This window comes from Cibotium barometz, chromosome 1, assembly GCF_041138505.1.
Source record: "Cibotium barometz isolate CiBa-2024 chromosome 1, ASM4113850v1, whole genome shotgun sequence".
Classification (NCBI taxonomy): domain Eukaryota; kingdom Viridiplantae; phylum Streptophyta; class Polypodiopsida; order Cyatheales; family Cibotiaceae; genus Cibotium; species Cibotium barometz.
In genome coordinates, this window is record NC_141046.1 from 25,379,750 (window position 1) to 25,441,727 (window position 61,978).

General features: G+C 41.9%; 1 protein-coding gene across 1 annotated transcript; it reads right to left on the bottom strand.

The window, feature by feature from the left end:
- Positions 1 to 26,971: 26,971 nt before the first annotated feature.
- On the bottom strand, positions 26,972 to 58,893 carry LOC147641784 (D-xylose-proton symporter-like 3, chloroplastic). Its single transcript, XM_086799690.1, has 14 exons — positions 58,570 to 58,893; positions 58,411 to 58,489; positions 48,923 to 48,982; positions 48,767 to 48,833; positions 48,494 to 48,618; positions 45,314 to 45,415; positions 44,866 to 45,231; positions 44,718 to 44,765; positions 44,407 to 44,469; positions 37,700 to 37,780; positions 37,487 to 37,585; positions 36,793 to 36,930; positions 27,408 to 27,595; positions 26,972 to 27,210 (listed from the first exon to the last, which is right to left on the bottom strand). Exons 1-13 carry the CDS (start codon positions 58,671 to 58,673, stop codon positions 27,461 to 27,463), a joined length of 1,467 nt encoding a protein of 488 aa, XP_086655816.1. The 5' UTR covers positions 58,674 to 58,893; the 3' UTR covers positions 26,972 to 27,210; positions 27,408 to 27,460.
- Between the last annotated feature and the right edge of the window lie 3,085 nt (positions 58,894 to 61,978).

A 61,978-nucleotide genomic window follows, 5' to 3' on the forward strand; every position in this document is an offset into this window, starting at 1 on the left:
GGAAGGACTCTCTCTATATTACTCCTCTCTATTTCTTACTTTATTATCTTGGAAGGACTCTCTTTCTTGTCCCACCGTTGTCCTTTCTGATACAAGAATATTCTATTACAAGACTGTTACAAGAAAATACATATAATTACAATGTGTATGCATGTGCACTGCCGTCTACTACTGTTGGCCTGCATCGACAGCCAGTTCTTCAGGTCCCACTAGCTCGCAGCTTCCATCAGACGATCAACATGTAGGTTTAGTCCAGCTATATAAGAATCACTAGCAAAGATATGTCATGTCAGTTATCGTGCGCGCCAGTGGTGTAAAGATAAGAATAGTTACCCAGGCACGTCATGAGTGTCAGCTCATGTTAAGGTTGACATCTCAACAGTATTTAGAGAAGATTTGCCTTATGGTAAAAAGGCCATTGGGACGAAGTAGTTTTATAAGCTTAAGTGTAAAGCTAATGGTGTGATTACTACAAGGCAAGGCTCAAAAGAGGGGCATTGAATATGATGAGATCTTTGCACCCATGTCTCATATAACTCTACAATCAAAAGGGTTATGCTCAAAAGAGGGGCATTGAATATGATGAGATCTTTGCACCCATGTCTCATATAAAAGGGTTATGCTCAAAAGAGGGGCATTGAATATGATGAGATCTTTGCACCCATGTCTCATATAACTCTACGATCAAGTGTATTATGCATTAGGAGTGCATCATGGTTGAAATGTACATCAGTTAGATATCAAGATTGCCTTCTTGAATGGTGACTTGCATGAGGAGGTTTATGTATCTTAGCCTTATGGTTTTATTGAGAAGGGGTAGGAATCTAAAGTATATAGGTTAAGAAAAGCTTTATATGGTCCTAAGCAAGCTTTCAAAGCATGGTATGGGAAGATAAATGCATACTTAGTTGTAAATGGTTTTTGCAAATGGTTTTTGGCCTTCTCGAATGGTGACTTAGATGAGGATATGTTAGATCTCCGTATAGCACCGCTACGGGTGCTACCACAGGAGGGGACGGCCTCTGGCTCACCGCAGAGGAAGAATGAGGATTGCCCCTCATCCCCCAGGCTATATAGTGTGTGGCCTGCCGTCCACACTAGCCTGGCCGCCCATGACTCCACATGGGCATCCTCTCCCATTGAACCCCGGATGGCCACGTCCTCGGTCATCCGGTCTGCGCCGTCGGTCACACAGGCGTTACAGCCTACGTGACATTACTCCCCCCTTAAGAAGAGTTTTCGTCCTTGAAAATAAACTGGGGAAACCTCTTGGAAATTGCACTACGGCGTTCCCAAGTAGCTGCCTCCTCATCCCTGTCTGTCCATTTAACAAGTACCTCCTAGTACAGTTTATGTCGGGTTTGTCTGTCATGATACCCTAGAATCTTTTTAGGTTCATGTTGTATCTTTGGTGGCTCTATCACATCCACCAAAATCTCTGGAGAAACTTGTTGAAATATACAAGTGAATAGGGTGTGTGAGGGAACAAGCCCTTGGTTAGAGGCTGTAAAAGAGAATGTGTAAATGTGAAAGAACCTGTGAAAAAGTGAAAAGAATCTACTGGGAGAGAATAAAGGGTAGCATGAGAAGATTTAGGAAGTGTGGAGATATTCTGGGAGATATTCTGGGAAAAGTGAAGAGGTGGAGAGAATCAAGCAAAAGAGGTAGAGTGAATCAAGGAGAAATCAGTGGGATTAGATGCTTGGATGTAAACTCTATAAATTGAGGAATTGGCCTAATGAGAATTTGCTGGTTTTTTATTATCCATGCTTAATTAAGTTATTTGCTAATTACTCACTAATTACATCTTAATTACTCACTAATTACATTAAGTTATTTGCTAATTACTCACTAATTACATTAAGTTATTTGCTAATTACTCACTAATTACATCTTAATTACTCACTAATTATATCTTAATTATTTGCTAATCACTTTATTAATGATGTTGATTCTAGTATTTGATCCACCATAGCTCATCACATTTCTCTAATTTCAACATGGTATCAGAGCCATGCCTAGAATCCATCATTTTATAAGCCCATTATCTTGCTAATTATTTTACTAATTAGGATTAGTAGCTAATTATAATTTTTCCTCTTTTTTCAACTCACCTCTGTACCCCCAGCTGGTGGAGGAGCTCTAGCTCCTTGCACACTCATCATTAGGCCAAACCCTTTTAACCCTAGCTAGCCAACTCTCCAGCCAGCCAAGACAGAAGTGCAAATCGCCACCGGCTGCTGCTGCAGAAATTGATGATTTATCAAGCGTCGTTTTTTTGAGGAGATTTTGACATTAATCCAATGGGATTTGCATCCCTTTCGGAGCTAGGGATTCAACCCGTACTGGTGCACAAAAGCTTATCCACAAATGGAGAGAATGCTAAGAACACCACTACCTTGACATAGACTTAACGCACACACAAGCTCAATCTTGCCATAACTCATTCACTCATCACCCCACTCATTCATGCATCCAATACAAGAAGAAAGCTAAGCTAATGCATACACAAGCTCAAAGCATACTTCATTCTTAAGCACTTACTTCCCTAGCATGCACACAAACCTTGAAGCTATCAACAAAGAAACATGCACACTAGAGAATAGACATGAGAAGAGAGACAAACATCATCTCATTGCATTGAATAAAAAAAAGAACATTGCTCATACGATAATGTAGATGGGGAGAGAGAAGAGCTTGCACCTCTATGAAAAAAGAGGGAGAGCTAGTCTCAAGAGAGCTCAAACATGAGTTTAGCCCAATGTGTCCATAAGCTCTCAAATGAGCCACTTTTTATACTAAAACTCTAAAACTCCCAAAACTTCCCATGTGGGATTATTCTCAAGCCCACTCCCACACTCATCTACAACTTGGAACTCTTTACAAGAAGTCTCTTGTTTTCCTGCTTGCATCTTTTTGTTGCATCCTTGCATTGATACGCAACACTCCCCCCTTCCTATTTTGCGCACGTCCTCGAGCGCGGTAGAAGCAAAAGCTGCAAAAAACAATGGATACAAGTAAAGCCTTTTATTGAAAAAAAAAACCAGCAACAATGACAATCTCACACGTGAGCATACAAGTGAAAGGTTGATTAGAGTTTTAAAGAGTGCTAAAAGAGGTGAGTAAAGACTAGTCAAAGTGAGACTAAGTGGTAGATAGTGCTATGCAAAGGCAAGTGTGCTTGCACACCACAGGTTATGACCGCAGTCTCAATGTCCTACAAGTATTTAAGTTATTCCTAAGTGGCAAACCTACTCCTAAATATGAGCAATGGTGATTGGACCTCTTCTTCTTTTCTCCTTTTTTGTGTGTGTGCGTGTGTGTGTGTGTAAAAGATGATAAAGAGGAAGGTTCCATCCCAATGAGACCCAAGCAATGGCCAAGAGACCTCCGCCAAGAGAATTTAAAGGCCGCTAAGTATCTCAAGGGCGACAGACCCTTTTTCTTTTTTTTGTGACATAAGGAGTACCCCATGAAGATGAGGGCATCGGTCTCGAGGGCCCATAATGTACCCCAGAGTCCTACCATCATCTATCAAGGCAATAGAGTCCTTGAAGGTCTTTTTCTGAATCTTTTAGACGTCAGTGTTCACCCCATGGAAACCAAGGCATCAGTCCCAAGGTGCTAAGACAACCCCAGGTCCTACCAAGCATTCCACATGACTGTAGACACGTCATGTCTCGATTCACTTGTATATATGTTTTAGGTCATGATTTTCGTAAATTTTTTATTAATCCTAGCACCTAGCCCATATCTAAGAGGTAGCTACCACTGGGGATAACTAATATACTTCGAGAGCATAAAAACTTGGCATACTCCGTTGGTATATATCCTACACCGTCTTCAAATAGAAATACCTTCTACTAAGTCCTCTAAGAATCTAGAAATCACTCACCACATTTTAACAACTAGTTTAAAACTTAAACCAGCCAACTGTGTGTGAACATGTAAACAATATATCCAAAAGTTAAAAGCACATAAAGAACAAAAGATTATGATTTGAATACACCTGTTGTAGTGCTCATTGATGTTGTGCATTTGCATTGATGCATTGCTGATGTTGTGCAGATTGCTTCTCTTTGCTCTTTGTAGGCATTGCATGTCTCCCCCCTTCCTAATTTGTGTGCACGGTAGGTGGACTATTGGGGCGTGTTTGTATGCTCTTGTTTAGCTGAGATCTCTGCAAAATGTTTATTAACAAACAAGAAAAGAAAAGAAAGGAATAAAATTTGTTATTGGTGCCAATCACCGAATATAGCCGAGGGGAAAAACCCAGTGGGAGAAAAGTGCCCTGGCTTGTTGATCTTATTGTGGAGTTGATAAGCTTACCCTTGTACTGGTGGTGTGTTAACCTATGACGGACATTGAGATGTACTATGTTTTACGTCATGTAATTAGTTTAACTATTCTGAGTCATGGGCCGGGCTTGTCGGCACCATATGCAAAGGATAAAGGGATTGGGTGATCGCCGATGAGAGGCGCACCTTGAATATCAATAGAATAAGGGTTCGGATCGGTCGGCCATGTATGGGCGCCCATGTGTGAACGGCCAAGTCACCTATAAGAGTCAAATGTAACCCTAAAACCATTATTCTCATGTGTTGAATACAAGAGTGCTCTTGCCTTATCTCCTTGGTTTCCTTCTCCTGCGTGAGAGAGAGAGAGAGAGAGAGAGAGTGAGAGAGCGATCGAGCACTGTGTAGCGGCATGGCGACTGCGAGGCGGTAGAGCGACGGCGACGACGGCTCCTCCTTCACTGCTGCGACGCGAGAATCCTTCACGGCGGCGGTTAGAGTAGTGAGTGACACACCCTTGCATTCTGTTTGAGCTTGCTTTCCTGTGTATGCTTGCAGCCATTCGTGGCTCGCATACGATGTTCGTCGCGCCAGCTACGACCTGTGCGGCAAAAACGCACATTTTTGGCGCTGCTGTGCCGGGGAGATGCCTTGCACCAAGCTCCAGTTTGCAGCTCGGTCTGCTGCGTGAAGTAAAATTTACACTGTAGGAAAGGCGATTGTGTGTTTGTTGTTGAGGTGTTTTCGTGTTCTGCAATCTGTTTCTGCAATTTGTCGTCTGCATTTCTGTTTCTTTTGTTATTTTTCCGCTCCACGTGTGGGCGTGCGTTCTGTTCTCTGGTTTTCTGCGTGCGAGGGGGGATTTCTGAATCCCGAGGCCTACGCTGTGTACGAACTGCGCCGCGGCAAAGTCTGAACCCTAGAAAGAAACCCTAGAAAACTTATCCCAAAGAAAAAAAAAGAAAAAAAGAAGAGAAAATTTAATTTTGAAAAAAAAATAAAAAAATTAATTTTTTGAAAAGAAAAGAAAAACCAAACGTGTGAAGAGGAAAGATTTTTTATTTGGAGAAAAATTTTTGAAAAGAAAAACCCCCAATCGACCTCGACCCCGACCCCGACCTCGGCCTCGGTCTTTTTATATATATATATATAGGAGAGTGAGCCTCCATAGCTTTTTTTCAAGTGAGAGCTTATGGGAAGTTGTGCCCTATATGTAGCCCACTCCCCAAGGAGTAAAGTGAGCATGTGGGATAAAGCCCTCACCCTTTCCTCCACAAGCAAATAGGCTTTCGCCCCTTCCCCCACAAGGAAACAGACTGTTTTGAGGACTACATGAGCTCTGGATAGGCGAACACGGTGCTGTAAAGCACACTAGGACCCTTTGAACGATACGCTCGTTTTGAGCTATCACATGCCCTAGTCCAGGCTCGACCATAAGTAAGGGGGTCAAAAACAGGTTAAAAACAATATAAAAACAAGTAAAAACGGGGTGCGAAACACCTAAGAAACCACTTGTGTGGGCTTCAAGGGTAGTAACCAACGCCCGTAGGATAACCACATCATATGCATCTACGCTCTGGTTGGGTGCTAGAGCGTGAGCCACTAGAAAGCGTTTCAGTTTACGCAGGCTCACACCATCCCTCCACGTTGGCATCTTGGCCTTCGGCTGGAACCCAAGGGAGTGCAACCCAAGATCCACGAATAGTGGATAGTGACTCGTCCTCTGACTCAGAAGCCATGGAAGGGCACCCTACCAAGAACCCTGAGGAGACAAGCCAAAACATGCCAGTTTGGGTCCCACAACCTGGATCTAGCATGTTTAGTCGTCTAATAGAGACCTTTAGTAGAGCTACACGCTCTGAACATGCGACAAGCGAAGTAAATAAAGAAGGAGGGGTAGTGGATTCGCCATTCACATCTCATGTAGACCCTACCTTCCCAAAGAGTGTCCATGTGGATATTCTACCCACTTCGTTTAATGAGGGCCCTACTGAGCTACCACCTTCCGACGCGCCTCCTAAAGTAGAGGTCCCTAGAAGCCAATCCATAAGAAGTGACATTGCGTCCACTTCAAGCGAACCGTTTGTTTTGGCACACCAAGTCTGGATGGGATATTTCTCAATGAAAATTGGGAATATGATCTACACACAGAGACTCTAACTGACTTATACACGGGCTACACATACCATCTAGGTTGGTTAGAAGTCCTACGATCTACATCTAGCGCCACTAATCTAGAGGAGCAACAACAAATGATATGTGAGGTTATTCATAGAATTATCCGAATTGAGAGGCAAAATAGGGGAGTGAACTTAGGTTCCACTGGCCCTATGAGATTTTTGGATACAGGCAAGGCCAAACAACCAACCCTATCACAATTGGAGACTCCCTCGATGAGTCCCATAGACCCTTCATATGTTGTTTCGCCTGGAGTCTCAATGCAGGTTGAGCCCACGAGCAGTAACTTTAGCTTTCCAACCTTGGCTCAACTTTCCATTAAGGAATCCACAATGCCTACCCCAATGATGAGCATAACAGAAAGTGCACCTATTACCGCTGTAGTTAGTACGACGCCGCTACCTAGTGGAACAGTACATACAACAGTGCGTGCCAGTGCCTATCAACCATATGTACCTATCGCTACTCATGCTCATGTAGCTCCTATGCCTCTTAGTATGCCAATGGCATATGCTCCACGACTGCCTTATCACAACCCTTATCCAAGAGGAGCTAGGCCTAGTCACATATCATATCCTACGTCATTTGCCAACATACCCAGACCAACGCCAACTCCTATCAGCCAGGCTATCCCAGAAGTGCCTCCACCAGCTATGCCTGCTCACCTAGGTGATCTCGCAGTGTTTGCTCAGACGATCGGACGATCTATTGTGGAAAACATGCGGGGCATGCCTGAGAGAGAACCTAGAAGCAAGGCAGTACAAGTGGCTAAGCTCACTCAAAACTTCAGTGGTAACGAGGATGTTAGGAAGCACATTGAAGTCTTCGAACACGTGTGTGATTCCTTGGAAGAGCACAATGAGCTGCATAAGTGTAAAGCCTTAGGCTTAACCTTGAGTGGGAAGGCCGGAGATTGGTATCGAACCTTAAGGGTTGAAGAGCGCACTCACTACCCCACTCTTAAGAGATTGTTCTTGAAAGAATACATACGTGAGGGTGTGCTTTGGGGAGTAGCATCTCAACTCCAAAAAGCTGAACGCGAGGAAGGGGAGTCAGTGAGAGACTTTATAAGTCGATTGAAGCATCTAAATTCTCGCTGCACTCCCGATGAGCGCTTCAATAATAACCAACTGCTTGATAGATTCATCCGAGGATTGCGCCACGAGGACATATACAATGGCCTAGTCATTAGAGGTCTTACAATGTGGGAAGCAGTCACTGCCAATGCAATCCAATTAGAAGACAACTTGATGATTGCAGGTAAAAACGTGTCTTCGGAGACAAAATCCGTTAGTTCGCAAGTATCTGGGCACGAGCCAATGACGGTAAAACCTATTGCTAAGGATTTTCTAGTTTTTTGAAGTTTAATAAGAAATGGGCTCCTCATTCATCATTAGGACAATTACTTATCCGGCAAGCTAGTTGCAAGGGTAGTTCATGAGTCCTAGTCTATTTAGCATTGATTGTGTCCCATCTATCCACATTTGAGAAGCACTTCTTCACACATGGTACTTGTATGTATAACATAGGAATTCCCTTCCAAAGGGTTATTTCCAATGCGAAACATATCAATGAACAAACCTATGCATGAGGTTTTGAATTTGTTTACTCCTTCCACTTCGCTTTTGTGGATGTCAATAATAATTATTGTAGCACACAACAAGTTGCATGGGGCATTAGGTTATGGCTAGCACCTGTGTCGAATGAGTGTGATCTTTTATTTTAGACCATTTTTTGTGGTCATGCCCATCGAGAGTTTGGTGGGGTTCACCTCCCGTCCTCCTCTTCTAAGTTAATGACGTGGGCCATATTAATAGAAATGTAGTGGTTGTGTAACTTTTCTTGTTTAGTCTTTTCATTGGGTCTCATTTTTTATTGCATCTTCTTTTATTTTATCCTCTTTCTTTTGATGAATAGCCTTAAAGAATTCATGGTTTTAAATGGCCATAATAGCATCTAATTTTGATATCGTTGAAGAATCCTTTCATTTCCACACCATCAAGTGGTTCAATGCATGTAGATCCTTGTTACGAGGTGAGTTCGCACACACAAGGAATGGTTCTATCCCTTTACACTTTATCTTGCACCTTTGGTGATTTGTGTTGTACATGAGAACCATGTCCCCAACTTTGATATCTTTGTCTTTGATTCATTGAACCATTTCTTGCACCTTAACTTTTCAACTATCATTGTGTATAGATGACACATAGTCTGGCTTTTTCCAAGCATTCAAGCTCAAACAATTGGTTGGTCATTACATTTCATGTCAAACTTTCCTTGTGATGGCAATTCTTAAGCTTGGTGCTAATAATTCCATGGGCATGATGGCATTGTTCTGTATGTCAAATCGAAGGGTGTAGAGTGGATAGCTACCTTATAGGAAATTGTGTGTGTGTAAGCCCAACAAAGAGCTATTGGTAATTTCTATTCCCATTGTCTTGGTCAAGATATCACAAATGTTCTTATTGGTGCTCTTAGCTTGACCATTAGCTCGAGGATAGTAGGGTGAGGATTTAAAGTGCAATACCATGAATTCACTTAGTAGGAACTTGATTACATCATTGATGAAGTGAGTCCCTCTGTTGCTTACTAGTAAAAGTGGACATCCAAATCTAGTAATAATATTTTTGTAAAAGAATTTGGTTGCTGCCCTAACATCAGCCTTTGTGGTAGCATGAGCCTTAACCCATTTAGTAGAGTAGTCTGTAGTGGGGGCAATGATAAAATTGCACTTAAGTTTCTCAAGCCACTAGACTACTCGGTCTAACAAAGTTAATGCCCCATTTCTTAAATGGTTGTAGGAGACACTACACAAGGGTACATGGGCATTTTGTCATGGTTGTGAACCCCATCGAATTGTTAACATTTATTGCAGCCTTTTACAAATCAAGCTACATCTCTAAACAAAGTATCCCACCATATAAAACTTTTTTTATGGTGGTGTTTGGCCGAGAAATGTCCAACCAGCTACACTGGAGTGGTGTGTCTAGCCGAGAAATGTCCAACCCGCTACACTAGAGTGGGCTTGCTTAAGGACATCAATGCATTTGAATTCTTAAGGATAGCACCCCATGATCCCATCTTGGCCTTGTATAATTTCCCCATAAAATTAACTCGTAGGGGGATGCCTTTTTGATAAGGCCTAATGCTCTGTCTTGTGATTGAGGGGTCTCTTTTGGAAAAAACCGTTGGCATAGTATTACTCCATGCTTTATCCAAAATTGGAATTCAAGTGGGTTAAGAGATATTTAATACAATACGCATTTTTCAAGTACCTTCCTTAAGCACCCTAGAGATGTGCTTTCCATTTGGAATGGGCGCTAAAGTCATCCATGAAAACCTCAAGGAACTCCCTAAAAGGTATTCCTTGTATGTTGTGCACATATGCCTTTGAGCATTGGATAGGTAACCCTGTATGCATAAGTATCCCTTGGGTCTATTTCTACTCGATTATAGCCAAAGAACCCATCAAGAAGGAAGTTATAGGCCTCTTTTCTTAATAATCATTCTAGCACACATGCTCAATGAATGGTAATAGGTAATGGTCCTTCACTGTGTGGGAACATTAACCCTTTTGATGTTAACATAAACTTGGATCTTTCCATTTAGGTACTACGATTATTGGAGATAGTAGCCATTTCATGCACTCTATCTTGTAAATGAATTGAGCTTCGATGAGTTTGTCAGTTTCATTATGGAGTATTTTTCATCTGATTAGGCCCTATGCCTTGATGGCTATGCTCCTTCCACAATGCGAATTGTCTGTTTAATCATCTCCGGGGCTACACCCTTCATGTCAATATATTTCCAAGTAAAGAAGTCTTGGAATTATGTGAGTAGATCAATGGGGTGTTTTTCTCTTTTGGAGATAGGTCTTTTCCAATGTATACAAGTTTGGGATACTCATCAGGTTCTGCTCTCAGAATTCACTTTCCATAGAAATGCATGCATGAAACTCATAAAAACCCCCTATTTAAGCTTCTCTAAAAAATAAACTATACCCCTTTCTAAGCATATGAGTCCCAATTATGAAATTCAAGTACCCCCTATTTAAGGTTTAAAAATCAAATAGCAAATACTAATGTTATACATGTGACAAGTTACAACCCATGTAAGTAGCATGGATGTAAGTGCTAGAAGCACAAAGACCTACATGTAAATTGATTTCGAAGCTCACTACTCTCAAAAGTTTTACACTACTTTGATGGGAAGAGAAATCTAGGATGAAAAAGGAGCTAAACATGAACAAAATCTGAAACCTCTTCCACTTGGGAGCATAAAGCTAATGTTTTTATATTGTAATCATTGTAAATAAGGCCATGAAACCACACTTTGTCCTAAGGTTTGTGTAACTAAACCAACTAAATCGCAAACACAAGTCGTGCATGATGTACCAATCTTGTTTGATTGGTACATCATCTTTAACTCAGCAGAATACAGTACAAATGAATCAGCATGAGACATAAAACCCTCAAATCTTCAAAATCCAAGAACTTACATTCGAAATTTTGGTGCCATCAGCCAAGAATGAAGGGTAGAAGTTGTTAAGAATGTGATAAGATCATCACTTCAGTGCTTTTACTGTCATGGACCACACAAGATAGTAGATTGCCCTATTTGGAACACCCCGTCTCCAAAGCCAACCCTTTGAAACCCCTATGTGAGCAATGTGTGTTACAACACTTATTCAAAGAATATCCAAAACTAAATAAAGAAATACCAAAATAATATAATCTACACCACTCAACATCGTTAGTATATATAATAGATGGTTAACTACCGTACCATTGAATTGGCTAACATGACTACTACTAGCTAAGATAAGGTGCAAGATAAAGTGCAAAACCCCAAAAAAAATCTACCAACGCTGAAACTTCAAAATGGGTTGAAGAAAATGTTATGACACATAAAACCAATGAGGATCCAAAGCTGAAGGGTGAATCCCACAAATCAAGATAGAAACTAAACGAAGACAGACAAGGCTCAAACCAACCAAAAGTTCAACCATAGAAAAGGGATTTGAAACCTCAAAAACCAAACAAAACCAAGGATAAGAAAAAGGTGGAGGTCAAAACATGATCAAATGAGGATAGGAAAACCAAAACAAACTCACTAAAGGGACTCAAGTCAACTCATAATGCATGCATATCCACTATCTAAGAAATATCAAAACTTGCATGGGAAACTATGGATGTAAGTTCCTTTTTTGCAAAACAGACAAAGAGACTACAATGCAAGTGCTACATGGAGGGACACAAACAAAAACTCAAAACAAAACTTTGTTCTATGCCACCACATGGGAAAACAAGGGATTAGAAGCACGCGCACCCTTCCAACAAAATGAAGAAGAATTGACTCCAATTGATAGTTCTGAGAGTGAAACATGGTGTGGTGGAGAATAAACTTTCCTTGATAGAACTAAAGATTTTGTACCTGTTTTTTATATGAGTTGGGGAGGATTTAGTTATGGGTTGTGGAAAAATTTATGAGTTGGTTGGGGTCTTCAAGAAAGAAGGGGCTATCGATGTTGAGGCTATGTCTTAGATTTTACTAGATCCAATTAGGAATTTGATCTCTTTTGTTATCATGGACTTAGGGATTTCGGCAAGAGGGGTTGTCATTTGTGACGAGGTTATAATGATAGCTTTACTTTTATTAGCTACAATGATAATCTTAGTTAGTATGGTCAAGGGTTGTGGAGTTGGCAATAGGCTATTGATGATGAGGATCCCTTGTCATGAGTCTTTTCTTTTGTCAATGATGTTGCTTGGGACTTTTCCTTTTTTTGTAGAAACTTCATCCTCACTGGGTTCTTCGTTAGATAGGGTTTTGACCATTGGTGCCACCATTGGATTGGGAATTGTTTGTATGAGTGACTATTGTAGATGAGGCTTTGTGGTCGAGATTTTATTGCTTCCTTGGTGCACTTGTAGAAGAGGTTCTTTAGACATATTGGTTGTATCTTGGGTGGCATTTCCTTCAAAATATGTGGCCTTTACTCTGAGTTTTGAAGAAATGGAATGGACACCTTTATGGAGATCTACATTATGAGGACTCTGAATATGTAGATTTGGGATTGGTTCCTTCTTTGGGGATATGGATGCTTTAGAGAGTCCATCACAAAAAAATATTTGATGCAAAGGGTGGGTGGTTTCTAATGTAGAGGTTAATTGCCGCTTTTGGATAAGTTCATAAATAGCATTAAGTGTTATTTCATCCTTGACACAAAATGACAACACCACTTCTTTGTTAGAAATCTTCATGGCACACATCCGACTAATGAAATTTGGTATATCTTGCACCAAGGTAGTCCATTCCCCTCCTAGGATAAAATCGGCTTCAATGAGCACATAGTCTAACACACAAAGCTTACATTTCAAGGGGTTAGATTATACATAAATTGTGTATTAAAAATATCCTAGGCATGGCATGCCTTGAGTGTCAATCCATGGAATCCATTCATGAGCCTGCAAGCTTGGTTTGCCTATACAATCCCATAGTTCATATGTCATGAGATTTTTTAATCCATAACGATAGATTTGAGATTGGATGGTTTGGACCCCCAAAAGCCAATTTCTATTTTAGGAATACATTGAAATAGTTCAGGCTCTAGAGTGTTTGGTTGAGAAGTTTCAGTGTATTGAGCTTCTAGCTGTTTTGACTACGAGAAGATGAGTTCAGACTCTATGGTCTCACTTTCAGGCAAGGGTTCATCCGGTCATAAGCGCAATGTGAAGGATGCTTTAGGGGTCTCTCCAAGAAGATGGTTTGCTTTGTTTCATCACTAGAGTATAGGTGTTGACCAACCTATCAACACCAAGGACAATCTATTCTAGCTCCTCAACGGTAACTTAAAATTCACATTTGATGTTATCATCCTGAGTATTGATTGTGTGTGAAATAACCCCAGACTTTAAGGTCCTGGGCATCAGCATCTAGCACATTCATTTATGTAGGAGTGAGCATGGGTTGGCCTAAAGATGCATAAATGCTTCCTGAAACAGTATTGTGAGTACTACATTGAGGCTAATCACATTGCGTGTTTTTGTTGAACGTTTTTACCCACTAGAAAATCTATCCAAATGTTGATTGGATCCTCAAGAGGTAGCATAGATGTTTCGATGAATGAGTCCCATTTATTTTTAGATTCATTCATTTGATCTTTTGTCCTTACCTCATATTCTCCTAGATCACTTTTCAAGTCGGTCTCTATGCATCGAGGGTTGATCAAGGGTTTAAAGGTCATTGCTAATTATGTATAAAAACACATATTGTTTACCTGTTCCCATTGGTTGTGTTCACATTTGTATCTCATTTGCATGGACACTTTCGGATTATTTTGCTTTTAGCTTAACTTTGTAGTAAGCCAATGACATCATTATACCTCTGTATAACGCAATGATATCTCTCTACTTAGTTGATCTTAGAGGTTGAGTTTCATTTGGCAAATCTGGCTCATTTTGAAAGGAAAATTGATGATCTTCCGTCTGGTCTTGTTTCTCTTACATGAACATTTCACAAGTCGATGGGGAATAGTCAACGGGTGACTTGGTGCACCAATCAATTAATCTCACCATGCTCTCCCACATAGAAGACCATCATGATATATCCAAAGCATCTAGAGGTGGGTGGAAAAGTGATTGCTTCAAGCACAAGGATTCTAGGAGGGTAGAATCCCTATTTGACTACCTAGTTAGATCCAATAACATTTACATGGATAAATTCAAAGACTTGACAAGAAGAAGAAAATAATGGCATCCAAAGCAAACATACAAGAGAATTCCAGTAAAGGAAATATGGATCCAAAGAGTATTATTGCAAGCCCAAGGCGACCATGCGAGTGCAACCCAAGTTTGGATCCCAAAAAGGCAAACCATGCTTCCAAATAAGAAGGGATATCACTACAACACATTGGGAGCACAATAGCTTTTTTTAGCAGTGTTTTAGGAAGGAAAATATCACGGATTATTACACTGCTGAGCAGCGAATTATCATTGCTGCACAGCATTTTTCGTTGCTCAGCAGCGCTGTTTGCAGAAGCAGTGAAATTTCGTTGTCCAAATAGCATGCATAGCAGCGAAAAAACATTGCTATACTATAAAAATATCCCGCTTTTTAGCCACTTCTTTTGCCGCCATATGTAGTTTTATCTTTTGAATACAATAAACTTGTACTCTAAGTTTTTTTTTGTAGGTTTATGCCTTATCTATGACTTCTACCTCTCCTACCCTATCCTCCTCAAACTCAAGCAAGGTATGTCTACTCTTTTCATTTTTCTCCTATGCAAACAAGCTTTCCTATGAGGATTTCCTTTCTCTTTCCTCTCTTTTAAGTTTTTCTTTTCTTCTTTTTCCCTTCTTATGCAAGCTTAAACATTACAAGTATTTTCCCTTCTTCTTTTTCTCTAATTAAGAGCTCTCCATTAAAGCTCCATATCGTAAGAGATCTTGATTTTTCTTAATACTTTTTTTTTTCTTGACTTGGTTTAATTTTGTAGGTTTGGGGTACATACAAGCCTCACAAGAGATCTCTTTCTTGTATGTTTCTTCTTTCATGCTTTTACATGTTTTAGGGTTCTTTAAGTTTTAGGGCTTTTAAGATTAGGGTGTGTTATTAATACTTTTTTTTCTTATTTTGGTTTGATTTTGTAGGATTTCAATGCATACAAGCCTCACAAGGTAAGAGATCTCTTTCTTGTATGTTTCTTCTCTTATGCTTTTATATGTTATAGGGTTTATAAGTTTAGGGTTTGTTATTTTTTCCATGCTCCATGCATGCTCGTAGCTACCTATGCATGCCGGTAGCTTTCAATGCATGCCGGTAGCTACCTAGGCATGCCGGTGGCAACCTAGTCTACCTATGCATGCTGGTAGCTACCTATGCATGCCGATAGCTTCCAATGCATGCTGGTAGCTACCTAGGCTACCTATGCATGGCGGTAGCAACCTAGGTATGCCGGTAGCAACCTAGGCTTCCAATGCATGCCAGTAGAGCTACCTATGCATGCCAGTAGCTTCCTATTCAACCTAGGCATGACGGTAGCAACCTAGTCTACCTATGCATGCCGGTAGTTACCTATGCATGCCGGTAGCAACCTATGTATGCCAGTAGCAACCTAGGCGGCTGTAGCAACCTAGGTTACCTATGCATGTCGGTAGCTTCCTAGGCTACCTATGCATGCTCGTAGCTGCCTATGCATGCTCGTAGCTTCCAATGTAGCTACCTAGGCATGCCAGTAGCAACCTAGGCTACATAAGCATGCCGGTAACTTCCAATGTATACTGGTAGCAACCTAGGCATGTCGGTAGCTTCCAATGCATGCCAGTAGCTTCCTAGGCATGTTGGTAGCTACCTAGGCATGCCAGTATAGCAACCTAGGCTACCTATGCATACCGGTAGCAACCTAGGCATGCCGGTAGCTTCCAATGTATGCCGGTAGCTACCTATGCATGTCGGTAGCAACCTAAGCATGCCGGTAGCTTCCAATGTACGTCGGTAGCTTCCTAGGCATGCCGGTAGCTTCCTAGGCATGTCGGTAGTAACCTAGTCTACCTATGCATGCCGGTAGCTTCCAATGTATGCCAGTAGCAACCTAGGCATGCCGGTAGCTACCTAGGCATGCATTTACTACCAATGCATGCTGGTAGCTACCTAGGCTACCTATGCATGGCGGTAGCTAGCTAGGCATGCATTTAGCTACCAATGCATGTAGGTCGCAACCGAGTCTACCTATGCATGCCGGTAGCTTCCAATGTGCATGCCGGTAGCTTCCTATGCATGTTGATAGCTTCCTAGCATAAGGCTATATGCATAAGGCCATATGCATAAGGATTTTAAGTATTTATGTTTTTTCTTGGATAGATGGCAAATAACTTGAGGCGCGATGTTACACGTGAAGGAGGAGTCGATATCCTAATAATATTTGTAAGTATATATTAGCCTCAAATTGTATCTTATTTTGTAATTAAAGAAGATTATCTTGAATAACAACTTTCTAAAATGTTCATTTGTTTGTATGTCTATAGAGCTTGAAGCAATGGACTACCCCCCTACGCAAGATGAATATGATTTTGCATTACAACGGGGTTTGGAAGCTCTATTTGAAAGGGTCCAAGACGAAGGATATGTTGTTATTTTACTGCAGGATGTGCTTGGCAAGCATGGCAAGTAAGTACATTCCTAAACCCTAAACCTCTTTGTTTTTGCAAAACTAATTTTCACTTGTGTTAGTTTTATTGTGTTTTAGGATCATGGATCATGTAACTAGAAATGTTGGTGCAAATGTCCCCAAGCAATAAGCAATGGCAATGCGAGAAGTGAAGGGGATGGAGCTGCAAGGAATAATAATAATTGCAATGCATGAGATGTAAACCCCCTCAATGTATCCCCTAGCTTCATAGATTTTCATTATGCTTTATCTTGTATATGAGTTTTTTGGAAGCATACACTTATGTAATTCCGCCAAGTATTGTAATTGAATTTCGACATTCCTAAAATCATGAATTTCAACTGTCCTTTTTTTTGTATTTGTCAAGTTTTACATTACACTTGTCCATGATGATGTGAAGTTGTGTTAGTTTTACTGTGTCTACATTAGAAAAAAAAGAGCTTGGGTAGACCGGGGAGTCCTGTGCAGACTCCCCAATCTACCCTACCTTTTTTTATTATGCAGTACATTTGCTAATGAGTAGCGCAAATACCAGTGATATATCGCTGCTGCTACTGTAAACAGCAAAGTGCCACTACCCAACAGCGTTATAGCGCTGCCTAGCAGGTGAAATAACGCCGTTATTTTTGCTGCTGAGCAGCGAATTCCTTGCAGCAAAAATAGCAGCATGTTTAGCAGCGAAATGGGCCTGACATCTTCATACCCTTCTAATTAAAGCGCTGCTATTTTAGCGGGCGGGATGAACTCTCATTCTATTATAGTGTATGAATCTAGGAAGAAGTTCACACCAAAACAAAGAACCCAACAACAACCAAGGTACCATGCTCGTTACCCAAGAATTCATCAACGATAGGTACCCACAAACCTACTCAGGGATACTATTAAGGCAATACCATCATATGGGTGCCTAAAGCTATCAAGATTAATCAAGTTTCATCACCAACTTCAACTCAAGGAGCCCTAAATAATTATATGGTGTTGTGGAGACCAAAGTAAAAACATCCTAATCACATGGAGAACTCCACTTACCTACTTCAGGGGATGACTTGCCCATCACTTCATCCAACGAAGGGATACAATTGGAGATTTCCCCACAAATCATCTACATGAAACCACTCTTTGAACCAGTACCTGAGGTTGGAAAAGCTCAATGATAGACACACGCACCTACACTCCCAAAAAAGGTGGTAGACACAAGAATCCAGTACTCACGAGAGTGCAAAATCACAATCGGGAGCCATAAGAACCATTGTCTGAAGAACATGAAAATTTCCATGAGAACCTCCCACAAACAAGAATAACAAGAGCGCTCAATAGCCTAGGAAGCATCTAGGATGGCTACAATGAATAAGATCAATAAATGTAACCAACAAAAGCAAATTAACTTCAAGGAAGAGGTACAATTTTACTCTCAAATGCAAGCAAGTACATTTCTAATGGCTAAAAGTGCAACAATTAAGAAATTTCACACCATGATTCTTCCAAAATTACGACCATGATTCTTCCAAAATTACGACCATGATTCTTCCAAAATTACGACCGTGATTCTTCCTTTTTTGCAAAAATATGCCACGATAAATGCATTAAAAATCGTAATTTAAGGTGCTATTTTCTCTACATGATTGAAAAAGGATCAACACATGGTAACATCAAGAAATCATATATCGTGATTCTCCAAAAATCGTGGTCATGATTGCCATGTCAACAAAAGTCATGCCATTCAAAGCTCAACAAGCGGTCAAAGGATGGTGTCAACATAGTATCAAGGAGTGCAAAGCATCATCAACATCACCAAAAACATAAACTTTGATCATCGTGATTTGTAGTCACACCACACAAGAATCACGGCTATGATCAATAATCATGCCAACAAAGAATCGCCCTCTTAATCATTTGCATATACAAGGATGTTTCACATGCTATGTATATCATCAGCACAAGCAAGCCAACGTGATTTTCAACACCGTGATTGCCATGTCATCACAAATCACGGTTGTGTGCCATGTCATCCAAAACCACGGTTGCCAACATGTGTCCAAATGGATTCAAATCATGCCAATTGCTTTCAAATTGCATGCATATTCTACAATCATTTGTTGTGTTGCATTAATTATGATGGCCGTGATTTTCCAAGAACCGCGCCTGTGATTTTTATCTCTACAGAAACAAGTCTTCTTCCAAATACACCAATGCATGGTATTTGGAATTCTCTCATCATATCTGAACTACTAAGGTCATCTCCTCTCAATATATATGTAATATTATTACCATGATTCTTCTTATCTTTGCATAATCACCCTAACTTGGCTATCTCAATTTTCATTGGAACCATCTGTAACATGTGTTTTCCCTCATTCTAAATTCATATCAATCATCATCAGGTGCAAACATACGTTTTCTTATCACTGTGATTCTTCAACAATCATGGCCAGTCATCCTTGTCTATTGTCACTTTTACTCACCCACTAGTGGAAACCTCATCATCAACACCTTCCAGGTACCTTTGGATAGGGAGACCATGGTGTCAGAGCCTCTGACCCTTCAATCAAATGGCTCCACAATCTCATGAGTTGACTAAATTCTTTTAATCCTCTCCAAATGTTTCGACCAACTCCAACAAGAGTTTCAAGACTCACCTCTTTTGGATGTGGGTGCCCACAAATGTTCGATGGAAAAGTAATGGTGTTCTCTATTCCAAGAGTGTATAGTAAGCTAGGGTGTGTTCCCTAGTGTTGTAGTGCATCAATGTATTATGAGGAGATGAAGCAATGTATAAGCAGCAGACCATCTGAAGCTTTGGGCACCTGCTCAGCCATAGTTTAAGTGAGTGAACAACACTTATGGCAATGTAGATAAGGCAATTTTTCTCATAATGCAAGAACACTCTCCCATTGTGCAATTGTGCTTTTTCTCTTACTAAACCTCTCTCTAATCTTCTCTCTAATACATGCTTGTATAAGTGTGTGTGAATGATTTGAGGTGATAGAAGGGAGTAGTGTGTCTGGTAGTAGTGCACAACGCGACGGTGTGACAAGGCTCGCGTGAGAGAAGGTGAATGGTAAGCTACCCATGGCGTGGAGACCTCAAGGGTTACCATCTTGGCCATTGGAAAAATCCCCATGACACGTTGAGGTGGTTGGTACCCTCGAAGCTATCTCTAAGACTTAATAACTTGCTCTCTCACATGCAAATAGGCAAGCACACATAAGAGCTCACACAAGCAAGCATAAGAGAGCATGAGTGAACAATTGACCATGCTCGAGTGTGTGTGAACACTTAACCATGTGATGGTGTCACTATAACCTTCTCATGTTGCATCTATGTGTGTGTGTGTGTGTGTGTGTGTGTGTGTGTGTGTGTGTGTGTGTGTGAGAGAGAGAGAGAGAGAGAGAGAGAGAGAGAGAGAAAGAGAGATTGCATTTTACATGTGTGTGTGTGTGTGTGAGAGAGAGAGAGAGAGAGCGAGAGAGAGAAAGAGAGATTGCATTTTACATGTGTGTGTGTGTGTGTGTGTGTGTGTGTGTGTGTGTGTGTGTGTGTTTAAATTTATCCGTAGTTCTTTAAAAAGGAGTTCAATGCATCCAATTCTTTGTAACCCTTAGAGTGATACTTATTGAGAGGTGATAAAGGTTGTGCTAGTGAACAAACAATATTAGGATAGATCTCTTACTACCCAATTTTTTAATACAACTCATCTATGCAAGAGTATGAAGAGACGGTGAAGCCTTCTTTTTCAGCCCAATCATGTTTGTGTACAAGTTGTGAAAGCCCCTATTTAATGCATGCTAGGCCAAGGACCTAGTCATAGAATGTGACTATGGATCTAGTCACAAAATAGAATGTGAATGTGGACCTAGTCGCGATTAGGCCAAGGACCTAGTCACAAAATGTGATTGTGGGCCATATAACGTCATATTTCATACCTATCTATCTTGATTACTGCATTAATTAGTTAAGGCCATTGGTATCTGTGCAAGGCCTTGCAAAATGCATAAGAAAAAAAATAGTTTTGGTGGCCATGATTGGCGACGAGTGTGAAGATCTAAACTAGTGTGGAGTGATCTAGCCAAAAGGGTGCATAGCTTGTGACGAACCCTATGTCACTCTACGTAATTCACAATATGCCTCTACCACTGATTTGAATATCTTGGCCATGAAATGGTCACTTGTGATGTTTCAATAGTCCTATGGATTTATTGGTCTCCTTCTGCCTCATCAAATGGGTATAAACATGTTATTCACCCAGTTTTGGTTTAAGCCATGGAAAATGGATAAACTAGAGGGTACAACCATGAGTTAAAAAAACTCATGTTGTAATGCCTCATGGTCTTTTGCCTAGGTTTTGGATATCTTGCTTCGTGCAACGAGAGTAGAATAGGTGGGCAAGGCAAATCTATGATATTCAATATGGATTGGCTGACTATCTATAAAGACTAAATGTGCAATCTTTCCATATGCCAAGTTTAGTGAATAGTACAATTGATTTTCTATATATATATATATATATATATATATATATATATATATATATATATATTTACATCTACAAAAGACCCCAAGGGTCGAGTCTATGAGACCATAAGTAATACAATGATACCATGGATATAGTGAGCTATAGAAGTTCTTTTTAAAAAAAGGAAAAGACACCAATGTGTGTATACATATAGATAGTAGATAATTATCCTATGATCCCTCCTCAGCCAATACCAATATCATGATAGAAAGAGTCAACCCTATGTGTGATGGGAGCGTTTCATGTCATCGAAGAACCTCCTAGATCTATCTCTATGTGGTGGACGGCCTTGGTGCTCTCTCTGAGTCAAGGGCATCTAGCTTGTAGAATGGATCAAACTCTCTCACTCCTAAGAACTCCTCTAGGGCATGGTGCTAGAGCGTGGGTATGGGTGTTGGGCTCTAATGTAAAGCAAAGGCACTAGTATATGTGGTGGACTTTAACAGATGTGGATCCATGTACACACACACATGCACTCCCTCTCTTCTCACACACTCTCCCACGTATAGAAACTGTGTGTGTGTGTGTGTGTGCGTGTGTGTGTGTGTGTGTGTGTGTGTGTGCCTCTCTCCCTCTCTCTCTCTTACACACACACACACACACACACACGCATACTCTGTGTGTGTGTGTGTGTGTGTGTGTGTGTGTGTGTGTGTGTGTGTGTGTACATGGTTGTGACAACATCTATGTGCCAAGAGACCACAAAGGTCACTCTTGTCAAGTTCCCCTATGTCCAATCCTTCGCATATGCCCCCCTAAGTCAATGGGTTGGTGTCACCAACATTCCATGTTTCCTATCTTTTGATGCTTCTAATGAGTGTATCTCTATGCCTCACTACCGTACAATGCCAAGCAACTTTATCCTCGAATTTCATGACCCATGAGAGAGCCCAAATACCTCTGAAAAGGGTGTACAATTAAGGATGGTGTGCTCCTCAGTCTAGTGTCATTCACATCACAAAGTTAGCATAATTGTAGCCTCATGTCTCTTTGTTCACTCATGTGTTGACATCCTATCCATTGACATGAGATACTTGAAGCTCTCATAGCTCTTCATTCATGTGACATGAGATACTTGAAGCTCTCATGGTTCTTAAGTCATGTAGTTGCCTTCTCTCCATGTGGAGCAAGTGTGATGACATCCTATATCCATGTGAAATCTGTTTACAAAGAACCTAGCATGTTGTGATGAGCATATAAATTCAGAAAAATTTTCACCAATTACTTTTAGGGGTTTGTTAAGAATGACTACATTATTTTCACCAACTTCTTTTATCATTTCAAGTTTCAAAATAATGTTAAAAAATATTATTTGAAAAACTCACCAAAAAAAGTGATGGATTTCTATTTTTTGTTGGGCGATGAAATCGATTCAAATTAAAGTGTAAACAATATATAATAGGAAGTTTGTCAAAATGAAGGATAGGGGAGAAGCAAAAGATAAAAAATAAAAGAATATGCTCCCTTGACCAATGTTCATAGATTCTCAACTTTGAAAAACCTACAAAATTTTAAGGAGATTTAGCGAAAACATGACTCAAAAAATCGGCAAATTCTTTTTAAAAATTTGCCTACAAAATTTTTTATATTGGAAATTTTAGGATAAGTTGAAAACACTGCCCTTGACCATGTTGACGAATGTAATCATGAGGCAATTGATCAATGGTGGTGCCACGATGTGTGACATTGCTCAAACTTAAAAGTTTGGCCTCTATCTCCTCCAAGCTTAGACCTTTTGTCTCGGCCACTTTAAATGTAATAAATACTAACATGATGACACCAATGTTTGTTGTAAATGTCCCAATTGTACCAATGGCTTCCTGAAATGTAGAAGATTAAATGTGCAAGCTTGTCATATGCCAAGTTTAGTGAATAGTATAGTTGATTTTCTTTAGAGAGAGAGAGAGAGAGAGAGAGAGAGAGAGAGAGAGAGAGAGAGATGATGATGATGATGATGATGTTTAATCGTCTAAAAGAGGCCAAATATTGACCTATGAGACCTTTAAGGTCATAGAGAAATCTCCACCCTAGAGAGGGAGGGTAGCATGGGTAGACATTAGGATACACAACGCATCTGATCCGGAGGAAGATCCAAAACAGAATTGATACTCCACATTTGGAACCACCTTTTGATGTTCAATACCCATTCACATGAAAGAATCTTGCTTTTGACAGTTTTTTGTAGTTTGGAGCCTTCCTCCCAAGCAAGTCTGGGTAGTCTATAGTCTTTCAAGTTACAAATTTTTGTGACATACCTGTAAGTCCTTTCCAAAAACAAGCATCTCAATTGGTCTATGCCCTGTGTCTAAAAGTATAATGGCATAGGGGATTGATGCCTTAACCCCAAGGTGGCGATGTAAGAACATCTTGTGTACCTTCTCAATTTCATTCCATGTCAATTTTGATATGCTTCCTCTCCCCAAACCTCTACTCCATATAGGAGTACCTTGAGTAGCCAAGGCATCAAATAAAGCAGCTCAAACATGCCACCCATGAGTATCACTTTGGTTACATTGATTCTCAAACATATAATAACTTGCCCATCCAGCTTTCAATCTACGTTCAATGCAAGAGCCCGATTTGTGAGTAGCCGGTACATCAATGGTTACATGATAGAGCTTACCATAATTGTACGATAATTAGAAAGCTGATTAGGGGACCCCCCCTTTGTGGATAGGTTTGATCAAATTCAATTGCCGATCACATGGAAAACCATTTTGAATTTCTTGACTCTTAAGCATTTCTTCCATGCTCACATAAAAGACTTGCGAGAGCCACTTTACATTCATTATCACAACCATACATTACACGCAAACTCACGCATTTGGCTTTGTCTTTTCATGCATGTACCGAAATGTTGTTTGGCTGCAAGACATATCACATCCTTGGATTGATCCCAATTGGCTTTCATCCTTGGTAGCCATTCAATTGCCTCACCAAAGACTCAAGAGTTTTCACATATGGTCTTGCTTTCTTTAGTCGAATGCTACAATTCATTTGAGCCTTATGTTTCTTCTTGCCCACAACATCTAGAGCCATGTCCAATTGAAGTGGCCTATGGTCTTAATCTAGAGTGAGTGGCCCAATTTTAAATCTTGACACTAAGTGCAATCCACTTTTGACAATTAATGCATAGTTAACCACACTTGCTCCTCATGATGTTGTTATACATGTGTATCCACCTGTTTCAAGAAACATTTTAGTACCATTGAGGATGACCATATCAGTGCTATGTAGCATGGAGACATGAGCTTTTCCATATTGTGTTATTGTCATGTCTTCAGAACATCGAAGCATGTTTGGGTCTAGTTCTTCATCACCTTCTTTTTGTGGCATAAAACTGATAGGACATAGTTGTCCAACTCCTTGTTCACGCATTGAAATCACCCAAGACAAGGATTGTTCCGAGTTTACTATATGTAAACACATCCATACATAGTTCTAATGAGGATCGGATCAATTCAAAGAATACATTTCATAGTAATTAGACTCAATATGGGGTATGTAACATCCAACTATATAGACACTATGTTGTCCTACACTCACTTGTATCCGTATGTTTTGCTTCTTGAACTTATCACATTTACACACAGTAACTACATCAATAAGTGAGTCATGAAATATGCATGCAACCCCTGCTTTGCCTCGTAGCTTTTGACATGGATTCCATAGAGATTTTGTTACATAGCCCTCAATTGTGGCAAACGACATGCATCATGTTCCTAAGAAAATTAAGTATGCACCTTCAGCTACATCACTTAAACCAACACCTTTTCTCCAAAGGTATCCTCTAAAATTCCAAAATACCACTCGCAAACATGTCTTAGCGGTCCCATAGGTCGCGATTCCCTATGCACTCGGCTCGTTGTCTTCCTTACCTTTAGTGCGAGCCTCGTATGCTTTTCGTCGTTCTTCTTTTTGAGTGGGTGTGCAATCTTCAGTAACATAGTATGTAGTTCCTTGAAGATACACTTGAGTAGTGTCCAATATGATAGCTCTCTTTTCCTCATCTAGGAAAGTACGTAAGATGGCTCTTTTTCGTGATGTGGTTGGTTTCCCAATTCTACGAGCTCCATAAACCACAATGCCTCGCATAGAGAAATGTTCTTCAAAGAATGCACTAACATCAACTGCAAGTGTCATAGGTGTTTCTTTCTCTTTCTCTTCAAGCCCTTAAATCATAAAATTCTTTGACGTCTTTATATGCTCTTCCCATTCCTCCGTATTCACATTTGAGGAGACCTTCCCACATGATGGATGCAAAACCCCATCAAGACTACGTCCATTTCGCAATACTTGCACGCACGTGGCTACTATCATCATGCACGACTTGTGATACATTTGGCAAAGCATCATCTTTTACATGTCCACTCTTGAGAGACAGAGAGAGAGAGAGAGAGAGAGAGAGAGAGAGCTATATTCATGTCTACAAAAGAACCCAAGGGTCTATGAGACTATAAGTAATGCAATGGTGCCACGGACATTCTGAGCCATGGAAGAAATGACATTAAGGAAAAAAAACCCAATGTGTGTATAGATATAGATTATCCTATGATCCTTGCTCAGCAAGTACCAATCTCATGATAGAGTCAAGCTGCATGTCATGTCATCGAAGAACCTTCTGGATATGTCTCTATGCGGTGAAGGGTCCTCATGCTCTGAGTCGGGGGCATCTAGCTCGTAGAATGGATCAAGCTATCTCAGTCTTAAGAACTCCTCTGGGGCGCGGTGTCAAAGTGTGGGTATGGGTAGTGGGATCTAGTTCAGAGAAAAGGCACTGGTATGGGTGGTTGACTCTAACTAATGTGGACCATGTACGCAAAGAGAGAGAGAGAGAGAGAGAGAGAGAGAGAGAGAGAGAGCACAACCCTTAGTATGCCTAAAGAGCATCTCATATTCCTTGTGATTTCCTCCAAGGCTCTAATTTGTGACATCCTTAATTCGTAAACACTAATCCAAGGGCAACAAGTTGTTTGAAGGTTGTACTGAGGACAAGTGACTTTGAGAGAGGTAGTTGTCTAGAGGTTGTGACATTATCTGCGTGGCAAGAGACCACAAAGGTCACTCTTTCCACATGCCCCTACATCAATGGGTTGGTGTGAACATTCAATATGTTCTATCTTATGATGTTTCTAATGAGTCTATCTCTATTCCTCAGTACATTGTGCAAGGGTAATACCAAGCAACTTTATCCTCAAATTCCCTGATCTATGAGATCCCAAAACACCTCTAAAAAGGCAACAAAAACTATGTGTACAATCAAGGACGGCATGGTCCCCAGTCTAGTGTCATTCACATCACAAAGTTGGCATACTTGTTCACTCATGTGTTGACACCCTATTCATGTGACATGAGATACTTAAACTCTCATAGCTCTTGGTTCACACGGGTGTGGAGTATGTGATGACGTGTGAAATGAGTTTGCAAAAGAAATTGATACCAACACAGGGCTGCATCCCATGGTGACTAAGGGACAAAGGAGATTACACTTTCTGCTTTGAATACCCGTCGTCGTAATAAATGCCCGACAAAAAGTTCATTGGTCAGTCGTACTAAGGCATGCCTAAATTAGGGGTGACTAGCGGTTCACTTGCATGACTGCAAGCCACCTCAAGACACAGCTCATATAGGCTCATCCTTGAGAGTCGCATGTCTAGTTGTGTGCATGCTCTATGAATATCTCTGATAACATCTATGCAATTCCTTGCATCAATCAAAACAAAAGCAAACATGGCTTGACACATAAGAAACTAGTTTACCTCACACATTTGACTCTTAATGCTTCAGCATGTGGAGTGTGGGAGAACAAAAAGAAATTGAGAAAAAATTTCACCAATGGGTTTGTTAACAATGAATACATTATTTTTACCAACTGCTTTTATCATTTAAATAATGTACAAATTATTCTCTGAAAAAGTCACCCAAAAAAAAAGTGATGAATGAACTCTGTTCAAATCAAAGTGTAAACAATATGAAGGATAGGGGAGACGCAAAGCTCAAAAATAAAAGAACATGCCCCCTTGATCAGTGTTCACAGATTCTCGACTTTGAAAAACCTGCAAAATTTTAAGGAGATTTAGTGAAAACATGGCTCGAAAAATCGGCAAATTCTTTTTTTTTTAATGCCTACAAATTTTTTATATTGAAAATTTTAGGATATGTTGAAAAAACTGCCCTTGACTTAGCATGTTGACAAATGTAATCATGAAGGGGTTGATCAAAACCACTAAAACAAATTTCTGCATCAACTTACAATGGTGGTGCCAGGATGTGACATCAAAATCTCCTGGTTGGGCTTGAGTTCGCTCAAACTGAAAGTTTGTCCTCTATCTCCTCCAAGCTTAGACCTTTTGTCTCAGGCACTTTGAATGTAATAAATACTAACGCAACAACGCCGATGACTCCAAAGGTTGTAAATGTCGCAGCTGTACCAATGGCTTCCTGAAATGCAGAAGAAAGGAAAAACCGACTTAGCTTTTCAACTCAGAAACGTTTTGATACTTCATAGGGCCAGTTTCCACGCATGCTTGAAATAAAAACTGGTTGCAGCTGGGAGAGAAATTAATTAGATAAAGAAAATCGTCCATAATTTGTGTGGTTGCGAGCTCAACACGTAGGGTCCTCCAAGACGCAAGGTAATTGTTACTAAGTGGGTTTACAAAGCATTGAAGCAAAATACAGATCTAATGATACTTTGGAAAAGTACAAGACACGGCTGATTGCCAAAGGATTTGCACAAGTTGAAGGTTTCAACTTTTTGGAAACTTTTGCTCCTACAGCTAGGTTAACCACAATCCGCACCGTTCTTGCATTGACAGCGCAAGGGGAATGGCTTGTTCTCCATATGGATGTAAAATCCACTTTCCTTGACCGGAACCTCGGAACAACCTTTGTGGTTCTCGATTCCAAAACCAAAGTTTGCAAGTTACGAAAGGCAGGTTACGAAAGGCACCCTCTAGGCTGAAACAAGACCCAAATGGCATGGTACTAGATGATTGATGCTTACTTTGTGAGTATTGGTGTCTTACGCAGCCCTTCAGATGCAAATTTATGTTTTTTGTGAGTAGGGAAAGTATATGGTCATTGTTCTCTATGTAGATGACCTCATCTTGACAGGGGATCACTAGAAAAAGATCTCACAAACACAACAAATGCTTAGTGTAGAGTTTGAGATGACAGATCTTGGGTTCATGCATTATTGTTTGGAGATTGAGGTCTGGTAGAAACATTTTCATCTCTCAGCAGAAATATGCAGGTGAGATACTCAAGGCATTCGGCATGACCAAATGCAAGGCAGTTGATACCCCAATGAAGGTCAATCTGAAGATGTCCATCAAAGACACCTTAGACCTTGTGGATGAGACCTTATATAGGAAACTAGTTGGTAGTCTTATCTTCTTGTGTAATACATCTATTTTGTTGTTGGTGTTTTGATGTCATGTGCATGCATAGACATGCTAATCCCAAGCTAATCCTTGATTTGCAACAAATAAAACATTAGGCTTTGCAGCAGCAGCAATTGTCACAGGCTTGAGGAGGGCTAAAAGGTGGACCAGAATCCTTTCAATAGATTTATGAGGTTTTGTACTTCCTGCCGATAGCTTATATATTAATGAGTGTCCATGTGACTGGCCGACAGCAGGTCGACAATTTGATTATTCCCCCAAGAGCCTATAAAAGGCCCTTCTTTTCTCATTCTCAGGAGTACAACATCACCCATTCTGTGAGCAAGACCGTCATGGCTTTTATGACTCAAATTAGGAGGGTGATTTGGATACCAGGCGCTCAATAACACAGTATTTTTTTTCTCTTGGTTTGGGATGCATTTCTTGGATCAATAAGAAACGACCAACTCTTGCACTCTCGTCGACAAAGGCTAAGTACAAAGCTACATGCTTTGCATCATGTGAGGCCTTGTGGCTTAGCAGGATTCTACAAGATATGGGAGTGGTACAGAAGCAGCCTACAACGCTACAATGTGACTGTCACGTGCACGCCCATGCCATGGCTAATCTTCGGCATGAACTCTCTTAATCCCTGGTTAGTGCAGCAATTAGGAGTAGCATCAGAGTCCTCATCAGCATCATCATCAGCATCTTTAGCATCAGCAGAAGCATCAGCATTAGCCCCATCATTAACATCATCATTAAAGGGCTGTCGGCTCGCAGCCAGCACTGTCAGCTGGCAGCAGGCCTATGTACAGCAACCAGTTAGGTGTTCAGATTGTGGGTAGCAAGTGTGGCAAGGCAGCAGACAAAAGCGCATGATTTATCAATAGTTTATTGTCCACAACAGGCCGACTTGTGTTAGCAGCTAGCCGACTGCATCCTCCAGGCTCCAGCATATATATATATAGGCATAATTCAGATTTCAGCATTCAGCAAGTCATTTTCCAGCATTCATTCATTCCATAACATAAGTATAAGATATGTAGAAGGGCCAGGGTCACCCCTATGGGGCTGACCATAGCCCTAAGTCATGTACAAGCATCATGTAACCTTTTTGTACCATATTAATATAGAAAACCCTAACACCCAATCTCTCTCTTCTTCTCTCTCTCCCTCTCTGTCTTAAATAATCATGTGTTAATTAGCATCAATGTTCTTAATCAGGCTTAGGGTTGTGGATTAGTACAGCAAGGCTTCCGTGCATCCAACATTGGTATCAGACCATTCAGGCTCGGCCCACTAAACAATGTCCCAAGGAAGGTGCACAGTTTCCACCAACAGGAATGCAGTATGGTAGCAAAACGAGTGGTATGCAACATGTGAAGCCAGAGGAAGCATTCCCTGAGAGTAGGTAGGCATACCCAGTACCTCATTAAGCTCTCCGATCATTTCCAAAGGCTTAGCAACAGGTATGATCAATTCCAGTAGGTGACCTGACATTGTGTTAAGGGTAAGCGAAAAGCAGGCATGGGGACAGCAATGAACAGATGCTCAATTCTTCAACAAGACTTGGAAGTGGAGATCAGGAGTGAAGGTGTTTAGACAAAAAAATATTAGTCAAAGTCAATAGCAGTTCAAGGTCACTAGAAGTCTAGGGAGGAAGGATGACAGTGTCCACCACGTCATCAAGTTTAGTAGAAGGGAATGTCACGTGCACGCCCGTGCCATGGCTAATCTTTGGCATGAACTGTCTTAATCCCTAATCAGTGCAGCAGTTAGCAGTAACAGAGTCCTCATCAACATCTTCATCAGCATCTTTAGCATCAGCAGAAGCATCAGCATTAGCCTCATCATTAACATCATCATGAGGAGTACAGAAGGGCTGTCAGCTGGTAAACAGCACTCTGTCAGCTGGCAATAGGCCTCTGTACAGCAACCAGTTAGGTGTTCAGATCATGGGCAGCAGGTGTGGCAAGGCAGCATACAAAAGCGCACGATTTATCAATATTTTACTGTCCACAGCAGGCCGACTTGTGTTAGCAGCTAGCCGACTGCATCCTCCAGCATATATATAAGCATAATTCAGATTTCAGCATTAAGCAAGTCATTTTCCAGCTTTCATTCATTCCATAACATCAGTAGAAGATATGTAGAAGGGCCAAGGTCACCCCTATGGGGCTGACCATAGCCCGAAGTCATGTACAAGCATCATAGAACCTTTTTGTACCATATTAATATAGAAAACCCTGACACCCAATCTTCTCTCTCTTCTATCTTAATCATGTGTTAATTAGCATCAATGTTGTGGATCAGTACAGCAAGGCTTCCACGCATGCAACAATGATAGCCAAAGTTGCATGGCCGTTGCTCGGAACCCTGTGTTTCATGCTCGCAAGAAACACATTGAGATTCATTATCATTTTGTGTGTGAGCTCATCGTGTTCACGGAGGTCGAGATGGTCCTCTACCTGACCGACGACAGAGAATTGTGCAAACATCTTCACAAAGTCTCTTAGTAGGATCCAAAGAAGTGGCATCTTCATCGACTCGGCATCAGACCACAGGGGTAGTTCACCTTCAGATGAACATTGAGGGGGGGTGTTGGATATCAATACTCCACCCTCATATTGTATTGTCCAGGCATCGGCTAGCTCATGTTTGCATGATCCCCATTATTAGGAGTAGCCATCGTTAAGCAGCCCGGGTATCCCCATATTCACATGGGGAGGTGGCCTAGGAGGCCACATGGTTTAGAGACGGCTTGGTTTAGATTTCACACATTGTCAAATAGACTACATGTTACACTAGACCATTATCTCATAATGGTCCACACATGGAGTAGTAGGTAGACTTTACTCTTGGATACCCTGTCCTAACGTTGAGGGGCTCGAAGAACGGGACCTAAAATGAGCACTTCGTGATCATGTCATGGCCGCCCCGCGTATACAAGCCAATAAAGAGACACAGCTAGCCACTTCTCCACATAGTTCATCAGTCATCACTATGAGTTTACTCCCTAGCTTCTACTAGAATACAACCTCCGTCTTGGAGGTTCAAGATCAACCATCATCGAAGCTTCCTTCACAGGAGTACACGGTTGTGGGGCTTCACCATCTATTGTATCATCACTTCAGTAATACAATACTCTCCTCTATCTCTCTTATTGTGCAATTTGAGTTTTAAAGTTTTGTGCTATGAAAAATCCTACTTCTTGTGAGTTTTCTCTTATGAAGTGAGCATGTTTATGTCCTTAGCCACCAATACATCAGATCACATGGATGTTGCTATCAGAATTATAAAAACATGTACAGAGTGTCACAAATCCCTAATTTCTCAGGCTTACGATTAAACCTTGTGCATGTACATGGCCATGGATGGGTCACCATTTGACATGTGTGCATGCCAGGTGTTCTGTTGACATGTACTATGGATGGATCCTGAGGAGCCCATTGACATGGCAGGACGTATTTCCATCAGATCACATGGATGTTGCTATCAGAATTATAAAAACATGTACAGAGTGTCACAAATCCCTAATTTCTCGGGCTTAAGATTAAACCTTGTGCACGTACATGGCCATGGATGGGTCACCATTTGACATGTGTGCATGCCAGGTGTTCTGTTGACATGTACTATGGATGGATCCTGAGGAGCCCATTGACATGGCAGGACGTATTTCCAAGCGTCATTAGTAGATGGGGCTTCTTTCCTTGATGAACTCAAATTGAAAGCATAAGTGCTTGTGAATTTGACTTTGATATGTATGTCTAGTTTTGAATGCCTGGGCAATGCCTACTACGCCCCGATGGACAAGTGTGTTGCATCACTTGTTTGCCTAACGAAACATTTGATGGGTTTCGCACGTCATAAGTATTTAGTTTAAAACCTTAATTCATATTGAATAGTTGCCGGTTCGTACAACACTAAATTTTGGGCGGACAAAGTTTTGCCTAAATACATTTGGGCTTTGGGCGTAGGAAACCACCTTATGACTCACAGGGTCAACTCGGGGGACACATGGCACTACTTTCCACACCAGATCACCCCATGCTACCACCACTTCATATTCTCTCTCCTCTCTCTTTTGCTTGGCTAAGAAAAGTAAATTTGAGAGTTTTTGCTCGTACTTCTGAAGGAAAAACCTGTTTGGAGTGCTGAAAAACCTTGGAGCTATAGCTTGCTCTCCTCTACAGGCTTCTACAATCAATTATCTTCATCCTACTCTTAATGGGGAGCAATTTTTATATCTCCATAGCTGTTGGAAAACTGTTTTACAATCCATACTGGCTTTTTTTAGCTGTTGTTCGTCATCTTTTTGATTGTGTGTATTGCCCTCATAGAGAGGAACATTGTCATGTGCTGTTGTCCAAGAATTAGGGTTTGCAAACCCTAATTTCTACAATAGGTCTTAAATCTTGAGGATTCACTACTGAAATATTGGTAAGAATCAAAACTTTCACCTTGCCATTCAATTTCATGTGTTTCATGTACACGATGAAGGCAAAACAATGATTCTACTCTCAGCTGTGAGAGTCCTTTGGGAAAATGAAATGTATGTTGATATGCCTAAGTGCAAGAGGCCATTGACAAGAATGTTCACAGGTGTGAAGCTTCACCTGAGGCTTTGCCACGGGCAAGGTGGTGAATGAATCTAAAACTGGTTGAGCATCTCAGTTCACATGGGGATGGGATCTCATGGTGCTCTCACAGTGATGAAGGGCTAAGGGGTGCCAGTCATTTGGAAGATATTGTTTGCTACTGTCTTCACTTGCATTGTGGAAAGAAGTGGTAGGCTGGGCGTTGGGCTGCCCCCCCCCCACTGATGATGCTTGATGTATTTCACTCCTTAATGGTAATGAAAATGCCAGTTTAAGCCGTGGGGGGTTGGGGTGGGGGGGGGTCCCATGTGATAGGTGTTGTTACGACCTTGTGTTTTTCTCTGGACAACAAAAAGGTGGGGGCACGGACACATGATGGACACTGTGAATTGAGAAGGGAACCCATGTGTGGACAGGCCCAAGTGTGAAAGGGACAAAAAGGGATTTTGAGTTTATAAGGTTTTAAAACCTTAGATGATTTTTAAAATATTATTTACTTTTTGGAAGATGCATTTTTGCTATTGCTTTTAGTTTTTGGAGAAAAGCAGGTGGAGGAGCCTCTTTATAAAGGGAAGGGTAGCGGATTCCGAAGGGTTGTGTCGTGTGGTGGCGAGAAACAAGACATTGGTTTTTCGAGAGGAAACAGGCTTACGGTTTATCGGATACATGTCTTTGGTTTCATGTGGAAAGCATGTCTTTGGATTCATGTGAACTGGTTGTAGTCTTCTCAAGGTTACATGCAAGCTGTGACTATAGGGAAGGACATATGGTTTGGTACATCCCTACTGCTGTTTGGGAAAGGGTTCAAGGGGTCCATGGTAGTGATAAAGAAGACCTTTCAAGTAGGGAGGTGTTGTACATGTGTGCCTTCTCTATGGTATGCTGTGCTGTAATAACGAGAGTTCTCTTTTGGAAGTCTTGGGTGAAACTATAAGGGATCCTATTGATGGAGGATTCTACAAGTTGTACTTTGTACTCAAATTTTGATCAAGTAAAGAAATACCGCAAGGGGCGCCACTACGTTTTGGGGCCAATCGGTGTCCTTGTACTATTTGCAGGAGCATTCTAGCTCCCCTTGTGTGTTTCCTTTTCTAGGTCCCCATGGGTGATGAAGTGTTTTGTGTGCGAGTGTTTGTTCCACCGCCCGTCAAATTTCTGAAGGCCGGTTTCATGGTTCCATTGCCGGAAATCGTCAACTTTCTCAAGGAGGCGAGCCCGTGGTTGTCACATCAAAAGCTTCTACATGAGGAAAGTGAAAAGGAAGTGCAGGAGACAATGCAGGATTGTGTGTCTTTGCGTGTATGAGGTGAAGAGCAAAAGCTAAAGATGAAGCTCAGGAGAAAAGACACCAAGGACAGGAAATAGTGGCCAGGAACAAGAAGCAGTTGAAGTGTTATGGTGCAAAAGATGGGTTGAAGGCTATGACTTTCGACACTTTGTCACCAGTGGTATCTTCACAAAGGCTTCATGGGTTCGGAAGACAGCTTCTTTCTATGTTTAGCACTGGTGATCTACTAGGCTTCATCACGGACTTATGCTTACCACTTGGGTGGAGTGCAAGCAGGTTTTGGGTGCCTGAGGATGTATCAAATGAGGCTCAGACGGAAGTGGAGGAGCTTGATGAGGTTCTTATTCCCGAGCAGATACTATCACATAAGGAAAGAAAGGAACGAGGTAAAGTTTCCCGTCGCTATCCTTTGAAGTTCAAGAACTATTCACCGATGGACGCGAAGTGGATGGAGGAGGGTGACTTAGCATATTCACCTCAGTATTGCAGCTTTATCTTGATGCCTTTGAGTTGGAGCCGACTCTTGCGATGGCTCATTCAAGTTCAGCACAGCATGGGTCTAGAGCATTGCCTGATGCTCAAGAGGGGGGTAGCACCTCCGCTCCCTTGTTACAGACAGGCTCAATTTTCATCTAGGAGTCGCTTGGTGACATCTTTGTATTCACCCGAAGGTACTAAGGTTGATAGTACATCTGCTTATGGGACTTCTATGATATTGTGTACTAGTCACATGAGATCGTAAAGTTGGGTATGGTTCACAGTCGGCTGCACCATGAACTATAACTTCAACTATGGAAAACTCTGTCTACACTTATGGTTAACAGAGATGGTTTTTGCCTTTGGAACTATAGTATTACTGAGGAAGATTGGGACATTGATCCTTGTCATATGGTTCTCTGCTATTTGTGGAGTTGGTCTCCTTTGAAATGGCATGGTTTGGTTGAGCTCAAAGTCTGCAGCGACCTGAGCTAACGCTTCGAGACTCTATGGAGGGCATAAGTCTTGCGAGCAGTCCTAGAGTTGGTTTGGTTCATGGATATATGGATCGAACTCTATGCATACACGTGCGTTCATTTTTTAACCTACATTAATCAAAATCCCACGTTCACTAACGTTTCCAAATGTTAGTGAACATTTCAATCGTTCCAAACGTTTGGATCAGTTCCAAACGTTTGGATCATATCCAAACGGCATTAGGATGCAACCTTGGATTTCATTAACGCTAACAAGCAGATAATTCGTGAAGCAGGCCAAAAAAACAGCATATTTTCTAGAGTTTCCCTTTGTGCCATCTAGAGTTACTGTACAAGAAGAAGTGAGAAGACTTGAAAATGTATTAGATCTCCTTAGAGCATTCAAAATGCTTTTGTCCTCACCATTCCAAGATAAAAAAGGGACGTGGTTGTGCAACCTGAGTGATGGTGAGGTTTGATAGTGCACACAGGCACATTAGCAACACCCATGAGATCGGAGAAAACAGCGCCCGGAGGATGAGAAGGAGCAGAAAAATTCGAGACTATTGAAGCAGGTTCTGGCATCAGACTTGGGCCAGAGATCTGCGTAGACAGGTTGGGTCCAGGTTTGAGGACCTTTTCTGAGCTCAATGGCAGCCCGAACATACACCGAAAGCTTGAAATTTAAGAATGCATGTGCCATGACTACAAGGGACCTGTAAATCATTACAAGAATGTGACCATTTTTGAGGTAAAGTTTAGGGGTGCACATGCAGTAAGACTTGTGAGTTGTAACTGGATTTACATATAAATATATAAAATTATTTCTCAAAAAAAAAGTGCACATACAGATTAGGTGCATTTCTTGAAGGGTTCTCGAGTCCCCTAGGCACTTGCTAGGAACAGGAGCAGCAGTATGTGCACTGTGGACAGCTGTAGAAAGGCAGGTTTCAGCATTGACAAGAAGAGCAAGGATTTTGAGCAAGTTCCTTGAAGGCCTGTTTAGGGACTGGGCATATGAAAAAGCGTACTTAGGTGCTAAAGAGGGGATTATTTTCTTTCTGTTTTGGGTCCCCTAGAGCAAGCCGACCTAAGCAAGCTGATGTATGGACCATTAGCATTCTTTCATGTTGCACACAGAAGATCATCCAACTTTTAGAGAGAATTGTGAGAGAGTTTTCACGAGGAATCACCCTTGCTACCTTTCCTCCCACACATGACAGAAGCTCTAAAGGGTATAGTGTGAGGGTCATCGGAATGGATTTGGGTGTTCCACAGGATGCCTAGACACACTTCATAGTGTCCATCCACAGTTTTAATCTTGATGGAGTCAATCATCAGAGAGTCCATTGGCATGATGATAGCAAACTGTTCAATAGATTTTATATGACCCATGGAAACAGAATCATACCTGCAGGGGAGAGAAGGAAAACGTCACAAGAGCATTTGCAGAAAAATTTATGAGAACCGCAAAACTCGAAGCCCACCCTCGCGTTCTTAATGGAAAAATCTCCGAAAGCAGAAGCCATCCTATTGGTCCAAAGGAAACCTGGAGAAACCCCAACGTGCATAACAGTCAATATAATCACACGCATGATGAAACTTCTGCAACCAGAAACCTTGAGACACCCGTGCATGAAAACGCACACAGACACACACACGCACACGTGCATGCGTACACTCTCACACATCTGCACACATAATGGAAAAATCTCCGAAAGCAGAAGCCATCCTATTGGTCCAAAGGAAACCTGGAGAAACCCCAATGGCACAACAATCGATATAATCACATGCATGATGAAACTTCTGCAACCAGAAACCTTAGAGCCACACGAGCATGCAAACGCGCGCAGACACACACGCACACGTGCATGCGTACACACTCTCTCACACATCTGCACACATCCATAAGTGTGCATGCACATATCTGCACATAAGCACGCACACACAGAAGCCATGCATGAAAGCATAACTGCCAACTGCTCATTTGTTCAACCAAAAGGGAATCCCATGTAAATCAGTCATCAGCTTTGTTTGTACAGACGTAGGTGTTTTTTATTTGTTTTTATAGCAATTCCCAACAAAGATCATATTCAATAGGTTACCTGGTAGGCGCCAACATAAAGAAGCAAGGCGATGATTGCCAGAGCTGAAGCCCCTGGCAGAAATGCATAATATGATGCTAGAAGAAAGAGAGACATGGTCTGCAGATAGAAAGTAAGAGAAGTGTGTTACTATGACTGAGATAAAATGGGAACTCCCCCACCCCCCACCCCCCCACAAAAATAAAATAAAAAATAAAAATTGTACTATCTTACCAAGATTCCCACACCTCCAATCAGCAATGGCCTTCGACCTAGCTTATCGACTTTCCAAACTGCAATCAGTGTCATCAAAATCTGTACATACACTAACAGGTATAATGAATCTAATTAACAAACACAAAATGCTGACACAACAAATTGCTATTATCATAGATATAGTTGCCATCAATAAAGAAAGCCTCTACAAGTCATAAACAATTTCATTGAGAAAAACGTGGAGTGCAAATATTTTCACAAAAAAAGGTCTATGATTAGTCACAAAAGCTCATAACCAGAAATCCTTCTTACACTGGCCACCATTATCCTAACTCAACACAGAATGAAGCCAGTTTCCATGTCACCCATGAGTGCATGTGTGAATGGCATCAGAGATATCAGATGTAGCAGCAGCCAAAGCCTCTACATCTAATAGTACCCATATTTTTCTTTAAAAAAGGGGGACAGGCGCTGCTGAAGTGACGACGTACTGAAGTGACGTGAACCTGCGCTGCTGCCCCTGCCTGCCCTCTGTTGCCTCCGCCTGTTTCTTTGCTGCTCCCGCCTGCCTCTGCTGCCTTCGCCTGCCCATCTGCTGCCTTCGCACCCCCCTTCGCCTGCCCAACTTCTGCCCTTCACTAGCTTTTCAGTCCCCGCCTGCCCTTCAGCTACCCCTGCTAGCCCCTCTGCTGCCCACTGCCTGCCTTCACCTGCCCCTTTTGTTGCCCCCGCCAGCCCCCCTTTTGCTGCCCCGCCTGCCCTTCAGCTGCCCCCATCAGCCCCTCTGCTGCCCCCCGCCTGCCTTCGCCTGCCCCCTTTTGCTGCCCCACCTCCCCCTTTGCTGCCCGCCCCCTGCCTTCTTCAGTCCCCGCCTGCCCCTCTGCTGCCCCCGCCTGCCCCTCTGCCCTTGCTTCCCCAGCTGCTCCCCGCCTTTGCCCCCCTTCCTCTGCTCCCGTTTTCCCAGCAGCTATTTTATCTGGATTCAAGTCGGCCGCGCACTTTTCTTGATTGGTCTTATGGCTTTTTCTGCCGCAGCCAATCTCTCATCACCCCCACTGGCTAGGAGAATCATCAATTTTTCACAAGACGAGCTCACCTCTCTTCAGCACAACATTGACCTTGAGGTCCAGACTACCCTTGTTGGGAGAGTTTATGGTTCCCACCCTTCTCGTTCACAGGCCCGTGAATGGCTTCTAGCAACTCTCCCTTCAGAGATGATTGTGCACTTTCAGGATACTCATTTACTTGGTCGAGGCTTCTTCCAGGTGGACTTTCATTCTTCAGAAGCTACTTCTCAGGCTTTGGCTAGCAGCCCCTTTCCTCTTGGTCCTAGGAAGATTTTCTTCTTTCAGTACCAGATGGGCTTTGATCCAGTGGTGGAGGATCAACGCCTTACCCCAGTCTCACTACAGTTCCCTGCTCTTCCTCGGTCCTATTGGAAGCTTTAGCCTTCCATAGGGGCATCCTTTGGCCAGGTTCGAGAGGTACCAATCCTCCCAAGCTCTCCCGCCTCAGCTTCCGCCGCCGTTACCGCCACTCTTGATGGTGTACCCCGGGTCCTTGTGCTTGTTCCTGATCCATCGATTACTAATGATCATGTTATGCTTTAGAGACCTGACGGATCTCATTTCCGCCAAAGGATGGAGATTGCAGGCATACCTAACCACAGTGTCGGATTTGTCGTCGACGGGGTCACATTGCTGGAGACTGTCCTAGATCGAGGGGCCATGCTAGGAGGCGGCGTGGTCCTGCCCATCAGAGGCCTTCTGCAGATGCCGAGACTCCAGCTGCTCCTTTGACACAGCAGACCACACAGCGTTGGGTTGTGGTTAGGAATGGCAGGCACCCTCGGACCCCCGTACCTGCCCCTTCACCCACACTCCCTGGGGAGCACCCTAACCCCTATGCAGCTCTTGCCTCACAGGATGTTGATCCTTTTTTGGAGGATGAGGCCTTGCAGCCACATGATCTGGATCCCTCACAGGAGGATGCTGCATTACAGTTACAGGATGATTGCACCCTTGAGGACGATGTTGCACATTCGCATTGTCATGGTACCTCTCCAGTTCTGAGGACTAGCCCTGGCTTTTCCCCTAAGTGGGAGAGAGAGGTAAGGTTTACATCGTCAGATTTTCCCTCCCTTACCTGTGCGAGACGTACTTCCGCCTCTAAAGGGGGTCTTTTCACTACTTTTTGGGATGAGATTGGGGCTGAGATAACATCGGCTTTGCAGGAGATGTGGGACACAGGTTCTATGCCTTCTTCTCTCTCACTGAGGGGCTTATTTATCTTATTCCTAAGAGCGGGGATAAAACATTGATTGGCCAGTGGAGACCTATCACCTTACTTGGGACTGCCTATAAGATTCTTGCTAAGGCAGTGAGCATCAGATTGCAACCAATTTTGCAGGATGTTATTCATGATACCCAGAATGGATTCTTACACGACAGGAGCATCTTTGATAACATTTTCTCGTTTTGGGAGGCTGTCGAATGGGCTAAAGCGAGCAATCAGTCCTTAGCCATTCTGCTCTTGGATTTTGAGAAGGCCTATGATAGAGTGGATTGGGACTTTCTTGAGGGTACGCTTAGTCATATGGGCTTCTCTCAGAGATGGATCAAGGGAGTTTCATGCATGTATCGTGATGCCCACAATAGAGTTCTTGCTTGCGGTGATAGAGGAGAGCGGTTTCAGATTTCTCCCTCAGTACGACAAGGCTGCCCATTAGCCCCTTTATTATATATCATAGTTGAGGGTACTCTTAGTCATATGGGCTTCTCTCAGAGATGGATCAAGGGAGTTTCATGCATGTATCGTGATGCCCACAGTAGAGTTCTTGCTTGCGGTGATAGAGGAGAGCGGTTTCAGATTTCTCCCTCAGTACGACAAGGCTGCCCATTAGCCCCTTTATTATATATCATAGTTACAGAGGCCATGAGCATCTTTCTCCGCTCCACTGCTGGTATTTCAAGATTGAGGTTGCCTCTTCGTAGTCATCATGAGGAGTTGGTTGACTCTGAGTTAGCTGATGACACAACCCTGTTTTTGGAGGCTTCACATATATGCTTATGTTCCTTCCGGTAGCACTAGAGGAGTTCTGTTTGGCAGCAAGGGCACTCATTAATTGGCACAAATCTCTTGGTTTTTGGGTTAGTGATTCACCGAGAGTTGATTGATGTACTGCTAGATATTTGGGATGCCAAGCTGGGATTGATATTTCTCCTGCACAGTAGTTTGCTTCGGTACTTATGAGTATCCGGAAGAAGCTCCTCCATTGGAGCTCCAGGAGATTAGATTTAGCCTCCAGAGCTTTGGTGGCTAATCAGGTTTTGCTTGCCTCAGCTTGGTTTATTGCCTCTTGTTGGTGCTTCTCTCGTGCGTGCATTGGCCAATTACGGAGTTTGAGCCGCAATTTTCTCTGGTCGGGCTTGGATGGCGCCTCAGACACTCGTGCCAGGGAGCCTGGCTCACAGTTCTTCAGCCCAAAAGAGAGGGGGGCTTGAATATTATCGATCTGGATGTTCAATACATGGCGTTGCTTTGCAAACTTGCGGTCAGAGGTTTCCTACTGGGCACTGAGCCTTGGAAGGATTTTTTCTTGTCTCAGATTTTCAAATGTACACCCAAGGTCGGGAGAGATTGGATGCCCAACACACGTTTTTTGTTCACAGAGGCTGATATTAGGGCACCATCTTCCCCTCTTATTGCAGCCATTGTCAGAGCATGGAGAAGCATGAGATATTTTTTGCGACAAAGGCTTCCTAGGTCTTTGGACGAGGCTGACCGACAACCTATTATGCGGAACAAGTTCATTAGTGATGAGGCTGGTCGGCCACTTGGTGCATCTCGTTATATGCAATGGTCAGGATGGGAGAGATGCGCATACACAGTTCTTGCTTGGAGGACCTTTAAGAGTCTTCCGGAGGATCGGAGAGTTGCATCCACTCAGCATCTTAGGGGCTCTCGCATTCGTATTGATCAGATTGATGCAGCTATTCCGCATGAGTGGCTTTCTGGGACCTTTCACGGAGACTATCATCCGAGTTGGCTGGGAGTTTTTCGAGGATAGGCATACCTCTGCAGGTCATTGCTCTGTCAGGCCAGGAGGATAGAGATTTCCTCATGTATTCTATCATGCCTGATGGGAGATTGAGGAGATGTAGTATGGAGAAGATCATACCAAACACTAGGCTTAGTCCAGTGAGGATTGTTGGTCGCTCGGGGAAGCACTGGTTCATTGACCCTTCTCCTCAGATAGTGACTCATGGCTCTTGGTGTTTGTGGCTATATGGTGACAGTCCTATCAGATATCTTCAGTGGGATCCAGGAGAGTGGGAGCGGATTGATGCCTTCGATCCTTTGAAAAGCGCATACACAGTTCTTGCTTGGAAGACCTTTAAGAGTCTTCCGGAGGATCGGAGAGTTGCATCCACTCAGCATCTTAGGGGCTCTCGCATTCGTATTGATCAGATTGATGCAGCTATTCCGCATGAGTGGCTTTCTGGGACCTTTCACGGAGACTATCATCCGAGTTGGCTAGGAGTTTTCTCGAGGATAGGCATACCTCTGCAGGTCATTGCTCTGCCAGGCCAGGAGGATACAGATTTCCTCATGTATTCTATCATGCCTGGTGAGAGATTGAGGAGATGTAGTATGGAGGAGATCATACCAAACACTAGGCTTAGTCCAGTGAGGATTGTTGGTCGCTCGGGGAAGCACTGGTTCATTGACCCTTCTCCTCAGATAGTGACTCATGGCTCTTGGTGTTTGTGGCTATATGGTGGCAGTCCTATCAGATATCTTCAATGGGATCCAGGAGAGTGGGAGTGGATTGATGCCTTCGATCCTTTGAAAAGCCTTCCTTTTTTCAGTTTCACTGTTCGGAATGCCAGGCTTCTCCTCACTCAACAGATGCATAGGATCCCTACTCTCAAGCCTCATTGGGAGAGCTATGATATTTCTCCAATGATACAGCGCAAATATTGGCATAGACTTTGGCACTCATACAGAAGGAGCCAGATCTCTCATTTCTTTTGGTTATTCTTACATGGTGGTCTCCCCACCAATCAGTGGAGATCAGTTTTCGGTGTAGCACCTTCCTGTCCTAGATGTGCGGCAGATTCTGAGTCCGTACAACATTGTCTATGGGGGTGCAACATTGCAGAGCAGATTTGGGGTCCTATAGCCCAACTTATGGGCAAATTGAGTGGCCGAGCCATGCATGTGACTTGGGGGGCAGTTGCTTGTCTCTCCCAGTCCGGTCCGCAAGTTTTTTACGAGGGCAGTGGTACAGATTCTGTTTTTTTCATTCGTAGAGGTATTGCCCAGCATGGTCTATTGCAGGATGTTCCTCACTCTCATTATACACCCCCTAGACAGAGGATTGACACCAGTTGGGAGATTATTGCCAGTATTACAGCATGGCAGATCTGGAGAGCTAGATGCACGGAGGCTATTGAGGGTGTCCACATTTTTGGGTCTCAGTGCATTAGTACTATATGGGGTGATATCATCCACACTCCTATGGCTACTTGGGCTCGCAATCAGGGACCCTCTCGTTCTGCGCAGGCGAAGCGTGTGATATTTATGCGGGAATGGGACCATGGCATCTTCTTTTCCTCTAGTACCACAGGTCTTACATGGCATCATGATGCTCCTCAGTGGTTGAAATCACCTTCCATATTGGGGTGATTCTATTCTCTTCCGGCTTATAGCTGTGATTGTTGTATGTTTTTCTCATACTTAATAGAAGTCTCTTTCTGGAAAAAAAAAAAAAAAAGCCTCTACATCTAGCACCTTCATGGGCTGGAGATGCTATGTGATCAGAATGCTTGATGGACTTCCTTTAATAGAAACTCTTGTTCATGCATGCAGCAGCAACAGTCCAACATAGATCAAACCTTAAAACTGGTGATCCTGAAAGGTAAGCTGCTGGACCTGATTAAACCCAAACTAGCTGTGATGATCTCCTACTGCTGACTTGCATTTATGTGGTAAGTCATTTGGGTTTGGAGGTGTACTCATCAATATAGAAGCCTTTTGGGTGTCCCTGTCAAAACTGATATGACCCTTGTGCTTAGGCAAGGATCCGAGGGTCAAGGAAAAGGAAAAGGAAAAGCAAGGACCTCAAGAGCAAGCTGTCCGAAGAAGAGCTATTTTGGAGGTGTACACTGCCACTCCCAAGCTGTGAGAGAGACCTCCGCTTGACCTCCGCTTGACATAAGAAGCTGAAGGAAAGTGGGAATATGGGCCATGGCAAACTGCTAGGGGTGTATGCAGGGGTTACCCAAGAGGTTGTTCCAGTCAGCACATGGGACATGATAGGAGGAGAAAGTGTCTGGTAAGAGTGGAGGACACGATCATGGGTATTTAATTGAAAGGAGATACATCACCCTTATGCCATTGTCATTGATTTCTCTTTTATTTTTTTCCCAAAATTGCAACTACATGTTCTTGAAATTTCGAGCTAGCACTCCTGCGAGCAAGAAAGACAATGAGTAGAAACGACTGACCTAAAAAAACGTAGAAAGGAACTTTTTTCAATTTCCAAAGCCACTGTAAAACCCTTGTGCAAGACTTTGAAAAGTATGGTACAGCTTAAAACTGCATGAAATGGATTTAGGAGCAGCTATCACTGTAAATGGAAATCTATGCATGTTTTCTCAAGCATTAAACATGAAAAGCAAACCCTGCTACTTTTAAGAGGAAGTAGAGAACTTCTGCACCTTGAAAAAGCCAAGAATAACAGAAACTCTTGCAGCATCTGAGGCACCAGAAAATCCTGCAGTCTGCAACCATTAAATTGCTAAAATTTAGTGTGACAGAAAACGCCACAAACTCCAACGCTTCCATTAGATAGAATAAGGATACACAACGTATTCATATACATATATGTATATGTACATGCATATGCATATGCTATATATACGTATACCTATATGCATATGTATATCACATGCATATGCACATATATGCATAGATGTATACACATATATACATTAGACAATAATTTCTCTCAGTCATAAGAGCATAATACCTGGAAAATTTTTGAAGCATAATAAAGCACACTTGGTTGCCCAGTGAACTGACATTTTGTCGACAAGACTAATGTTAGTTTTTTCTTCTGCATAACATGCTTAAACAAAAAAGAATGCATTTATTCAAGAATCATGTGTGCTACAAACCTGCTGAAATAAGACGAGGCCAACACCAATGGTGAGGGCTTTCAGACTGGTACCCTTGAAAATTTCGAAAATGCTAACTTCGTCTCGGACAAATTGCAGCGACTGCAGGATTTCATCCAGTTGGCTCTGAATGTCATCTTCACTGGCATTTTTTCCCATCAGCCTACGGATCGCCACCGCAGCATCCTCTTGTGATGACTCCATGCTTGCTTTGCCTTTGCATGCACAAAGCAGGATCCAACGTGGAGATGGAGGTAACCAGCACATGCCCAAGGCCATTATCAGAGCTATAGGTGCACCAGCACCATACATGATTCTCCATCCACCCACTATGCCTATTGCTAGGTAACCAATGAGATACCCGAGCTGTCAAAGAAAGAAACCATAGTCAATATCAGAGAGAGCAACGGAAAAGCAACTTGCCTTCAAATCTTCCCCTACAACTCACCAGCATGCCAAAAACTATCAAAGCCTCTTTCATAGATATGAGTGTCCCTCGAATCTCCATAGGACAAGTCTCTGCAATGTACAAAGGCCCCCCATGCATTGTCTGGCACAAACAAGGTCGAGTCATAAACCAATAAACTACAAGTATGAGGTATCAATCCATGCAGTAAAATAAATGAACAGGCCGCCCTACATGGAATAGAAGCAGATGACAAATGAGAAATGTTGCCTACATCCAGCATCCATAAAATGTGGTTCAAGAGAGCAAATAGGCTTAAGTACCAGGGTAGGGCAAGTGCATACTGGTGATGGGATATTGCAGTACCTGGAGGCAAATGCATGTGCGAATGCAGGGCATTATGGAACAAACATGGAGCAAGAGGATTGTTGGAGACAAATGTTCTCTTACCATTTATCATTGTATGGGGTTCCAAAGTCAAAGGGTAAGCATGTAGCCAAAGTGTGTAACTGTGTGTGAACAGCCTCTAAGGCAGATATTATGTGAGTGTGTGTGCAAGCAATGTTGTCATAGCCCATGCCATGTGTCATTGTATGTGTGTGTGTGTGTGACTTGTCAAAAGATAAGGCTTATGCCTACAAAAAACATGTACTTGGTAGAGGCTTCATATCAATCTAATCTTCATTGTGTCGTGCAATACTGGTCCTCTCTCTCTCTCTCTCTCTCTCTCTCTCTCTCTCTCTCTCTCTCTCTCTCTATATATACACACACACACACACACACACACACACACACACAGCCATGGTGTTCACCTTTCACCCACCATAGCTGTACCTGCCTAACCATAACCCTAATCAGCTAATGGTGTCAGAGCTACACCTGTACTGCTGCTCCTGCCATCGTTGAAGCTACTGCCTGCACATGCGTCTGCTGGTCACCGACTTCATCTTCATCCTCATCCACTACAACCAGCATCGCCAAGTGCTAGCGGCCTGCCCAGTCAACAGCAAACCACCTGTCTACCTACTGTGCGACGGCCTGCCCAGTCAACATCGAACCGCCTGTCTAACTGCTGTGCGACGGTCTCTAGCGCTGCCCTCTGCAAATGGCGCCATCTGTGGGAACACTGTCGACTGCACAACAATGCTACACCTGTGAACGACGCCGCCCCCTCTAAACATCGCCGCCTTCTCAACGTCACTAGTGGCACCCCATTGCCTATTAAGACTTTAAGCCTTAACATAAGTCTTAAAAAAGCCTTATTATAAGGCCTAATAAAAGCATTAAGCATAAGGCTTATCAAAGCCTTATTAAAAAGGCTTTACATATAAATTCTCAAAAGTGCTTTCAGCCTTATTTTTAGTATTTTTTGAGCATCCAAATTGTGAACAAAGTATGTACATGACTTGATTTATGAAAGGCACTCTTCTTCAATTCCCTATGGAGGGGCATTCCAAAAGTGAAAAGGTCTCCTACAACGTTTTCGATTAAGGGGGGAAATTGTGTGAAGTGATTTTGTAAAGGATTTAGACACTACTCTTGATCTACAAGCCAAGAGTAAGACCTATCCTCATCGTTAATCATGACTACTCAAGCAAAAATCAACAAATTTGAAGGAGAAGGCTTCCACACCTGGCAAACAAAGATCAAATTCACCCTTATGAGAAAAGGGATACAGAATGTGGCAAATGGAAAAGAGAAGAAGACAACAACTTGGGAAGGAGAAGTTGGCTTGGCTAATCAAAGACAAGAAGGCCCTTGCTATCATAGTCTCGGGGTTAAGTGACTCATACATCCACATTGATGGGTGTGACACATCGCATGAGCCTTGGATGCTCCCTCCAAGTTTAGCTTGTTGATAAAGTTTTTTGAACTAAAAATGAATCCAAAGGACTCTCTTCCTTCACATCTGAATTAAATGAAAAGCATGCTAACATAGTTGGCACGCATCAAGATTGCCATTAACGAAGACATTGCAATTACAGTCTTACTTAAAAGTCTTCAGATAAAGAGTATGGTAACATTGTTACCACTTTTACCAATCTACCGACATCAAAATTAGTGAATATTGAAGCTTCTCTCTTAGAGGAGGAAAGAAAGATCAAGCAAAGAAGCTCAATCTTCAATGAAGGTGGGGCTTACTTCATGAAGCAGAAATAGAAGGATAGCTAGTAGTCTTTTTTCCAGTGTTTTATTTTTCTGTTTTACCACGATCAGTGTAACACTTGGATACATTGTAACACCCTTTTTGTCTCATAGACCCTAGAGATCTTTTGAAGACGTTGATAAAAGTCTCTCTCTCTCTCTCTCTCTCTCTCTCTCTCTCTCTCTCTGTGTTCGAATCTCACTCCCGTCGGATAGATCATATTTGGTCTCTTGGGATTGTTCCTACGACATTAAAAAGGGCTTCTTCTTCTTCTTCTTCTTCTTCTTCTCTCTCTCTCTCTTTGCGCCATGGCGTGACCCTCAGCCCCACTGCTGATCACGCCTCGTGCAGGTGGCCATCTTCTCTCTCTGTTTGTGCTTCCCACTTAGCTTCGCACTGCTCTTCGCCATCTTCTCTCTCTTCGCGCTGCCCACCTTGCTTTGCACTGCTCTTCACAGGCCCAGCGCTACTCTGTGCGTACGCTGTCCGCCTAGCTTTGCACTGCTCTGTTTATCCAGGCAACCACCCACCCTTGCTCAAGCCCCCAAGGCAGCAACTAGGGGGAAATAGCCACAATGAATCTGTAGGAGCTGGAGGCATACATCAAGACAATGGAGAACAACACGAAGCAGTTGTTGGGCGGACAGAAGAATGTGCTGGACAGGGTCCTAAACCAACATGAAAACAGTTGAAAGGCCTCCGCAAGGAGTTACAGGGCAAGAAGAACAAGATTGAAGAATTGGCAGCACAGGTGAACCACCAGGAGGAGGTGATTCAGATGTTGAAATGGCTCAGTGAGTCCATGGTATCATTGTACCACTTATGGTCTCATAGACCCCTGAGGTCTTTTGTAGATCTTAATTTCTTTCTCTCTCACACACACACACACCCCCCTTGCAAGCTAAATTGTGATTTTTCAGAAAAGAGACTTCTATTAAGTAATATAAAATCATACAAAGGAAGATCTCAAACCAAAAGGTAGGGAGATCTCAACCAATCGGGGGCTCTATGCTGTCAAATCCAAAAACATTTAAGAAATCACTGTTTGGTGAGAGCAGATGGGCCAATACACTTACCATACCGATTCCAAATCCATAAACCAGTCGTCCAACAAGTAGAACTGCAAAGTTGGGAGCTGAAGCCATCAATATTGATCCAAGGATGTAGAAGAATGAGGCACCAATGAGCTCCCTTCGACGACCTTCAAAGTTTCCCAAAAACATATTTTTAGAATTTTCATGTACATACACTGCTAACCAATAGTTATGCAATGTTAAGACTTTTCCACTCAATTTACCTACTTATACATAAAATAAAACAGATATCACTCAATTAGAGCAAGAGAAAACCTAGGAAATCCGATACACTAAAGGCCAAAACAGACCCCATGAATGCACCATAAAGTGATCCGCTTTCCTGCATTAATGCCAATAGAATGTTATTGCAGCAATAGATTACCTTAATACACGTAATTGTGAACACAACATCCAGGTTTAACGAGTTACCACAAACCCGATTTCCACTGATGTAAGATCATACCAATCCACTCCACTCAAATTTGGAGACTGCATGACAACATGACAAGGACAGATCATCTACAATCATAAATTCCACTGTGCTGATATTCTGAACATTGCAAGGATTTGAAGAAAACCTCAAGCATCTGTGCATCACCAAAAGAAATAAAACATGTGGCACATGGCGCAACAAAGACATTCAGAGGCCATTCTTCTGCAACCTTCTTAGAATGGTATAGCCCAACAAAGACATTTTGCACAAGAATCAGGATGCAAACACACTTGCTTTAACAAATACATGGCAAGCCTTCCACTCTTGTAGGAAACCCATTGGCCACAGACTTCCAACACACATTGCCCATGCATGTCAAGGGTCGATACAAGGAAAGTAAGCCATCATCAAACTGAGGCTTCATACTTTCTGCCTCCCCTAGAAAGAGGTATCATTTTTCCATTTTATGTGCTTTAAATCACCAAGGCTTCAACCTCTACCTTGACTGTGAGCTACCTAGGTCCTACACGCTAGACGGGCTGCCCCCACAGACCACACAACAGCCCAAGGAGTAAGTAGCAGTGCAGGCTTCCAAGCTGGTGGGTAGGTTGGCTAGATGATACAGGCAGTTACGGGCAGGTACAGCAGGTTGGACAGGTGTGGACAAGGCTAGTGGCCATGGGTGCCTGGAGGAGGAGGTGCCTAGAAGCCTAGAATAACTCCACCTCCCCTAAGATCTCTCACTTGACTCACCTAAAAGGTGATGGCTAGAATCAGGGAGTCGCCTACTTGACCTACACACAATAATCAAGTAAAAACAAGAGTTTTCTAACCTTAGACCACTTATTCTAAGGTACCATTAAGAATTTCCCACGAGGGTTTGCACTAAGGATGGATGCTAGATCACATATTTTCTAACACCCTCCCATCAAGCATCCATACCACAGGGGGTGTGCTTGAATCAAGCCTACCACTAAGATAAACCACTAAGACATCACTAAGATAAAAACGCCCCACGGGCTATAAAATGGCATACATAGCAACTGCTAGAATAATGTATCAAAAAAGTTGGCCACCTCCTTTGGCTGCTTGGCCTTGCCCTTCTCTTTCTCCTCTTCCTCCTTCTTCCTTTTGAAGCAATCCTTGATGATGTGTCCCTTCTTTTTGCAATAGAAGCAACACCGAGGAGCCTTGGTCTTCTTTGTCCTTGACTGTGGCAGAATAGGCATGCTCTACTCGAACTTGTGTTGAAGGAGCTGAAGCCTTGGAACCCTCCATGTGGGTTTTCTCTAGAATGAGTGTAGAAGTCACTGAGGTAAGAGCATGATTTGTTTTATTTGCTATCACTAAAACACGCTACTCATAACAAGGAGGCATGCTAGAGAGCAACACATAGATGGTCTCCTCTTCATCAATGGTACCACTTAGTTGATCAATCATACATCTAATATCATTGACATGAGAAGCAACACTAGTTTTGTCATCCTTTTCCATCCTATAAAGTTTCTTCCTTAAGAAAAACCTGGTAGCTGCATTGGTTTGCCCAAAAATAGATTTAAGCCTAAGCCACGCTTCATTAGACGTCTTTGCTAAGCTCACCTAATGAATTTGGCTATCACCTAGCCCACAAATGATGAGGGATAAAGCTTTGGAGTCTAGATTGCTCCATTTGGTAATAAGATATGGTCTCTATTTGGCCTCTTTTTTAGTGCCATTGACCACTCTCCCCACGTCTTTCTCTATAAGACACATTTGCATTTTGATGCACCAAGTATGGTACTTGGATCCATCAAATTTGTGTATTTTATCAAACATTTTTCCCACCATATTTGCCATGGTACTCAACCTCTCACACACACACAATGTTCCCAAAGAACACAAATGGGAAAGTCCTTTATAGCTTTAGGACTTTACAATGGAGCTAGTTATTACAACAAGAAAACTTTACTCAAGAATCCCTTCACCAAAAAGATGAAGATGAGTGCATAGGTACTTTGACCAACCAAAGTAATTTGACTTTGCTTTGGTCTTGAACTTTGTCTTTAAACCTTTGGCTAATGCAATTTGAGCTTTGGTTTTAGTGTGTAAAATTTTTGGCATTGTGACAAACACATGGAATACACACTAAGAGAGCGGCCCTTTATAATGTGGAGGGCTTTACAAAGATTGATGTAATGCTTGTATTAACGAAGGCATTCATAGAATTTCACTTAGAAAGCTTTTAAACATTAGAGTGTGAGATGGGTATTTAAACCTTTGCTTGAATCATGCACCCATCGTGCCTTGAATTATGCACGCACCTTAGGGTGGTAGGATCTGCCAAAATCTTAGAGTGTGAGATGGGTATTTAAACCTTTGCTTGAATCATGCACCCATCGTGCCTTGAATTATGCACGCACCTTAGGGTGGTAGGATCTGCCAAAATCTTGCTGCTCTCCACCACCTTGAAGCTTTTGATCTGCTATGCCGCCATGCCCCTTTGCAAATACTTGCCTTTGCTACGCTCAATGGTGGCTCTCTGTAGCTGGGGATTAGTTGCACACAGAACTATGCTTATTGCTGTAGAGACCCACCCTCTGCGTGGAACACAACCACGAGTGCTGCAAAGTAATGCACAAAAAATGGCCTTGCTACTGTTGGTGTTGGCAGCTACAAGAAGCTAAACACACTCAGGAAGCCGCCTTGAAGATGCCCACTCAATACACAGTATGTAGCCACTCTTGCTGCATCAGAGAAAGCTTGACGCCTGCTGAGAGCTGTGCCAAGAATTGGGCCGTTCAGTACTGAAGACAAGCTAGCTATGACCTGAGGTTTTTTTTTTGGGGCTGAGTATCACGATCTTCACATTGAGCTTATTCTGACAACTAGATGCGTTGGTTATACTGTTTCCAGGAGACCCTCCCTGAAGCTGAATATTGCGCCAGAAGAATAACAGCTTCAACCAAAGATTGAGCTCAAGAATGAGCTGAGCATAGAGCTATCTTCTTCAGTTATGCAGTCCACACTCAGTGGAGTGACAGTAAATCTGCAGATTGCTTTCTCTCTCTCTTTTACTCAATAGCATTCCTCTCCCTTCTCTCTCTCTCACTTAGAGACGCTTGCTCTTATTCAAAAGTTGGCAAGCATAGATCTCTCTCACACTCAATGGAGGGGTAGTAATCTTTTTACGAAGATAATCTTCAACACCCACAATGGTGTTTCCCAACAGGTGTTATCCCTCTCTCAAACTTGCAATGGAATAAAACCGCTACTTAAGATGCTTCAATGATGCAACTAGATGCTTCACACTTTGAGCTCACACAGAATTTTCAGGCATCATAGCTCCCACACACCTCAAAGTGCCACTCAAGGAGGATTAGGAATAGTAATGCATTCACCAAGTGATGTACTCACATAAGAGTAAACCAATGCTTGTAATATGCCACTTCTTCAAGCATTAATCAGGTTACTTAAGCAAAGTTTTGTAACATATGCAACACTAAACAGTCCTCATCAATGTGCCACTCATTCATGAGAATGAAAAATGGTGAAACAACCATTAAGATGCCCACACACTCCTCACATACAGAAAGCTCCCAAGAAGGAAAGCTTTGATACCATGTTAAAAGAAATGATGAGAGCTTACTCACAAGGAGATAATATGCAATCAACTGTGAGTGATTAACATTATCTTGAGCTATCATCAATATGCTCAACACATGAACAAGCTACACAAGCATAAATGACTCGAGACTCGAGAGCAATGGAATGTGCTCAAGAGATAACCAATAAACATAACCATAAACATATGCTAAATGAAGTGCTAATGAAGAGAGTATTTCCACAAAGGACCACTTAGTATATTAAGCACTAAGCAAGTACACAAAGAATGCACTCTACTCTCTCCACAGCTGATGAATGAGTAGAAAAACCTGTTTATATAGACTCATAAGGAGGAGGCACCTAGAAGCTTAGAATCACTCCACCTCCCCTAAGATCTCTCACCTGATTCACCTAAAAGGTGATGGCTAGAATGAAGGAGTCACCTACTTAACCTACACACAATAATCAAGTAAAAACAAGAGCCTTCTAACCTTAGACCACTTATTCTAAGGTACCACTAAGGATCTCCCACAAGGGTTTGCACTAAGGATGGATGCTAGATCACATATTTTCTAACAATTTGACTATGGGTCGATTGTCTAGCTAGGGAAGTAGCCCGTAGAGTCAAGAGAGAGTACCTAGGTTTGGGGAAAGTCGATTTTTTCTTTTTTTTGTAATAGATCCTTCTATTAGTTACTGAGCAAAACAGCCATAATGGCTAAGTACAAACTCAGCTCCATAAAGGGGAGCGAGAATTAAGAAACTGAAAAAGGGGAAGGATGCTCTTCACCTCCAGCTGGCTACTCTGGGAGAAGAAGGCTATCTCATACAAGAGGGGGGGTATATATATTATAACCACACATGTGGCCTATATTGACAAGTGGGCTCACCACCTCTATCAGTGAGAAAGGGACCGTGACACCAAATCCTCAAAAAGGCCTCACGGCACTTTTGTATATGGACGAAGGAGCCACCCTGAAGCTTCCCCCACGGTCCACGGAGGATATGAACCATATCAAGCCAAATGCTCCGCATGGACTGGAGTCTAGTGGTCGGTGAATGAAGCTCGAACTAGCACTGCAAAAATACAGTGATGTCTAGCATTTGAATCTTGCGGGCCGAGCCATGTGGTGTAAGCAAAGAAAGGGGTGTTGGGAGCCTTAGGGATCCTACCATGTCCACTCCCCCCAGGTCCCGCTAGAGGTGCGTGAGGGGGCATGCCTCCCAAATCCATAACCGCCAAAATCTCTCTCTGGCAACCTTGGCTGGAGTAGGGTCTATGTGCCACTCATGTGCACGAAAACCAATCACCGTCACCCTCTGCAAGGTGCATCCATTGAAATCCTCCAAAGGGGGCTCTCCTCTCTCAAGTCTTCCATGTGGTCCAATAGACAAGGTGAATAAGGAGGAGCTCTCATCGGCGCCATGGACAGCCAAAGGTATGCTGTGCCTGGTGAATGCTCCCAACCACTGCGGGGGGGGAGGGTACGGGATCAGGGCCAGCCACTCCAGGAGGATGGAAGAGTTGATGTCTAAGTCTGTCCCTACCTCGTATCCCTCTCCTAGCCCTCCAATCTTTGAGAGACCAAGTGGGGCCCATACTCACAACTCCCCACGATACGTGCGGGCGAACCTTCAACCTGTGACCACTCAGCAAACAGACCAAGAAGTTGCAAATCAAACGCTGACGGAGGAGCTCCTCGGATGTAGCTGGAAATGTTGCAAAGCCGGCCTAAGGTGATCCCAAGCGCTCAAGAGACTGGCTACAAATTTGTCCTCAAATGCGGGGATAAAGCCATGAGCCCGCACCTCTGTGAAAATCCATCTCATACTCTAGGACCAAGGACCTCCAAAAACCAGGGTGCGGGCGGAGACCTTGGCAAGGAGGAAGTTCTTCCAAGGTTCGCCACTCAAAAGAAGGCCATGAACTATCAACTTGCCCAAAAGGGCGCGACTCTGAATAGAGGGGTCAATGATGCCCAGGCCCCCTTTGTGTCACAGCTAAATGAACACTCTCCATGCCACCTTGGCCCTAGGAGGCCTCCTGTCGCTACCAACCCAGAGATAGTTACGGATCAACTGCTAAACCTGACCAATGGAAGCCAAGGAGAAGTGATGTACCACATGGTGGCGAGAAGAACCTAGTTCACCACCACGACTTGGCCAAGCTAGGCTGAACTCCGATATAGGAGCTTCTCTGAATGCTCATAAGAAGGCAGGGCTAGCTGCTGCTCCAGGGAAATATCGATACCAACCTGGCATCCAAGGTAACGAGCTAGAATGCCACTTGAGATCCACTGTAACACTGGTCTCCAAGTCGGGGCCGGCTCTGAGCCAACCAAAATCCACACGACTTGTGCCAATTAATTTGCGCTCGGGATGCCCAGCAGAAGATCTCTCACCTTGGCGAATCTATGGAGATTTCCCTCATCTCCTGATAGATATGTTGTTGTGTCATCGGCAAACTTTGAATTGAGCAGCTCCTTTTGCATGCAGATGGGAAGACGCAGCCCCTGTATCCCCATCTCCTGAGCGGCAAGAGAATTGCTCATGGCCTCGGCAACAAACAAAAGTAGATAAGGTGCCAATGGATAGCCTTGCTGGACCGAGCGAGAGCGGAAATCTGTCGCCTCTAGCTCCTTGAATGCGAACCTTGCTGTGAGAAGCTGAATAGAGCCTATAGACACCTCGGACCCATGCCTCAAGAAATCCCATCCAGTGCATTCTTGTAATAAACTGTTGATCTCTCCATCTCCTCTACCCTGCTGCAAATATGAGGATCCTAAATGAGGTTGTTTAGGATCCGAGTGCTCAAATGTATGTCCTGCCTCCATGGGTCCCCCACGGGAAGAATGACGGGTACGTGATTGGAGAAAGTAGTGCCTACCAGATACCAATCATGCCACCTTGTCCACTTGGACAATGGTGTAGCCATGACCACTTGCATGAGGAACATTCGCAAGATGCCATGCCCATTGTGAGGATTCTTCCGATTACCATAAAATAAAAGCCATTCTCCTCCAATGTGGTTTCACACTGACATTCCAAAGAGGCATTCCTGAGAGCGTGCATCACCATGACTACGGTTGGGTGGGGACATCACGAGAGCACACCTCATCACTCTTGAGACATTCATCACCGATAGCAGAAACATTACAAGCCTAGAATTATTAAAGCCATAGTTTAAGCATAGTTCTAGTTTAGAGGTGTCGTACCGTAACAAGTGTAGTTCTAAGTGATCTCATTCTCCTAGGGGACAATAGGGGATAACTAGAAGGTGCACAGTGCACTACCACATCAAGAGCCAACACAAGGAAGTGGCAAGAGATGAATCTTCAACTTCTGATAGTTTTGAACTAAAGGCAACAAGTGATGACTTAGAGGACTCCATCTATGGCAAGGCGCTCTTTGCCAGACTCAATGATCTCTGAAAATGTTTCGGTGGTCTTGTTGGCCTCCAAGGAAGGTGATACCATTCTTGTCAAAAGTGGCGAGAAACAACGACAAAACGTTGTCTCGTACGGAGTTCAACCAATGCTAGATGAATGAGTGTCGTCGAGGATGGTCTGATCCAAAGGAAGATAATGCTCCCACTTTGACTACCTATCATGGCAACACGATTTGAAAACATCAAAAGCCAGCTGATTGTATATTTCTGTCTGACTGTCTGTCTGCACATGGAATGCACTAAACAGATGCAAATTGGTCCCGAAGTTATCGAATAATGCTCTCCAAAAATTTGAAGTAAACTTCGAATCCCTGTCTAATGTTATTGTCCTTGGCAAACCTCCGATGGGGTACTAATGTCAGATGAACAAGCGAGCAATGTCTTTAGCTGTGGCCTTTTGCTTGCACGGGATCAACATGCAAAATTTACTGAATCGGTCCACAATGGTCATGCACTGTGTGTTCCGAGATCCAAATGCAGCGGGAAGAGGTCCATTCTGATATCTTGGGTGGAAGTGGTTACATTTGGTCTTAGCCTTAGTATATAGATCATAGGGACTTTGAAGAAGATGAAGCCTTCGAAGGAGAAGATTTTACAACAACTTTTGAGCACAGAGATGTGGATCACTAGCCTTCGCCAACAAAATGAACAACTCCTTGATGGTCTCTTAACAAGTAATGAAAGGGAGAAATATTTACAAATGCTAGATGGATTTCCAAATCTTTTTGTAGAAAGATATTACAGCGTCGGATCCCCCTTAGATCCGAGCTATCACTACTACCTTCTACTCCAGTTGCTCTTGGCCAACACACCCTCAACTTTCCAAGATCAGGCTCGTCACAGGGTTTGGCAGCACACGAGTACAATCGTGTCGCCCAACCTACAAAGGTCTTTACACCTTGCCTTTTTCCACGGGCAAGCTTGAGTGGGCTCTTCAAGCGCTCTCTCACCAAAAGTGCTTTGGCAGCGCACTAGGATCTCATAAGGTTGGCCTAAGGGCGGCCTTCAACAAGACCATGCTAACAAGTGTTCTTCCTTGTTGAGGGCCTCATCATTTGATCCCCAAAGAGGAGGGTGACTGATTGACTTTCTTGGAGGTCACCCTGCTGAGGATAGGCTTCTTGGCCACTTGGAGTCTAGGGGTCTCACCCCTCTCATTATCAGCCCATAGCCAGGTCCTCATGCAAGAATCACCAAGGTAGCGTTTTCCTATATCCCACTCGACGCACTAGGGATGCCCTCTAGCTCTCTTCCTCTTCCTCTTTGTTGCAAAGGCCATGAGCCATTTCTTGTGCACACAAGATAGGTGCGGGATGTGAGGCAAAACACCTCGATAGCCGCAGCAAAACACTAAAGATTCCCTCCCCCTCCCCCCCCCCTCCTCCTCCTGAGCACTTGAAGCACTGCTCTATTGTTGGCAGGCCTTGGTCAATCAGGTTCTAATGGCCACCATGTGGCGTATTGCATCTTGTTGGGCCTTCTCTCACTTGTGCATCAGCCAAGTCCAGAGCCTAGAAAACTCAATCCGTATGGATAAAATTAGTCTCATCCAGCCATGGAAGGAGAACAGCTGAGGAAGATTTTATGATCGGTATCCCTACTGTGTGGGCCATTATGGACGTTGCACTTACCCCAGATGCTAGGAGAAGATGGACAAGCAAGGGAAGCAGACGATAACAGGGAATCTGACCTCAACCAATGAAAGGTTATTCTTGGTGATTGTTGAGGGAGAAACTGTATGTCGCTGTGGCATTGTGTAGATGATAACATGGAATCTGACCTTGACCAATGAAAGGTTATTCTTGGTGACTGTTGGGGGAGAAACCGTGTGTCGCTGTAGCATTGTGTAGTGAAATAGGGCTCCCTTGAAAGAAACTTGCATGAGTGAGTCCAATTCAAACATGAACTTGATGTGACGGTTGAATATTCATGATCCAGTCCTGCTCATCCAGTAGCACGGCTTGTAGTTGGCTAGGCCAATCACCTACCAGAAATCTTGCAGACAATTAGTAACCTCTATAGCGAGGCAATATCTGTTGAAGACAGCTGAAGGTCCACTAAAGGCAACCTAGGTCAGGGGGTTTGGAACTGTTTCCATGGTCCTACTACTAAGGGAAGGACAAGAGTCAGGAGACCCAAGCACACCAGGAAGCTGCTGCAAGTCTACCAAGAAATGCAGATATTGCTAGGTTGTATTTGATTAAAGGTTTCATCAAGTTATTTGCCAAAGTGCATACTTAGTACATGGAGACAAACATGCAAATTCCCATCAGATTGAAGAGATTAACCACTAAGATTTCAAACACTCTGGCATTGTCAGCTTTCTTATAACATTAGGCTGATAAGCACCAAGAATCAGTTGATGGAGTTCTGCCAAATCCGAGTTAAATCCTACATGTTAAAAGAGAGAAGTGTATATAGAGCTCATTGAATGAAATCTATATAGTCTAGTACCTCTATGGATAATCTGGCTGATGATGTGGCTCCAATGTCATAGCCATACAAAAGGCCACCAAGTGCTGGGAAGAGAAACCTGCTTAAAGAGAAGTAAGCCTAGGCTTTGCAACGTAATTGCATGGTTTAGAATAAAGTAATTAAACTGCATGTACTTACGGTAAGATGGCAGAGGACAAGTTGTAGGGGGGTGGTGCAAGCCTTTCATGTGATTCTGGCGATTGTAAGAGAGGGGTGTAGGTAGCAGACTCAGGAGTCTTCATGGTTGATGGTGGACCTGCTAACACAACCCTAAAAAGGAAGAAAAGAAGATTAAGCCTTGTTTAGGCTAAACTCATGTCACTGTTGTTGTTGGGAGAAGAAGGACGTCGGCATGTGTGTACTTCCGTCGCACGTGCGTCGTTTGTCATTTGTCTTTTTAGAAAAACTAGTGTCACTACCCGGGGGGTATAGATCGTCCTCAACTTGCCAACCTTCTATATAAAACACATCATGATTCTTCTATATAAAACACATCATGATTGCCATATATATCCATATATAGAAGTTTCTAAAGCACCAAATTTACATATAAATATACATCTAACATTACAAACCCATAAAATGATGACAACCTTAACACGCCTGAATACGGCTTTAAAACAATCTTCGGACAACTGGATTCTCTCTCCTTGGTAGCCTATATCTCGCGCCTCCACCTGGCAAAATGTATGCCAGAAAAAAAAACATTAGCATTGAAGATTTAATTCCCATTGAAAAAAAGCAGGACAAGGATAAAAGCTTACAAAACTCATTTGGTGCATCAATATTTGAGGCGAACGGCCATTCAACAGGCTTGTAAACAACAAATCGAAAAATTATGTATTGCCGAGTGCCTATGCACCGAAAATCTAACTTATCACGCTTTTCATAATCCACAAACATTACACGTACATGAAGTTGATCTGCAACCTTTCGCAATCTTAGATTGTAAATTCCAAGGAGCCCAAAGCTCTCGTCGTAACCGTCTCGACCATACAAACCCAGCAACAATCTGGGTTCTAAAAAGTAAAGATATTCCCTGTTGTAAAAAGAATGTTTTAAGAATATAAATTAATCAAACTAAACACAAAAGCTACACAAAAAGGAAGTTTCTATACATACCGTAAAACACCAGTGCTCTCTAATAGTTTGATAATTAGAGATGTTGTTGCTTGTCCTTCCCAAAATGGAGAGTCTACAATTCAACCAGATGAATATTAAATAGATCTTAGAAAACGATAATACCTATATTATAGCAAATATCTAAAAAATTTACCTTCAATGTCTTGTCTATCACTATAAACGAACAAAAATGATCTCCTTGTCACATCCATCCTAAGCAATATGCCCCTGATATCAAATATAACACACTCTCTCTCTCTCTCTCTCTCTCTCTCTCTCTCTCTCTCTCTCTATATATATATATATATATATATATACATATGTACATACATGTATGTATATGTATACATATACATACATGTATGTATATGTATGTATATACATACATGTATGTATACATATGCATACATGTATGTACACATATATGTATATGTATACATATACATACATACATGTATGTATATGTATGTACATGTATGTATATACATACATATACATACACATGTATGTATATGTATATATATACATATACATACATATATATATATATATATACATACATGTACATACATATATGTGTATGTATATGTATATACATACATGTACATACATATATGTGTATGTATATGTATATACATACATGTACATACATATACATACATGTATGTATATGTATATACATACATGTATGTATATGTATGTACATGTACATACATATACATACATGTATGTATATGTATATACATACATGTATGTATATGTATGTACATGTATATACATATACATACATGTATGTACATACATGTATGTATATGTACATACATACATGTATGTACATATACATACATGTATGTATATGTACATACATACATGTACATATATATACATGTATGTACATACATACATGTATGTACATACATGTATATATATGTACATGTATGTATGTACATATACATACATGTATGTATATGTACATACATGTATGTATATGTATATACATGTATATACATATACATACATGTATGTACATACATGTACATATACATATACATACATGTATGTACATACATGTATATATATGTACATGTATGTACATACATGTATGTATATGTACATACATGTATGTATATGTATATACATATACATACATGTATATGTATGTACATACATGTATGTATATGTATATACATATACATATACATACATGTATGTATATGTATGTATATACATATATGTATACATGTATGTATATGTATACACATATACATATACATACATGTATACATATATGTATATATACATACATGTATATATACATGTATGTATATGTATACACATATACATATACATACATGTATACATGTATGTATATGTATACACATATACATATACATACATGTATACATATATGTATATACATATATGTATACATGTATGTATATGTATACACATATACATATACATACATGTATACATATATGTATATATACATACATGTATATATACATATACATACATGTATACATATATGTATATACATACATATACATACATACATATATGTACATATATATATGTATACATGTATGTATACATATATGTACATATATATATGTATACATGTATGTATATGTATACACATATACATATACATACATGTATACATGTATGTATATATATACATATACATACATATACATATATGTGTATACATATACATACATGTATACATATATGTATATACATATATGTATACATGTATGTATATATATACATATACATACATATACATACATGTATGTATATGTGTATACATATACATACATGTATACATATATGTATATACATATATGTATAGATGTATGTATATATATAAATATACATACATGTATACATATATGTATACATATACATACATACATGTATATGTATATATATACATACATCTATACACATATGTATATACATATATGTATACATGTATGTATATTTATATATATACATACATCTATACACATATGTATATACATATATGTATACATACATACACATATACATATACATGTATGTATATGTATATGTGTATGTATATACATGTATGTATATATATACATTTACATACATGTATATATATACATATACATGTATGTATATGTATATGTGTATGTATATACATGTATGTATATACATACACATATACATATACATACATGTATATGTATATATACATACATGTATACATATATGTATACATGTATGTATATATATACATATACATACATGTATGTATATGTATATATATACATGTATACATGTATGTATATATATACATATACATACATGTATGTATATGTATATGTGTATGTATATACATGTATGTATATATATACATATACATACATGTATGTATATATATGTATACATG

Bases quoted from the DNA above. Each gene is read 5' to 3' on its own strand.
- LOC147641784 (XM_086799690.1), bottom strand. From the start codon at position 58,673: ATGAAGACTCCTGAGTCTGCTACCTACACCCCTCTCTTACAATCGCCA. The intron at 48,834-48,922 runs GTAACTCGTTAA...GCATTAATGCAG, and splicing joins CAGTGGAAATCGGGTTTGTG to GAAAGCGGATCACTTTATGG. The intron at 36,931-37,486 runs GTAACCTATTGA...GGGTTTCTCCAG, and splicing joins TTTATGTTGGCGCCTACCAG to GTTTCCTTTGGACCAATAGG.